This window comes from Nicotiana tomentosiformis, chromosome 1 (genome assembly GCF_000390325.3).
Source record: "Nicotiana tomentosiformis chromosome 1, ASM39032v3, whole genome shotgun sequence".
Classification (NCBI taxonomy): Eukaryota; Viridiplantae; Streptophyta; class Magnoliopsida; order Solanales; family Solanaceae; genus Nicotiana; species Nicotiana tomentosiformis.
Window position 1 is genome coordinate 44,568,005 of NC_090812.1, and position 72,089 is coordinate 44,640,093.

Below are 72,089 nucleotides of genomic sequence, written 5' to 3' on the forward strand. Positions count from 1 at the left end.
TGCTCCTATCAGAGTCATGAGGAAAGCTAGGAGAAAATAGGTTATACCACGAGTTTCCAAAATGGTTCATTACAAAGAATATTTCCAAGGGAATGTCATTCCATTCAAGTTTGAGGCACAGCACATGTGGCATCAAAAGATTATTGTGGAGAGAGATACCATCGAGCCAGACATGTATCATGCCGGCCATGTGTACTTCTACGTATCATGGTTGGTCGATGACATAGCAGGAAAGGTCAAGCCAGGGGTTGATTTGAGGAATAGGGTCATAGACGACAATGCTGAAGCGCAAGTCAAATATAGGAGGTTGCACAAAAGGGTCTTTAAATTTGAGGCCAGGCATTTGGAACAACATAAAGTGGACATGGAAGCAATCAATGAATGGAGGGGAATCGCTACTAAATCAACAGAAAGGTTGGAGTATTTGGAGCAACGTTTCATGGAACTTGAGGGAAAGATGAGGAAAAGGGTCTCGGATTGTCAGAATGCAAAGGGAAATGAAGGAGGACATCTAGCAAGGGCGTATCTGCTATTGGACATGCGCGACCTGAAGAATCTGATTGACGGGGCTAAGAAAGCCAAGCTAGGAGAAGGTCCCTCTCGGACCAAGTAGATTAGGGGTGATGTTTCCCAGATTCGTTTTAGAATTTGATTGTAGTAAGGAAAATGCCACTAGTGACTCCTTATAATTATTGTCGTTTTAGTAGAGATTTGGTCTATTTATCATAATAATGAAAGATGTAGTTATCGGCATTGACTTTCTCCAAAACTATATATCGCTAGGCCTACCTCGGGCATGATGAGATCCCCAAATTAGGACACGAATTCCGCAATACGTGTTTAAATATCATAAATATCCTTTTAATACTCTTTACTGGCTTGTTTACCTTTTGTTTTTCTTCTTTTCTTTGTTTATTCCCATCCCCTAAGGTGGGTTTGTGCATACTGGCATCATCGGCATGTCATACCAGATCTAGAGGTCCTCCACCTCCTCCTCCTCCAAGCAATCCTAAGAACAAAGGAAAGGATAAGATGGATGATCTGAGAGGTATCAGGAAAGACAATGCTACACATACAGAGAATGTTGAAACTTCGGATGGTCGGGGTACTCCAGCACAGAACGACTTAGGTTTGCGATTAGAGCAAAAGATACTGGAGTTACAAGGGGAACTTGAGCAGGTCTGTAACCTGGCAAACCTTTCCCTTACCCTGAATGTTCCCGACATCAACCAACAAAATTCCCAAAACTCAATACCTTTTCAAAACACACAAAACTAGCACCCGCAAAATCCTAATCCACCACCAGCACCAACTCCTCCCCAAACTACCACATACCACACTCCTCCGAATGCACCACAACCTACTCCTGAACCGCAAAACTCAACCAATGACCACCATTACGCCCAGATTCCTGGAGTCCACAAAAGAAATTCCATATATGTGGAAACCTTACCCCATACCCCACAATAGACCCTATACATACCCGAATCTTCCGAGAAGGACATGCTCATCAAGAACATGGCAAAGGAACTCAAGAAACTTACCGACAGGGTTCAAAATGTCGAAGGGGGCAAAGGAGTTGAGGGTTTGAATTATGAATATTTGTGTATTCAACTGGACGTAGAACTGCCAGAGGGTTATAAACCTCCCAAGTTCGAAATGTTCGACGGAACTGGTGATCCGAAGGTGCACTTGAGAACGTATTGTGACAAGCTTGTAGGAGTTGGAAGGGATGAAAGAATCCGCATGAAGATGTTCATGAGAAGCCTCACTGGAGACGCCCTGTCTTGATACATCAGTCAGAACCAAAAGAAATGGGTCAATTAGGTAAGCATGGCATTGGATTTCATGGATCAGTTTAGGTTTAACACAGAAAACGCACCAGACATTTTCTATATTCAAAAACTCAAGAATAAGCCAATGGAAACTTTTCACGAGTATGCTACTCGGTGGAGGTCTGAAGCTGCAAAAATGAGGCCAACGCTGGAAGAAGAACAGATGAATAAGTTCTTCATTAGAGCTCAGGACCTGCAATACTACGAAAGATTGATGGTTATTGAAAACCATTAATTTTCTGATATCATCAAGTTGGGAGAGAGAATAGAAGAAGGGATCAAAAGAGGAATGGTGACAAATTTTGAAGCACTCCAAGCCACAAATAAGGCCCTGCAGTCAGAAGATATCACCATATGAAGTCTCCTCTCACATACGAAACACCTCCACCCACATATTAGCCTTCACCTTCCAGATACCGACAACCTACCACCACTTACCATACCTTTAACACCCAACCCGCATACTACCACTCACCACCAGCCCACCAAAACTAACAAATACCGAGACCAAAGTTCGACCACAGACCGCCTAAACAATACACCCCAATTACTAAACCTATAGACCATCTGTATGAGAGATCAAAGGTTGCCGGTTATATCACTCCCATTCCCGCTGTCGCCATAGAAACGTCCTCTCAATAGGTCAATCCAAATAAGACATGTGCCTATCACTCAGGCATGAAAGGTCATACTATTGATGAATGTCGTACTTTGAAGGATAAGATTCAGACATTAATGGACACCAAAGTAATACATGCAAAGGAGGCTGCGCCCAATGTCCGTAACAATCCTCTCATGGATCATAGGGGCGGAGGGTTAAACATGATAGAGACCGATCAATAGTGGGACTCATAGGGGTCAATTAGACTCATTCGAGAAGGGGATAATCCTGAAACATCTCCAGTCACTCTCGCACTTATCACAGTACAAACTCAGGAACCAATTGAAGTTGAGGTAGCTACACCAACTCCATTTGAGGTTGAAGTAAAAACACCCTTCACCGTGATGGTAGCACCTACGCCGTCTTATAAGTCTAATGCTATACCATGGGATTATGTTGCAGAAGCAAGAAGGAAAGGAAAGGGGAAAATGGAAGAAACTAGTACAGCACAAGGTATGACTAGAACTGGTAGGGTTTACACGCCCGAGAATTTGGGGGGAACAAGTAAAGAAGCCTCTTCTATGTAGCCCATCATTGAAACTGGCCCAGATGATCTTTGGAGTATTCTGTGGTTGATCATTTGAACAAAACCCCTGCTCAGATATACATTCTATCACTACTGCATAATTCTGAGGCACACAGGAATGCGTTAATGAAAGTGTTGAATGAGGCTTATGTACCCAACAACATTACCAATGGAGAGATGGTCAATATGATAGGACAAGTGTTGGAAAATCACAAGATCACTTTTCATGAAGACTAGCTACCACCAGAAGGACTAGGTCACAACAGGGCACTACATATCACAGTGCAGTTTGAGGATACATTCATTGCCAGAGTCCTGATAGATCTGGGATCGAGTCTTAACATATGTCCACTAACTACTCTGAAAAGATTGGGTAAAGGTCTGCACGAGATACGAGCAGTAAGTATGAATGTGAAAGCATTTGATCGGTCTCAAAGGGCCACAATTAGGGAAACCTACCTCAGCCTACATATGGGCCCAACCTGGTTTGATGTTGAGTTTCAAGTGTTGGACATATCTGCTACCTACAACCTAATGTTGGGACGACCTTGAATACATGCCGCTGGGGCCTTAGCTTCTACTCTACATCAGGTCGTGAAGATCGAGTGGAACCATCAAGAAGTGATCATCCATGGGTACAGAAGTAATCCCATTTACACAAGTAAAATTGTTTCGGTCATCGAGAATAGAAGGAAGTTGGGTGGAGAAACATACCATCGTATCGAGCGCGTCAACACAATTGAAAAGGACAAATGTTGGATCAGTAAGATCGAAGGAATACTGGCATGGATAGGGTATGACCCTGGCAAAGGTATCGATAAGAATCTCCAGGGGATCAGCAAACCCATACAGCTAAAGCGTCATGGCACAACTTTTGGGCTTGGGTATGAATACACCTGGCACGGTCATAGCTAGAAGATACCATGCCATGGCTTGAGGATCTCTCAATATCGCACATCATTATTCAAAGGCATCATAGTTCGGAGGCATTATCTTCATAGCCCGATAACATCTTTTCATGGCCTGCGAATCCCCTATCTCACAGTTCATTGCCAAGGACATCATCCTCACCGTCCAAAGATGATCTCCATAGTCCAGAGGGAATTTGCATCATGCTTAAATTTATGCAATAATCTATATGTATTTGTATGCATCGTATTTTGAGTTTTCGGGTGATTGAAGAATTAACCGTTCTCTTAACTGGAGCAATTTTCGCTTCGATTTCCATTCAACGTTCATGTCCAACAATTATTTCAAACATAACCAACCACCGTCTGTTACCCATTTCCATCTAATAAGAATTCAAATATCCATAACCATTCCCAGATACATCCGTTTACAATCCCGTTATCGTCCTATCCAGAATATCCTGTCCGTTCTTACAATAACTCCATCGGTTTATTCCACCGTTGGATCCAGGACTACACGTGGCCTGATTCCTGTAAAACCAGGGATATGTAGGCAGCTCAGAAACCAGGGTTCAGCATATATTATTCAAAATCACCCCATTCTGTCAAAATCGGTCATCATTTCTTTATCCGACAACTCTTTTATCCTTCCCAAGTAAAGAGGGGCAGTTGTTGATACCCGATTTTTCCCTCATATTTTCAAATATATATATATATATACTTTCAATATAGTACGTATGCATCATCATTTAGTTTATAAGCATATACAAGCATTTTTCATAATTATGTTTTATAATTTTTAGAGGCTTTAAATCATTTTATTTATGTATTATATAAATATCCTATAATTACCCTACAAATTATTTGTACGATGATTTAATCATATAAACTTATCATTTATACCAATATGAGGTTTTAAATATTTTCAATGCATATATCATAATTGCATTTGCATTTTTAGGGCCAAATTGCACATTTTGCAATAATAGACCATATGCATGTATAATTACCTTATTTATGCAGAAAATGACTCTTTATATTTTTATAATATTAATCAATTATTTTTAATCATCTTAGTGCACAATTTATATTTTTGATATTTATTAATTACTTTTATAAATTATTTATTTATTAAACACTGGGTATTTAAAATCTGGCCCCAAATTTACCTTAGTTTTGGACCTAAACTACCCAATCCCAGCCCAATAACCTCTGAGCCCAAACCAAATAACTCCCAACCCAACCAATTAACCAACCTGACCCAGAACCCGCAACTAATCATGGCCATTGATCTCCGATATCAACGACCCATATTACCCCGTCCCTTTTAATTAACCTAATACTCCCCTAACCATAACCACTCTTCACCACCCGCCACCTTTGAATGCACTCAAACCTCCCCCTTCTCTCTGCACAAACCCTAGTCGTCTCCCTCCAAATTTCTCTCATAATCCCACCGGACATGGGATTATATGATTATTTCTTGCCACATTCGACTCCCCCTCGGTACTGGACCCTTTCTCTATACCACTTACCTAAACATGGCAAGTAGATCTCATCAACTTCGAACCAAAGCTGGTTCAGTTCCTTGACCTTTTTCGTCTATGTTCATTCTTGTTCTTTTATGGTATAAATCTCTGTGTATTTCTGTGACTCCTACTCACCCTAAAATTAGGGTTTCAGATTCTTTTAAATCGAACCAAATCTGGTTCGATTCTTTGATTTTAAAAGGTATTTCTGTCTATGTTCATCTTATTCTATGCAACATGTGATTTTTACCTTTTATTTATTTTAGATTTCTGCCGATTTGTGTACTTTACCTAAAATTAAGGTTTTGAAATTTTCTCTTTTCCTTACTGATTTCGATTGCTTTCCTTTCTAGTGTTTGACTGATGATTTTCTTTGTTTCGGTGTTTGATTTCTACTGCTATATAAACCCCTCCCCACTCCCCTTGTAAGACATTCCGGAATCAATAAGAAAAATTACTAAAAAATAAAAGTTGTGTGCTCTTTGCTCTTTAATAATCTTATTCTGCACTTTGGTTCCTGGCCGGCTGAAAGCCAAGGCTAGAAATTCTGAGTTCTTGTTCTTTTGTTGATATTCATAACACTATGGACATCCGTTCTTTCTTGTTTTTGCTTGACTGGTGAGTTACCAAACCTTTGTCATTTCATTTCTACTTACCTGTCATTAGCATGTGTTTTCACTTATGAAGATTGTTGTTCAGTATGTTTCTGGGTTGTGTTCGTATGCAATTCTAACTGTCTTACTTCAATTCTAGGCCTTTCTAATCTAAAATGTCATTACGCTTGTAGTTTCAGACATGTTTAGACCTACTTTAATTTGATTAATTTCTTTTTTAAAGTCTGCCTAGCCTATGTGTTACTGATAGCCATCTTTTTACTGTTTAAAATTGCTATTTGAACATGCTCCCATACCCCCTTTCTATGGATTACTTGACTAGGTGTGAGTATATAAGTATATAGCACAAGTCTGTTTCTGAATTTTCTGTGATGACAGGCAGCATGTTTTGATCCTGTTTTCACCATGTCTTTACTTCCCCAGTAATTGCCCGTATCCTGTTAAGTTCTGATTGATATGATTACTTCTTGTGATACTAGCATTCTACATTTAGCATAATCTGAACTTTTTACCATAAGTCTGTGCACATCAATCCTGCAAACCTGTCTTGGTAAGATATGTATTGTGTGTTTAATTTGATCTTTTGAAACTTTGCTAAAGTCTGTTTTTAAAACCAAGCATGTTCTATTACTGTTTTTATGTGCTCAACTTGAATCTATTTGTATCCCTTAGTGTTGTATCCCTAGCGTGAGCACTGCTCAGGGTCCAATTGAGACCCTTGTGAACTCTGACACACTAGGATTTGGTCCCTAATCCCTCCTCTGAACTATTCTTGTTAACCACCCTAGTGTGAGCACTGCCCTGTGTTCTTGAAGCCCTTGGGAACTCTGACACACTAGGGCCTTGGTTCTATAATGCTCAACTCTATCTTGTGCTCACTGGGTGAATCATTCAACTCGTGGCTGCTGTATGTCTATGAGTGTGTAACTTGGAGACTGTTGTAAAGGCCATGCCTGTCCAGGTGTATTTTGGGCCTGCTGTAGGCTCCCTATAGTTATTCTCCTATGTAATTCATGCTATTCATTCTGGGTTTGTAATAATTATTGTAATAATATTTTGGGGTATTAGTAAAATTGGGAAATAGGATTTATCTTACACTTGCATTGAGAGGGGTAGAAATCCTGCCTATAGGTTCATCACTTAACTCAACTGTGTTATTATGTTCAAACATGTTCCGCTGTCATGTGTTAGAGATCATGCCTATAGGTATTCTATTTTACTCAAAATGTGTTACTTTTCAGTTATTATAGAAATCCTTGCTATAAGTATTCTATCTTGCTCAAATGTGTGTTAGAAATCTTGCCTATAGTTTCTCTATTTGGTCCAAATGTGTTGTACTTTTACCTAGTAGAAACCATGCCTATAGGGTATTGAATGATTAATATCGCAATGTGCGTATAGGATTCTGTTTACATACGGCTTAATCTACAAATTAGATGCCATGCCTATAGGATCTAAAAAAAACTATATTTAATTATAGAAATCATGCCTATAGGGTCTAAATCAGTCTTGATCATTGTCCTTCTCGTTTCTTTTAACCATTATTAGAAATCATGCCTATAGGACTCGATTCAGCAATTCTGAACATATTCTTATGATTACCATAGTTAGTTACTACGCGAATCACCTAGAAATCATGCCTATATGTTTAATCTCTTATGCTTATAATCAGTAGGCAACTATATAGGCTTTAGAAATTGTATTAAAAGAAAGGCTTTTACACATGAAGTTGCCCGCTTATAAAATCTGGAATCACATAGAGATCCTGCCTATAGCGTTCTGCAACCTTAACTTATTAAAATCTGCAACTGTCAATGTTAGTTAGTTCGCGTGCATTTTTTTCCTAAGAGCGGAGGCCAACTTGAGCCCTTGTTTGCCTATACATGAAAGTCCTAAATATTTTGCTTGTCGCCTAGTATTTTCTCTTTAGAGCAACCAAATCAAAAGTTTAGAACCACCCTGAAATAGAGGTCCAAATGCCTCCTGGACCATAGGCATGGGACGTGTAGTGCACGCATAAAGTACAACTAGAATTGACTAGGGCGCTTTAGGTGAACTACTTAAAGATAGTAATCAGGTAACAGGAGATGATAGTCTGTGCCCGCTGAATAATATGAGTAACACCCCATCTTAAGGGAGTTACGAAGTATTATTTATGTTGCACGGGGTGATCCTTTAGGCTAAAAAAACCTAGGACCCCCACCTTTGTTTTCAAGTTAATCATTCTATTTTATTTGCCCAATTTTGTCTCTTCTCCTTGCTTAGACTAATTCATATAATTCGAGTTCTGCCGGGACCCACCGTTGTGGACCTCGAGGAGTGCTTAACACCTTCTCCTCAAGGTAATTTGAGCCCTTACCCGATCTTTGGTGACTCAACTGGTTAAACCAGAGTTATCATCAAATAGGTGCCCTAACGCACCTTAAATCCGTTAGGTGGCGACTCTCTCTTTTAACACCCCTTCCTTTAAAAGAAGTTGTCACGACGTCGAAGCCCGATTTTGCGAGAAAGAAAGGGTGCGACATGTGTATTGTTCGTTCTAGCAATAGTCTCCAAGCGTAATTCTGATTCTAAATTGAGTTTTCTGTATTGGAATGAATCTGTTCTAAAGAAAGACCTGTTATACAGAAGAGGGGCTGGTTCACGGTAATGAATGGTGGTATCGGTCGGGGCAAGCACAACACTCGTTCCCGTAGCCCTTATTGTAGCTGATAGACTCAAAAGTAAGTGGGGCTACCCCTACCCTAAGAAAAGATGGTTCCCGCCCTCAAGTCAGGGAATAGAGCTAACTGCATCGGATAAAATAGCAATTCCTAGTCTGAATCCTGGACCTAGTTCACGCTTGAAAGCAACAATTCTTCTTCCAATTTCGTACATCAAATTGTCTATATAAAGAAGAATTCGTCCTTCTTCAAAGAGATAAAGTCACACGGTCCCACAAGATATAGGCTTCAGTCATCATTAGAATCCCGGGGCGGGCCAAATTACATAAAGAAAGGAGACTTATTTCAAATTGGTTCAGGTAGCTCAGCTGGAGTGAAAATCCTTGTGTGGTTCGAATCCACATCCATTTCACAACAAAGAAAGAGAATGCGGGGTAGAGTAATTTGTCAACTCATAAGGCTCATGACCTGAAGATTGTAGGTTCGAATCTTGTCCCCGCCTAATTAGTGGAACATTCTTAACCAGGATAGAAGGCCGGTCCCAAACCGTCTAAAAAATGGGGCTAGTGTTCAATCTTGGTTGGCTCCATCTCTTTGCAGGGTGATGACACCAGTAGCTATTACACACAGATGATTATTTCTTAGACTATTGAATTCCAACTTAGTGCTCCTCTCCTTACAGTCATGTGGCTTTCACTCCTTCTACTCTAAACTACTGTGTGCCTATTTTCTGCTTTTCACAGTCAAAGTCAAAGGTTTGTTGGTGGCAAGATCGACATGCCTTCTAGTTGTAGTTGACTTTAAGCGCACCCGAACTACCCATAGTCATCTATTTACGAGCTTGCACTCAATAGTCAATCAATTCATTTTTTCACTTTCTATCGCATGCTTTAACTATTTGTTTATATAGTGTGTGAAGTCTAACTAATGGAAAGTGCTTATGAATTAGTTCCAAGAAAGCAGTCATTCACGTCAGGAATAGAGGCCGTTAAGGATGTATTTGCTTTTCCTTTTTTTCGTCGATATTGAGTTGGTGTTCAGTGTACCGCTTGTGACGCCTATGCTTTGCAAGCCTACATAGGGTACAAGATCGAAAACAATGCATTGGATGGGTTCCCGGTCATTGAGAAGGAAGGACGCTTTCAGAGGCGAAAGGCCATGGGGAGATACCATCTGTTATCCATGGATCTCCGATCGGGAAACTGTATACAAGCGTAGTGGCTAGTCTGTGCTCTTTGGACTTTTCAAACTTAGCGAACTGAAACATCTTAGTAGCTAAAGGAAGGGAAATCAACCGAGATCCCGTTAGTAGCGGCGAGCGAGAGTGGATTGGGGGTTTGAAGAAAAACAAACCCGAAGTTTTGTTCCTCAGCAAAATGTTCACTTCTTTTTCGCGAGGTTTCATTCGATTTGTTGTGGATTGGATGATGGAAAAACCAGCAAACTATGGCTTCAAAGCTTACCTTATTTAGAAAAGGATAAAGGGCTTTTTTATAGATGTTGAGGTTGAGTACAAGATCGAAGGATGCTTTCAGAGGCGAAAGGCCATGGGGAGATACCATCTGTGATCCGCGGATCTCCGATCGGGAAACCGTATCCAAGCGTAGTGGCTAGTCTGCACTCTTTGGACTTTTCAAACTTAGCGAACTGAAACATCTTAGTAGCTAAAGGAAGGGAAATCAACCGAGAACCCGTTAGTAGCGGCGAGCGAGAGTGGATTGGGGGTTTGATGAAAAACAAACCTGAAGCTTTGTTCCTCAGCAAAGTGTTCACTTCTTTTTCGTGAGGTTTCATTCGATTTGTTGTGGATTGGATGATGGAAAAACCAGCAAGCTACGTCTTCAAATCTTACCTTATTTAGAAAAGGAGAAAGGGCTTTTTTATAGATGTTGAGGTTGAGTAAGGAGGCGGAGCTTGAAAAGTGAAGTGAGCCGCGCTAGCCTAGCAACGTTTTTCAGCAGCAAGCTACGGTCTAACGACCCCCTAACCTAGGTTGGGGCGAAAACTCCATAATCCAAAATGTTGGTTAGGGTTCCAAACCTTTCTCTAATAATAAGGTAAGCTTTCAAGCCACCGTCCTTTAAAGGATCGGGCGCAGTGAACTATAATTGTGAAAAGATTGGAAGATCTGGCTAGAGAAGGTGATAGCCAAGTAGATTAGTTCCCATGGTTCGATCCTTCCCAATAAAACGCGGCGTGTTCAAATTCTGATTGCTTTTACGTGACAAATGGGGGGGCACCCTCTAGGCCTAAGTATTCCTCAATGATCGATAGCGTACAAGTACCATGAGGGAAAGGGAAAAAGAACCCTATTTAGGGAGTGGAATAGAGAACCTGAGATACGATGCAAAAAAACAGTCGAAGGAGCGAAGCTTATAACCTTTACTTTATGTAAAGCACACTCACTCTAATGGCATACCTTTTGCATGATGGGTCAGTAAGGAAATGGGAACAGCGGCTTATGCCATTGGGTGTAGGCGCTTTCCTGAGGTGGAATCTTCTAGTTCTTCCTATTTGACCTGAAACCGATCGATCTAGCCATGAGAAGGTTGAAGAGAGCTCTAACAGGCCTTGGAGGACCGAACCCACGTATGTGGCAAAATACGGGGATCACTTATGGCTAGGGGTGAAAGGCAAACCACGATCGGATATAGCTGGTTTTCCGCGAAGTCTATTTCAGTAGAGCGTATGATGTCGATGGCCCGAGGTAGAGCACTCAATGGGCTAGGGTGGCCTCATTTCGCCTTACCAACCCTAGGGAAACTCCAAATACAGGCCTAGATCATTTGTACAGTCAGACTTTTTGGGTGCTAATATCGAAAGTCGAGAGGGAAATAGCCCAGATCCTATGCTAAGGTCCTTTAGCAATCAGTTAGTGGAAGAGGAAGTGATCGAGCGATGACAACCAGGAGGTGGGCTTGGAAGCAGCCATCCTTTGAAGAAAGCGTAATAGCTCACTGGTCTAGCTCTATGGCACTAAAAATGTATTAGGTCTCAAGTGATTCACCGAAGCGACGAGACCTTTAAAGTTGATTTTTAAAGTGTCAATAGCGGAACGTTCTATCAATCGGGGAAGGTTTTTGGTGACAAGACCTGCAGATATCAGAAGTGAGAATGCTGACAAGAGTAACAAAAAATCCCATGAAAAACACAAATGCCTACCAGTGGAAGGTTTTCTGCGTTCGGTCAATATACGCAGAGTGAATCGGTCCCTAAGGAACCCCCGAACGGGCTGCAGTCCGATGGGTACACGAAAGTGACGAAGTTGCTTTGACTACAGAACCATGCATGTCTGTTGGAGCGAATTGGATGGTCGGGCTGAGGGCTGCCCCCTCTTCCCCTCACTCTCATTTCCCTAATATGAACCTCGAGTCATCAAAGCCTTTCTGACTTGGCCTGGACTGGTCGCCCTACGTGACTGGCGCTTCAGAAGGCCAAACTCTCGGTCGTAGTTTGGCGACCTATCTTCACTATGCGCCTTTAGTCTTTTGATTAGAGTAGGGATCGCGAGAGAGCAGAGCATACCGCCCTGCCATAGTCACGAGTCTGTTTATAGTCGTGATTGTTGTCATAGTCAACAAGGTTAAAACTTCCAGAAAACAACTTCGAATTGGAAGGGCGATCCTCCCGGTGAACTGACCGTACCCCAAACTGACACAGGTGAACAAGTAGAGTATACTATGGTGCTTAAGAGAACCATGTCGAAGGAACTCAGAAAAATTACTCCGTAACTTTTGGAGAAGGGGTGCTCTCCTATCATTTGATTAGGAAAGAGGCACATACCAGGGGTAGTGACTGTTTATTAAAAACACAGGACTCTGCTAAGTGGTAACACGATGTATAGAGTTTGACACTTGCCCGGTGCTGGAAGGTCGGGAGGAGAAGTGTTATAAGCTTTGAATGGAAACCCCGGTAAACGACGTCAGTAACTCTAACTATCCTAAGGTAGCAAAATTCCTCGTCGCATAAATAGCGACCTGCACGAATGGTGTAACAACTGCCCCACTGTCTCCGACATGAACACGGTGAAATTGAATTCTCTGTGAAGATGCGAAGTACCAACGGCTAGACGGTAAGACCCCGTGCACCTTAACTATGGCTTCACAGTGACACCCTAATCGAATGTGTAGGATAGGTGGGAGGTGGTGACACACAACGACCAATCGTGAAATACCACTCTTTCATCTAAGGATGCCTAACCGCTGCACCAATCCTTTTGGGGGGAGGCAGGACACTACGAGGTGGGTAGTTTATCTGGGTTACATGCCTCCTAAAGAGTAACAGAGGTGTGCGAAGGTAGGCTCAAGCTAAGATTCTGCTCGTGAGCGTGATGGTATAAGCTTTCCTGACTGTGAGACCGACTGGTCGAACAAAGACAAAAGTCAGCCATAGTGATCCTGGAGTCCCGTGTGGAAGGACCCTCGCTCAATGGATCAAAGGTACGCTGGGGATAACAAGCTGATGACTCCCAAGAGCTCTTATGAATGGAGTCATTTGGCACCACGATGTCGACTCATTACATCCTGGGGTTGAAGAAGGTCCCAAGGGTTTGGTTGTTCACCGATTGAAGTGGTACGTGAGTTGGGTTTAGAACGTCATGAGACAGTTCAGTTCCTATCTACTATTGGTGTTAAAGGGAGAACTGCGGGGAGCCAACCATAGTATGAGAGGAATGGGTTTTGCTAACATATGGTGTACCGATTGTTATGCCAGTAGCGGCGCCGGGCAGCTAAGTCGGTATGGAAGAACTATTGTGCCGCGGTAAATCCTTCTCTATACAAGTTCTCATACAAGGTTTTTGAATAGAACATCGATAGGCGAGAGGTGTATGCACCGCGAGGTGTGAAGCAATCTCGTAGTAAACGAAACGACTTTCACTTTCCATAACAAAAATGAAAGAAAGTCAACCTATTCCTGAAATTGCAGTCAGTCTCGCTACCACTTTAGTTGTTGCCCCCTACTTTCTCACTCACAATTACTACCAAAAGAAAGTTGCCCCTGAATCTAACGGGGCTTATGCACTCCACGGCTTTCTTATGTTATGGGGTCTTGAAGACTGAATTTAGCTGCCAATCCTAGTCAGCAAGCTGAAAAACATTCTCAAGAACATGGAGAGTGGGGACTCTTTAACCTTGCAAAATATAGATGAAGAAATGAAAAAATGGGGGGGGGGGGGCATCGTGGTCTATGCTGAATGTTTTTTTTTTTAGATAGAATGAATGGAAAAGGGATGTTTGTGTTGTGGTTTTCGTAGTTGCAAGAATTTGTTTTTCGAGAAAAGGTCCCCTCCTTCAATATCATGATTGGGTCGACCAGGCTAGATCATGAGTGAATAAAACAAAATGTACATAGTTGTTCCAGCTTAAATACTTGGAATAATTCTACCACTTCTACTAGGACTAGCCTTTTTAGTGCTAGTTGAACGTAAAGTAATGGTTTTTGTGCAACGTCGAAAGAGTCCTGATGTAGTGGGATCGTTTGGATTGTTACAACCTCTATCAGATGGTTTGAAATTGATTCTAAAAGAACCTATTTCACCAAGTAGCGGTAATTTTTCCCTTTTTAGAATGGCTGCAGTGGCTACATTTATGTTAAGTCTGGTCGCTCGGGCCATTGTACCTTTTGATTATGGTATGGTATTGTCAGATCCGAACATAGGGCTACTTTATTTGTTTTCCATATCTTCGCTAGGTGTTAATGATTTATTATAGCAAGTTGGTCTAGTAATTAGGGGGGGCAGCCGTTCGGTCGCCTATGATACTAGGACCAATAGGTTCAAAATGGGTTTGTGCCGCATGTGTTGAACGATTTACTCTACACAGGTGTGGGCTTACAGGGCTAGGGCTCATAAACCCTTTCTTTGATTTATCAATAGGGCCTTGCTCTGATCGGTCACTCTTCAAGGTCGGGATTGATAAGTGGAAGTCATAAAAAATAAATCTTTCTCTTCTCACCTCAGATCAAGAGGAAGGGTTGCTTGTCAAGCTGGCATATATATAATAATAATAAATTTCTTTCTATTTTATATTATTATATAATTATAAGAATAATGGAAAGATTCACTTTCTTTTAACCAGTTCCTTCTTCTTTGTCGACGCTACTAAGGACCTATAGGTTTGCCTACTTTACTAATTAATGATAATGAGAATGGGTTATTCAAACAAAAATTAAAAGGCCCTAATTATTTGACTGACAATGACAGAGGCTTGCGAAACTAAGTAGGGCCTAAGGATCCCTGCGAATCCGTAAATCTGAGGAGTATGCCGCAACAAAAGGATGGTCCCCTATGCATTTCATTTTTTCCTTAAGGGGAAAAAATGTTTCCCCATCATAGTGAACCTCTCCTTGTGATCGGGATGAGGTAGATGCCTCCCAGCCGGGGGGCGGATCGAATCGAAGTTTCCTTAGGTAGCCACCAACCTACAGTTATCCTTAAACTTCCGTGATTGGTGGAGAAGAAAGCATGCTCGCTTGCTGTCTTGTTCTCTTTCACAAACTGGGATCGCTCGCCAGCTGGGTCAGATTTACACAAGAGTTTATGAGAACATACTCCCCATATTCCAGGACAAGTGGCGGAATGACCTCTCAATCTACTTACTACAACACAGGAAGAAAAACGTCTTTTAGGCGTTCCCTGTTGCTCCGATCTCCCCTACGCCTAGGACGTTATCTGGGCCAAGAACCATAGTTAGTTGTTGTTTCCATTTGGTTGTTTCTTCCTCGTTTTTGATACCAGCAAGACCCAGCCAGATGATGTCTGCTGGTTGGTAGTGAGAGGACTCTTAGTACCTTCATACCCAAAAAAGGGTGCTGGTTAAAAAATAATCATTTGATTTTCTTTCTTGCTCTCCCTTAGCAGCGGGAACGGAGTCTATCTATCTGCATTGCTTTGGTAGATTTCCCCCAACCCAATCCATAGAAATTCCACAAATCCCTTGGTGGATAAGTCTGATGACTCAGAAACAGTGCGGAATTGAGTTTTTTTGTCTAGTGGATCTGATCTATAGTTAGAGGGCAATACATACCAAAAGGTTCAAAGAAGGAATGCGCATAAGAGTATATAACCAACCTACCCTTCAGTATAACCTATTCACATTAGTGAAGCGGTTGGATGCATAAAGGAAGTACACGTTTGTGAGACCTTAGTAGGGATGCATAGGTGAGTCAACCTACTAGCATGGAAGAGCATGGTACCGCTACCCCTCTCTAAGTAAAGGTAAGATTATTATCCCTGTAGATGACTCCATCTAAAATAAAATAGGGACAGCCATTTTCGGCTGCTCGTTCCGTATCTTGAAGAAAGCGTAGGCTTAAGTAATGTAATAGGGGTCAGGTCAATAATAGCTATGCTATTGCCCTACTGATTTAAGGCCTCCGTCCGATACCGAATGCACATTTTTTCGGGTTCATCTTCAATTGATATTTGCTTAACCTTTCAAAGACCTTGCATAAATTTTTTATGTGGTCAGTTCTTTCTTTTGAAATGACTACCAAATCGTCCACGTAAGGCTCGCATATGTTATGTAGGAGGTCACTGATAATTTGTGTAATCGCTCATTGATATGTTGCACTTTCTTTTTCATTTTTTTGGGCATATCGTAGTAAGGAAAGGAAGTGAGGGCACTCATTCGAATCGAATAGGTGAAACTACTATAACTAATATTTTTCTGCTTTAAGAGAAACCTTCTAGCTCGTTTTAAAGCGTTGAAGAGAGAGATAGGACATTCTCAAGATAGTTGTTGAGGAAGCATCCGATTTCTAACTACGAGTCGGTTTTCAAGATAACTGAATGCCTATCTACTGCTAGTTTTATTCTACTATATCCTCTTACTGCTCTCGTTGTAGGTGTGACAGTCTGAGTACACGGTGCTCTCTTCCTTGTTGTTTTTGGGGTTCATAACAGGTTAAATTGAATCTGCAGTTAAGGGAATATCACCAGTTCTTGGAATAAGAGCTCTGGGACTTCATGGCATTGAGGGAGGTTTAGCCCAGCCCTAAGCCTTTTCGGAATAGAATGCTTCTTTGACAGAGATTCAAGCAAGAATGAGGAAGGCCCTCTTTTCGCCAATGGATCACTTAGTCGGAATAAGCGGGCTTAGGTTGATGCAGAATATGCTATTTTTCCTCTGTTTCCATGGAAATGTGTCGAAGGAATAGGCACATTTAGAACTGTGGGACTTGAAGGAATAGAATGCCCCGTTAGAATGGGCAGGGACAGTCAATCATTGGCTTAATTTCCTGGGGGACTGATGTATAAAATATTCCAGGGATTTCATCATGAAAGTGTCACATTTAGATTGTTCTTATTAACGGATAGAGCCGAATAGAAAAAGGGTTTACATGAACGCTCGCTTTGGACAAGATGCCATAGTATAAGAAGAAGGCCTTTGTTTGCAAAGATGACTTTCTCGCTTTCTTTTGTGAGGGAGGTTTGTGAACATGAATTAATAGTCAAAGTATAAGGAAGATGGCATAGAGCATAGAATGAGATTGATGTTTCCAATCCTCGAAGTTTCAGTGGTTGTGATCGAAGGAGCTGTGGCACTTTTGGAAGGGGGAATCAGACTAGGCTGTCACTGTTCTAGAAGAGGAAGCGTAGCTGGCACGTTGAACCATGTCTATCAACGGTGAAAGATAGCCCTAAAGTGCGGGCCCTAGAGATAGTATTTCTCAACTGTCGATCGACGTGACAATCATGCCTGCTTGACAAAGACTTTTTCATTCAGTCTCCCAATAAACGGAAAAGGATTTCTGGTGACACAAAAGTTGTGCTCGACGCTCTCTTTCCTATTCCACTGCGCTAAGTGGTCTTCCCTTTCTTATTGGATGACTACTATGGAAAATGATGACGACTACACCCAGTCTTTGGTCAATCCATATTGATGCTAGAAGAGTTATTCCTGCCACTCTCCCATATGAGACGAGGAAGACTAACTGCCATCCTGCTCCAACCTTTGCTGCCTGAGTTATATAGCTGACTGCGAGAAGGACGGTTCAATCTATGGCTGCCCCATGTGATGCTCATTTGAAACCTTTATCCGGTCAATGCTAGAAAGAGAGAAGTGATGTAAACATAAGAATGGAAGGTTTGATTGTAAGCTGTCGGGCCAATGAGGCTCTTCTAGGTTTACCTATACGGCAAGGGAAAGATCAAAGGCGAGGTGGGAAATTCCCCGCACGAACTATCTGATCAAGTTTTCTTTTTTCCTATCACGGGCAGCTGGCAAAGCCGTGTTTGATCGTCGCGTACATGCTCCATTACAGCTTCATTCATGCGCCAATCAATTGACAGTGAAGCAAAGAAGGAAGACTTTTGATCACCGTGTGGGTAGTCTCTTTTAGGGTTTCAGTTTCATGTGCACTAAAAAGGAAGGAAGACTGGTGGGACTATTGTAATGCCAAGCATACGAGCAAAAGACTCTACCCACCCCATACTAACGTATGAAAGAATCTCATCGCGGTTCCATTCCTGCTCTTCCTATTCCATACTATAAGCAGAAACCTTTGATTCATCGATATTGGTGCTAGAGGCTCTACCACCACATACCAGCCCTTTATGGAGCTATCGGACCAAGAGAAAAAATTCCCCGATATAATAAAGAAAGTAAGAAGGGTTCCAAACCATCGAAACAGAAAGCACTAAAGACTATTACGACGTGGCAGGAATGATCACCGTCAAGCACAAGATTCAAAGCTGGAATCTTCCTACTCTTGTTAGTTGGGACAGAGCATCCTATCTTGTTGATTCTTCTTTCCCACCGCCTCGAGCTCTCGCTTCCAGGGTGGATACGCAAGAAATTCACTATGAAAATTTACATGACACAATCCCTGAAGAGTATGATGTGCCCGGCCTTGCTTCTCTTGATCCCCACCTACCTCCCGTAGAGGCGGGTCAATACCAATCTCTAGTATAAAGCTAAAAGCAATCTCTGGTATAAATATTTCAATTTCAAAGCATCTGCTAGAGGTTGTAACAATCCAAATGATCCCACTACATCAGGACCCTTTCGACGTTGCACAAAAGCCATTACTTTACGTTCATCTAGCACTAAAAAGTCTACTCCTAGTAGAAGTGGTAGAATTATTCCAAGTATTTCAGCTGGAACAACTATGTACATTTTGTTTTCTATTCACTTATGATCTGGCCTGGTCGACCCAATTATGATATTGAACAATGGGACCTTTTCTCGAAAAAAAATTATTCTTGCAACTACGAAAGCCACAACACAAGCACCCATTTTCCATTTATTCTATCTAAGAAACAAATTCAGCATAGACCACGACCCCCCAATTTTTTATTTCTTTATCTATATTTTGTCAGGTTAAAGAGTCCCCGCTCTCCATGTTCTTGAGAAAGTTTTTCAGCTTGCTGACTAGGGTTGGCAGCTAAATTCAGTCTTCGAGATCCCGTAACATAAGAAAGTCGTGGAGAACATAATCCCCTTTAGAGATAGGGGAGACTTACTTGTCGTAGTAATTGCGAATGATCAAGTAGGGGCACAACTAAAGAGGTAGCGAGACTGACTGCAATTTCAGGAATAGGTTGACTTTCTTTCATTTTTGTTATGGAAAGTGAAAGTTGTTTCGTTTAGTACGAGATCGCTTCACACCTCGCGGTGCTTACACCTCTCGCCTATCAGAGTTCTGTTCAAAAACCTCATCCAAGAACATTTATAGAGAAAAATTTCCCGCGGCGCATCAGTTCTTCCATACCAACTTAGCTACCCGGCACTGCTACTGGCATAACAACCGGTACACCATTGGTTAGCCCAACCCAGTCCTCTCGTGCTAGGGTTGGCTCTTCGCAGTTCTCCCTTTAACACCAATAGTCGATAGGAACTGAACTATCTTATGACATTCTAAACCTAACTCACATACCACGTGAATCAGCGAACAATTGAACCCTTGGGACCTTCTTTAACCCCAGGATGTGATGAGTCGACATCGAGGTACCAAACGACTCCGTCGATAAGATCTCTTGGGTGTCATCAGCCTGTTATCCCCGACGTACCTTTGATCCGTTAAGCGAGAGCCCTTCCACACGGGACTCCCGGATCACTATGGTTGACTTTTGTCTCTGTTCTACCAGTCGGTCTCACAGTCAGGCAGGCTAATACCATTATGCTCACGAGCAGAATCTTAGCTTGAGCCTACCTTCGCATACCTTCGTTACTCTTTAGGAGTCATCCGCCCTAGATAAATTACCCACCTCGCAGTGTCCCGCCTCCCCCGAATGATCGGTGCATCGGTTAGGCATCCTTAGATGAAAGAGTGGTCTTTCAGGATTGGTCGTTGTGTGTTACCACCTCCCACCTATCCTACACATTCGATTAAGGTTGTCACTGTGAAGCTATAGTTAAGGTGCGCGGGGTCTTACCGTCTAGCTATTCGTACTCTGCATCTTCACGGAGAATTCAATTTCACCGGGTCCATTTTGGAGACAGCGGGGCAGTCGTTACACCATTCGTGCAGGTCGCTACTTATTCGACAAGGAATTTCGCTACCTTAGGACAATTAGAGTTACTGCCGCCGTTTACCGGGGCTTCCATTAAAAGCTTATAACACTTCTCCTTCCGACCTTCCAGTACCGGAAAGGTGTCAGACTCTATACATAGTGTTACCATTTAGCAGAGTCCTTTGTTTTTAATAAACACTCACTACCCCCTAGTATGTGCCGCTTTCCTAATCAAAACATAAGAGAGCACCTTTCTCCCAAAGTTACGGGGTCATTTTGTTGAGTTCCTTCGACATAGTTCTCTCAAGCGCCCTAGTATACCTACTTTTTCACCTGTGTCATTTTGGGGTACAGTTAAATCACCGGGAGGATCGCCCTCCGAATTCGAAGTTTTTTCTTGGAAGTTTCAACCTTGTTGACTATGACAATAGTCGTGACTATAAACAGACTCGTGACTATGGCAGGGGGGTACACTCTACTCTCTCGTGACCCCTACTCTAATCAAAAGACTAAAGGCCCCTACTGAAGATAGGTCGCCAAACTACGACCGAGAGTTTCGCCTTTTGAAGCTCCAGTCACGTAAGGCGACCGAACCAGGCCAAGTCAGAAAGGCTTTGATGACTCAAGGTTCATATTAGGGAAAGGAGAGTAAGGGAAAGATGGGGCAGCCCTCGGATCGATCATCTAATTCTCTCCAATAGACAGCCATGGTTCTGTAGTTAAAGCAACTTCATCACTTTCATGTACCCATCAGACGCCAGCCCTTTCGGGGGTTTCTTAGGGACCGATTCACTCTGCGTAGATTGACTGAATGCAGAAAACCTTCCACTGGCAGGCGATCGTGTTTTTCATAGGATTTTTCGTTACTCATGTCAGCATTCTCACTTCTGATATCTCCAGGTTTTGTCACCAAAAACTTCCCCGATTGATAGAACGTTCCGCTACTAACACTTGAAAAAGTAGCTTTTAAGGTCTCGTTGCTTTGGTGAATCACTTGAGCCCTGAAATAAGATGGTTCCCGTGAGCTAGACATAGAGCTAGACCAGTGAGCTATTACGCTTTCTTCAAAGGATGGTTGCTTCCAAGCCCACCTGTGGTTGTCATCACTCGATCACTTCCTTTTCCACTAAGTGATTGCTTAGGGACCTTAGCATTCGATCTGGGCTGTTTCCCTCTTAACTTTGGATCTTAGCACCCAAAAATTCTGTCTGTACAAATGATCTAGGCCTGTATTCGGAGTTTCCTCGCTGACCCATCATGCAAAAGGTACGCCATTAGAGTGAGTGTACTTTACATAAAGTAAAGGCTCTAAGCTTTGCTCCTTCGACTGATTGTTCGCATCGGATCTCAGGTTATCTATTGCACTCCCTAAATAGGGTTCTTTTCACCTTTCCCTCATTGTAATTGTACACTATCGGTCATTGAAGAATACTTAGGCTTAGAGGGTGGTCCACCTTTCTCACATAAAAGCGATCAGAATTTGAACACGCTGTGTTTTACCGGGAAGGATCGAACCATGGGAATGTATCTACAGGGCTATCATCTTCTTTGGCTAGATCTTCTAATCTTTTCACAATTATAGTTCACTACGCCCGCTCCTTCAAAGGGCGGCGGCTTGAAAGCATACCTTATTACTAGAGAAAGGTTTGGAACCCTAAGCAACATTTTGGATTTTGGAGTTTTCGCCCCAACCTAGGTTAGGGGGTCGTTAGACCTTAGCTTGCTGCTAAAAATTGTTGCTAGGCTAACGCGGCTCGCTTCGCTCTTCAAGCTCCGCCCCCCTTACTCAACCTCAACATCTATAAAAAAGCCTTTTCTCCTTTTCTAAATAAGGTAAGCTTTGAAGTTGTAGCTTGGTGGTTTTTCCATTTTCCAATCCACAAAAAATCGAATGAAACCTAGCGAAAAAGAAGTGAACACTTTGCTGAGGAACGAAGCTTCGTGTTTGTTTTTCTTCAAACCCACAATCCGCTCTCGCTTGCCACTATTAATAGGGTCTCGATTGATTTCCCTTACTTTAGCTACTAAGATATTTCAGTTCACTAAGTTTGAAAATTCTAAAGAGCACAGACTAGCCACAACGCTTGGATACGGTTTCCCGATCGGAGATCCATGGATCACAGACGGTATCTCCCCATGGCATTTTGCCTCTGAAAGCGTACTTCCTTCTCAATGTCTGGGCATCAATCCAATGCATTCTTTTCGATCTTGTACCCTATGTAGGCTTGCAAAGAATCGATGTCACAAGCGGTACACTGAACACCAACCCAATCTCGACAAAAAAAAAAGGAAAAGCAAGTACATCCTTAACGGCCTATATTCCTGACGTGAACGGCCGTTTTCTTGGAACTAATTCATAGTCACTTTCAATTAGTTAGACTTCACACACTATATAAACAAATAGTTAAAGCGTGCGATAGAAAGCGGAAAAACTAATTGATTGACTATTGAGTGCAAGCCCATATATAGACGACTGTGGGTAGTTCAGGTGGCCTTAAAATCAACTACAACTAGAAGGCATGCCGATCTTTCCACCAACAAACCTTTGACTTTGACTGTGAAAAGAGGAAAATAGGCACACAGTAGTTTAGAGTAGAAGGAGTGAAAGTCACTTGACTGTAAGGATAGGAGCTCTAAGTTTGAATTCAATAGTCTAAGAAATGGTCATCTATGCGTAACAACTACTGGTGTCATCACCCTACAAAGAGGTGGAACCAACAAAGACTGAACACTAGCCCCATTGTTTAGACGGGTTAGGACCGGCCTTCTATCCCGGTGAACAATGTTCCACTGATTATGCGGGGACAAGATTCGAACCTGCAATCTTCAGGTCATGAGCCTGATGAGTTGACCAATTCCTCTACCCTGCATTCTCTTTCTTTGTTGTGAAGTGGATTTGGATTCAAACCACACAAGGATTTTCAGTCCAACTGAGCTACCTGAACCACTTTGAAATAAGTCTCCTTTCTTTATGTAATTTGGGCCTCCCCGGGATTCTAACAATTACTGAAGCCTCTATCTTGACGGGCCGCGTGACTTTATCTCTTTGAAGAAGTACAAAATCTTCTTTGTATACACAATTTGATGTACTAAATTGGAAGAAGAATAGTTGCTTTCAAGCGTGAACCAGGTCCATGATTCGTACTAGGAATTTCGATCTTATTCATTATAGTTAGCTCTATTCCATGACCTGAGGGTGGGAACCATCTTATTTTAGGGTAGGGGTAGCCCCACTTACTTTTGAGACTATTAGCTTCAACAAGGGCTATAAGAACGAGTGTTGTGCTTTCCCCGACCGTTACCACCATTCATTACCATTAACCAGCCCCTCTTCAGTGTAGGCAGGTCTTTCTTTAGAACAGATTCATTCCAGAATAGAAAACCGAATTTAGACTCAGAATCATGGTTGGAACTTATCGCTAGAATGAACAACACACCAGTGACCAGAATTGCTACGCTAGTAGGGATTGTGGGAAAAACAAGAGATCTTATTTTATCCTTGAAGAATGGGGAGTTAGCAAACTGGTGAATCAATAGGCTTTGCTCCTGCCTTCACTTCCAGGAGGAATCCTATTATCCATGGCGAAGATATTGTATAATAAGAAATTACTTAAGCCATCGGTTCAAATCATATCCCCGCCTAATCCATCTGAGGCCTGGCCTCAAGATTTGAGATTCCGTAAGTAACTCATTGCAAGGACTTGGAAGAAAAAAATGAAATCGGAACAAGCGCGTTGGTTGTTTAGTTCGAAATTGAGATTCCTTTCCACTGTGATTCAAGGAGCAATCCTCACTGCCCTTTAAATTCTATCCATAAGCCTCTATCGAAGAAGCCAATTAAAAAAAAAAAGGACAGAGACGATGACCTTATGCTTGAACATCCTTCTTCTCAAAAGAAGTGAAGACGACTCTAAGAGGGAGAGGCCGAAGGGGGAAATAGAAATAAGGTGGAAGGAAATGGGGATGCACCTCTTCTTCAAGAAAAGGAGGCTCATATAACCCTTGAATTTCAAGGAATTCAAGTAATCTTAGCCCCTGTACAAGATGGGGGAGTTCAATTAGAAGAGAATGACCCCCGTTTTGACTTTCCACTTGCTAACGAACTTCTACCTCAGCTAAATGCAAACATTGACCCGGAGTTAGAGGAAAACGAAGTCTTTCCTAATCTATCTCATAGTATTACTATAAGAATATGGGCTCTTCTCGAAGGATATGCCACTAATTCTCCTTCCTTAGGTGTCAAATGTGATTGATCTGGCAGAGTGGATAAAGAATTACCTACACGTTGTATTTCTGCTTAGTCCCGCATGCTATCGTAAGAATCCTAAAGACCAGGTGACTGTACATCTTGCTTCTTTGCTAGTTCCTTTAAGTGGGTATAAAACTTCCTTATTCTAGGTTATTTGGTACTGCCTTCTTTTATGGACTCCTAGGAATTCGGTATAGAGAAAAAGACAGTCTTCGAGTTGAACTAGCTCTAGGGTTGCTGAAACCTCTTTGCCTTTGACGGAGTACATGTTTTTGGAGTTCCATTCTTTACCAGTGGGGCAAAACCTCTGCCTTAAGGAAAAAGTGTATCACCCCAAGGTTGCGAACCAACGGAGAGAGGCTAGGTCTCAATCAATAGAAATAAAAGCAAAAAGTCTTAGCCCGCACTAAAAGAATCAAAATAGTTAACTGAGAGAATCGGTATGGTCATATCAAGATCTTTCTTATTACAACACAACCCATAAAAAAGGAATTGTGTATAAAGAGGAAGTCGCAGCTAAGAAATAAAAAAGGACGATGAAGGGGGAGCTAGCTTTAGTAGAAGTAGGGGCGGGAGGTTCAATTAATCAAAATCTTAAAGGTGAAATTTCACCTCTACCTCAGAGGTGGATTAATAGCTTTTCCTTTTCTCATACCATTTTTTTCTCTTTGATCCCACGCTCTTATCTTCCATTCGTTCTTTGATCGCCTCAGCCGCTCTCCTAGTTATCATTTTCGTGACTCTCTTTTTCCCATTCATCTCAAACTTCCTCGTTGTGGGCGAGACTATAGTGTTGAATCTTGTTCCAGTAGTTGTTCTTGCTATTGCAGTAGTAGCTGTAGTATCATCGAACTAATGGATGGACCGCAATGCAAGTACTAGAACTATGAATTTCTATCAATGTCAGAATAGACAGAGGTCTAGGATAGTACATTTTCGGAGTGAGACCGGGGTAGAGTAAGGAAGTTAGACCGAAATGAAGGACTCAATTCCTCTAGAAGAAATAAGATAGAAAGAGCAACCAATTCTATTAAAGAATATCTTATTTACTAGAATCGGTTGCTACTACTCTGGGTTACCTCAGAGATAGAGCCATTAGGTGAGAAAAAAGAAGGTAGTTAGTGCACTAACTCAAACCCTGTTCTTGGACGAAATGTCCTGCTAACATAGGGGCACTCCTACTAGGAAATGGAAGAGCCAATTTCTTTCTCTTCGATGACACAATGCCTCACCTGCCCTCTGCTACACATCTCTTTTGTTTGCCCTAGACCCACCCACCAAATGGAACTCTGCCCTTTTTTGTTGGGTTAAAACGAGTATGATGTCATGGAGGAAGAAGAGAGGGAAGAAAGAATATAGTAATTTTTACCTTTCCCAGCTCTCAAAAATGGAGCAGGAATAAAAAATCTAGTGAACCCCTCAAACATCGTAGGTAATTCGAGAAAATTCAAGAATAATAAGATAAGCTAAGACAAAGAATTGAACATTGACAATATAAAGTTGAATACTACAATTATTTCGCGTTGACTCTTCCGCAGAGTAGCCTAAAGAATCCCCTTTTATGCTTATTACTCCTATAGAATGAGAGATTCGGCAACATTCACTGAGTAAAAAACAACGTCCACTTTCTTTCATAAGCAAACTTCTTGTAAACTAAGATTAGTCTTAGATTAGGTAGGAAAGGAGATCGCATCATCGACCATATCTATTATTAGTAGGAAGGTAAGTACAAAAAACTATCTTTCTCTATCTGATTAACAATGTAAATCTATTCTGATGATGTGATAATTTATGTAGCCGAGTCAGGAGTACTTCTTCTTCTACTCCCTTCCCAAAAGATAGAGGGAACTTAGACTCTGACAAAGTAGTAGCTGACATAGGAATAACTGTCAAAGGAAGAGCTTCTGCTAAGATTCTAACTTATTTAGAAACTAGATTTGCTGCCTCTACAGACTCTTCTTTTGAATAATCCGATTCGCTAACATTGGTATACTTAATGGGTCTTCATTGCCAACCTTCACTTCTACAAGGAAGGAAGTAGAAGTTGACCATCCTATACTCAATGACCACAAGATGGTTCTACATGACATCTTGTGTAGAGGGATCTCTGGCGCAGACTTCCTTCTTTATGCTCATAGGCATAACCAACCTAGAGCACGGTGTGCTTATATACTAGTAGGCTATTACAACGCACTGGGAACCTTCGGCCATAAGTCTTTAGGATCAACGACGCAACTATTATATGACCACTTACGCATTGATACGTGAATACGATGGGATACGACCGCCCGTAATGTCTTTCCGTTAGTATGTAGTTGGATCGATGCTTTGCCTCATCCATGCTCCTTGGAAACCTTGACTCTTCAATAGATTAGATTAATCTTAACTTAAGAAAAGTGGTACTTTCTCTTTGCCTTACTGTCCTTTCTTAGCAGATCAGCCACACAGTCCGAAGTAAGGTTAGTGACGGGAACTTAGCTATCTTTTGGTCAGGTTTTCTGAGGTTGGTTCCTCTAATATAATAGGTCCCGAACGCCCCCACTTCTCTTATTTTAGGTGCTTATCTTCAATTATAATATGGTCACCTGCGCTAAGCAAGATCGGTTCAATGAGCCAATTCACGCATCTTCCGCAGAGTACCAGAAAAGCCCTATGAGCTAACTTTCCATTTGAAGGCAAAGAGCAATCGGACCTGTGAAAGTCACCTCTTTGACTTATATACACGGGCTTCAGAGAGGAATTTTTAATCAGAATCGATTTAGCAGTCCATACCAGGTAGATTTAAGAGTGACTGGTAGTGAATGTCCGGTAGAAATGGTGCGAACCAGAATCGTCTTAACTTCACTTGAGTTCGCTTTCCCCTGGAAATGATGGAATAAGATTTTCTTCCTCTTAACGACTATGAGCTCGTGGGGAGCTAGAATGAACTTGGTTAGCTGGGACTAAGAAGGGATAAGATTTGATTAGCGCGCTTTTCGCCTGTCCTTTCCTTACTCTGTCGATGGTATGCCTGAGATGGCAGTCTTTCTCCTTGGCTTGTACTCGAGTTCCGATGTTCGAAAGACAACCAATACTTGTACAGTAACCATTCAGAGTGGGAGTTCAGATCTATGTTCAAAGAAGGGGGTCTATTAGCAGAGCGTTGATAATCAGGTTCTTGCCTTGCATTGGTTTTCATTTCGCACTATCTGGTCACTTATTTGAAGTTAGTGCTTCGTGAGTGTATAGAGAACCTAATGTTCTTATTTAATTGTTGGACAGGTTTGAGTGTGGATGGCAAGTGAGTGTCGGCTTTTCAAACAAATTTTTAGATCCATCCTTGCCAATACGAGAAGGGAATAGGCCTTGAGGGTAATGTTGGAGCCTCTGCCTAGCCCACACCAAGGCGAGGCACGTTTTTTCCAAGGTCGAATATGACGACTCGTAGTCCATCAGCTTCTTTCTCAGGTAGTAATCTTTGCTTTCTTCCCCTTTCATCATGCTGGCCTAAGACGCATCTCATGGATTTTTCCGTGACCGAGAGGTATAGCAAGATGGGTCTTCCCTGAATAAAAAAAGTACCAAGACCGATAGGTCTTAATCTTATCGAAAGCACTCTGCATAATCAGTATATGGCATCGTTCTACTCCTTTTCTTCTTCCTCAAGAGCTTGAAAATGGGCTCGCAAAAGGGAGTGAGCTGTGCGATGAACCTTCTGATAAACTACCCAAGAATCCTCTTCTTTATTTCCTTTCTCGAGGAATGAGCACACCTTCAACTAGTCAGCAGTGCCCAGATTTTATGTCTCTGCCAGCTCGTAACCTCGCTCCTGACTATTCATATTCACGGCTTATTCATAATCATGGCTGTAATCTCCTAATCAAGGAGTGGAATTCTTTGCTCCCCTTGGAAAACTCCATTGCTTTGACCATCCTCAATGACCTAAGGATGCTTCTAGCCTTCAAAGAAAAGCAATTGACTGGAGAAGGACAATCTACCTTCTAACCCGAGGTCCAGGTATTCCGGCCCTAGAGAGTGCGTGCCAAAGCCCGATGAATAGATAGGGGATGGACAGTCCTCCCATTCATGGAAGAGGAAGGGGGGAATCCTTGGCATTCCTGCCTTTCTGTCAAAAATACAATAAACATAGAAGAAAGAAAGATTGGAATCCTCTCGGAGGTCTAGCCAGTGAAGGCTAACTTAAGTAATGACCTGGCTTACTTAGCTTAATAGGCTTGCAGAGGAAAGGCCTGGCCTTTGGAGCCATACCACCAAGAAGAAGATCATGGGAATCTCTCACGAACAGGCCCTACCTTCATATAGCTTCAAGAAGGCCTGGCCCTTCCCCTTCTTATTGCTATTTGTGACATTGAGTTCTTAAGTTAGATCAGTGGTCTGGTAGGTCCTTGGACGCTGGCCCTTATAATCTAGTCTACTCGGACCTCTACTAGGGCTAGAGCTATCCGGAAAAAGAAAAGACTTAGCCAAAATGAAGTACATAATAAGAAAATGCTCCACGCTCTACCTTCCGTCCTCCTTAAACTAGGCTTTCTTGCATAGTAGCCTACCTTTTGTCTCAGGTTCGCTAATTGCTAGCCTAGAGCTGACCCTGGTTGTGATCAAGAAATCTGCTGCTAATTCTAGTTTCGGGGTCGCCAAAGCATTGAGAGATGGAAGGAATGCTCTGTCAAACCGCAATGCTTGTTTGGCCTCTCCAGCAAAATTGAGAAATTCTGAGAGAAATTCATCATTCGTTCTATCTTTTTTTTTCCTGAAAGGCGGGTCTTCCTAGTGGGCTCATCACCACTAGGCAGCCATCTTTGATCCTGATCAGCAGACCTTTCTGATCCCGAAACAAAGAGAGTTCGGCTCTCTTTTTTCACTCATTCAGATTAATAAATTCCGTGAAGACGACGAGAGATGCCGCCTGCTCTTTCTGTTCCTTCTATTTCGGAGTGGAGCACTCCTATTTGTTCTCTTCCTTTCTTTCTAATAAAAGCTTCGTATGTGTTCTGAGCGAGCCTTACTGTGACATGAACGGTACCTATGAAGTGGAATCCCTTTGTCTTGGCTTCCAACTCATAAGGGAGTTGCGGTCTGAGGGACTCAAAATATCCACAGCTTTTGTCAAGCTTGGGCATACTAAACAATGACCCAATTGAGACCGTGGCCACACCTTGATAAAACAGTGATGATGTGGTCAACCCTAGATACGTGGCTCTTCGATGGGGAAAGGACCATGCTAGTCGTCTAAGTGTGTGGTGTGTAGTGGGTGCGTCTTAGTGTCTTCTTACTACGAAAAAGAAATGAGAAAATATATGATTCTCGTTCTTGAAACTCCACTCCTTTTCTTTTTCAAATCATGAGGATTGGAATTTGGTCAAGATGTTATCTATCTCTTTCCTTGGCCTTCTTTCTATTTAGATCCCCGTTCGTGATCCCAGCCCTGGAATCACTTCACTCTTTATTTAGGAGAATAATACAGTAAAGAAAAAGTTCAAGACAGAACTGTGAGCAGGGATATTTAGCTATTTAGCCTTAGAGAAAGGCTGACTTGAGAGCCCTAGTCCCTTACTTTTAGAGAAGAAGGATAGATCCGTTCGTGATTCCCGGGTGGGGATCACTTCACTCCTGCGCCTGTAGAGTCTTCTTGCATCTTTCGTTGAAAATTGACTAAGTGCGAATAGAAGCATCCATGAGCGAGAACTACAATAGATAGGACGAATACGTGACCAGAGAATGAGATGGGAGGCGTGACTACCGTGCTCTTATGCTGAAAAGTACCTCTTATCCGCTCTAAAAACGTGCGAGAATTACAATGCCAGCGGCGAAACTACAGCAACAGCCCCTCTCCTTACAATCAAGTGGTTGAACTCCCCTCTCCTTACAGTCAAGTGGCTGAACACCACTCGAATCTTGTCTTCAATTGCTAAACACTTGCGCAAGGGCCTTGTTATTTATAGGAGAGATTAGGGAGATGAGGCAAGGAAGGGATGAAGGAAAGACCCGCCAAGAATTCGATGTTCGGTGATAGAATCTTTGGAATCGTTAGCAAAAAGAAAAGCCGACCTTTTCTTTTGCATGCTTTTTTACATTTCAGTTCAGATACCTTGCTCGACTTGCGCCTTTGCATGCTCGACCGCTCACCCATCCCACCTGGCCCATTCTAGCGGGAATAACCTCAATCCGTAGAAGCTGCATCCTTAAGGGCTGAGTGATTATGCCAGTGATCAAGATATCAACCACATAAATAGGTAGTAAAATGGTTATGGACCCACAATGATGAAAAGTAAGTGATGCGTCAAACTTAGAAAATCTTAGGCCAAACTAAATGTTGATCAATGAAGACAAGAAAGCTTTTAAGTGTAGACGACTACTTGTACTTGAAATTCCATTCCTTTATCTGGTGGGAGGGTTTAAAGCCAGTTAAGCCAATAACATATCTAGCAAAAGCTTCAGTAACACTATCTACATCAGTAGAGCATTGATTAGCATACCTCCTATGAATAGTCTACGTGGACCCATGTTTCTATTACTATTAATTCTAATTAATCCAGTAATACATACAACCTTGACTCTCTTAAAGACCAGGAGGTTCAGCGGCAACTCATTCAATGAAAGTTCTTTCATTCACCATACGGATGAATCCTACTTTGTATTTTCCAGCGGACAGTCATTGGTCTAAAGAGAATATACGTATAGCAGCTCTCTCTCATAACAGAATGAAAGTAAGCAAGAATGAAATGAGTGCTTACCCTATCTACCGAAGCTACTATCCTAAAATCAGAAACTCCTAAATTAAAGAACTACAGGAAAGGTAATATGCTGAGATAGCCTCCTGTTATGCACCAATGCTTGAACAGGACCGTCGAAGTATGTTCCACTTTGGACTTGGTCATGCAAGGGATCCCCCAAGAAAACATAAGAAAGTCTATTCACTGCCTCTAAACGGAAAGAGCCCACGTTACGTAGTTTTGTTCGCTGAATAAACGAGAGAGAGTGGGAGGGCAGATCTCTTCTCAATGGGCCCACTTGGATTATGGTTGGGGCATGCCCCACTGAGGTTTTCTTAAGAAAGAATCTTAGCTCCGATCATGGTGGGTGACTTTGGGGGATTAGAAAAAAGCCACTGCCTCGAAAGCAGCTCCGCATCTATTTCCTATTGTAATGACAATAGTTTTTCTACTTATCCAGTGTCAGATAATTGGGAATTCCCTTTCAGCTTTTAATCATCTTCGGGAGACATGGAAAAACGCAAGGCTCGAGAGACCTAGCGGTAAATCAATTGTAGTGGCCCTTGGGTACATAATTGTTGCAACTCCTTCTAGCATTCATTTAACACCTTCGGGTATTCTGGTATCGAAAACTGGAGAAAGGAAGGAAGTCTTTGCCCGAGAAAGGAAAGAGGTTGACTCACTCGCTTGGTGAACTCATAGGTCAGTGGCTCCCATTAAAGCTAAATCTATTGTTGGGTCTCCCGTGTACAAAAAGAAATAAGACATCTTTCCCCCCTCAGCACTCTAAATCTTATTAAGAGAAGTAACGTAGAAAATGGCATAGATTGTAAGAGCAGGTGTAAGCTTATAAGCGGTAGCTAAGAGGTTCTTTCTTGCACTTTTCTTAACACATGAAATTTGAGTAGTCATCCACTAACAGACACGCGTCAAAACAAAATGACTCAGGGCATCTCCAATCGGTGGTGTTGGGAGCTCCTGGTCGAGGTGTGGAGTTTGATGCTACGTGCCCTGTGGAAGTCTAAGGCTGATCTACTGCTAGTGTAATTTATTCTAACGCTCTTCGAGTTTATTCACTCTCTAGCAATACCTTACGAGTCTCAAGACTGTTCGGTCACCGAAAAGTAGTTTGTTTCTAATCTTCTCGATAGGGCTGGCACACTATAGAGAGGTATTGTTGGCTTATGGGGGTATAGGATATGACTTAATAATCCACCTTCCGTTTCTCTTTGTCTGAGCACAAGTGTTAAAGGTGCAGTGATTACGCAGCAAGATCTTTATGCAGTAGATCTCTGAGGGACAACTCCTTCACTTGGAAAGCGGATGGAGAGGATGGCGTAGCTTTCAAACTTAGCCTAGTCGATTTGGTTTTTGGGTTTATTTTGTTCCCCCCTAAGACTTTCGTTCAGTGACATCACAAGGGTTGGTTTGAGATCTTAGGGACATTGGGAGGGGGCATTCAGATAGGGCTTCCTTTGCTAGGAAATCGGACTATTCTACCGCTACTTACTGACCGGACTTACAAAAAGGGAGTTCATTATCCAGGTGAGCTCTTTGCTCCTCGTAGACCAGTTGGTGTTCAATAGTTAGTTTGCTTCTTTTTCTGACTGACGTAATTGATTTTCCCTTCCTTCCAATTCGGATGGAGATGCGGAATCTTCTTCTCTGTATTAACCACCCTTCTTCACAAAAAAAGAGACCTCAGAAGACCTCATATATTATGACGATACGGAAAAATCACTGGCACCGGGGGAAACTCAGTCCAGAGAAAAAAATGTCAGTTAGGAAATAGTAGTCAAACGTAGACCAGCGCAGGTGGGCGCCACAACTGTCTTCCTCCATATGATATCACGCAAGAGGTGAAAGCATCCCCTTACCTTATTTACAAAATAAGAACCCGGTCGATCGGAGTATCCTTCCTCCTGTTTGAGGCCTTTAGGCCTCCAGTCAGTCAGGGGTTGACATGAGACCGGATTTTTTGGGGAATCCATTTTTTGCCCTACTGTCTGTGGTAAGTCAGTCTGCTTTTCCTTCTCGCTCGAATTATTTTAAATGTAATTGAATTCAATAGTATGACTTCTATTTCATTGGGATCTTGATGAGTCGATCGGCCTACAGGTCTTGCTTTTACTGCTATATCGGGTCTTACTCAACATAATGCTTGACATAAAAGAGATAGTGGATTTCTTTCTGTCTTTTGTTGAATCACTCGATAGAGAACTTGAAAAGCCAGTATTCCCGGTAAGTTCCAATGCTTGATAGAGTAAAGTAAAGAAAGGGATTTCTTTAAAGAGTAAGTCATTCCCCTTGAAAGATGCATCCAAATCTGCACTCGAGGTACGCATAAGACTTCATAACAGGGTTGGAAATGAAATTATATGTTATAGATAGTTATCAGGAAAGAAAGAGTTGATGACGGCTGCACATACTCAAAGGGTTCCTTAGCACTTTACAGAGAATCTCCCAGTATACTAAATAATGAAATCTCTCGTTATATCGAGAATGTGCATCACGTTATGGATGATGCATCTTCTCTGTTTGGCAAAGTGTTCTTCCGCAGAGTCGCCGCCACACCTGCCGGGTGGGTAAGCTACGACTTTTCATCATAGGTAACTATGTGAAGCAGAGGCTATTGAAGCCTTATCACGACTGGGCGATGTCAGTTTTGCGTCGCTTAAATTGTGATGGTACTTACAATCAAACAAAACCCCCTAGAGCGGGTTGCTCCGCTTTCCAATTTTGTCTTCTCTTTTTCTATATTGCTAGGTCAAGGGAATAGGGAGAGTGGACTAAAAAAAGGATAAGCGTCATGCGTCATGCTTTTGTAGACTGGCTAGTATACATTAAAGAAAATGGCTTCCTCAATTAAACTAGCTTTCTCATTACAGCGCGGCGATCGTTAAGTTCAGGCCGGCTATCTGTAGAGATTGCAAGGTAGCTGCTAGCGTCCGCAGGACGTTATCACCCCTTTTATCATTTCTTCTTTTGGATTGTATTGATAGTTAGACAGTTTCACTTCTTAGTTTATAGATTTAGACGCTCATGACTTAGTGACACCCCGATGTTTGGGGCTCGTTTCCGTATTTTTCTATATTATATTTAGAGTTGATTTAGTTTATGAAAAATTTAAATGTTAAAATATTTTATTAAATTATTATAATCGGTTTAGTAGTAATATTTTGGGAAGTAGGCTTTCCTTGTAACACGATAGGTGCCATCACGACCATGGTTAGATTTTGGGTCGTGACAAAAAGGTTTAAAGAAAAAGTATATGTTACAACTGAAAAATGTGTTTTTAGTAAAATTAAAAAAAAACTGAAAAAATAAAATTTGAGTTGCCTTATTACTAAGGCAACTTATTTCATGTACTTCCATGGATTTCTTGTTCGGTTCTTTGCCATGGTCGTAATATTTTTAACCGAACATTGTTTTAGGACTTTTAGTTGTTTTAATTTATTTTGCTAAATAAGTTGGCTAAACTTGATTTGACTTAAAAAGCATGAGACTTTGAAAAGACGAATTTGATTAAGTACCATTCATGGGTTTTATGATTACTTTTCTAAGCTCATACTTATTTATTGGTGATTGAAATCATAGTTTTCGTTGGTCCCAGGTGTATTGTGCGGTTAGCTTATATTGTCTAGTTCTCTGCTTATTTGGAAATCTAGAACTTGCCTTGAATGTGATTTGAGGCAAAATTTTAGGTAGATTTTTGAGTTGAGCAATGAAAGTAGGCCTTCTTTGTTGAGCCATAGCCTAAATTGACATACCTTAATGATTTTTATCCCTAGTTAGCCCAGTTGAGCCTACATAAATTATCTCTTATTTTGTTGGTCGCCAAGCTTTAACCCTTAGCATGTTTGTTGTTATGACTTGTTCTTTGTTCACCCAATTCCCCTCAAAAACTTCACTCCGAAGGAATCGCATATCCATAAGCGAGAAGATTAGACTCTTATTATTGAATTTCCATTGTTTGCACGTAATACCTCATTCTCTATATTGTTTTATGATCAATCTTTCTGTTTTTCTTTTCAGTCTAAAAGGAAAGCGAAGTGACTATCATCAGATAGTCAAGAGCGCTTAGAGGTATGAAGTTATGTGAATCTTTCTATCTGAAGGAGCTTAGCTTCTTAAAAGGACTCTTAATAAATAAAGCTTTTTTGAAGAAAGCAATTCAAGTAGGGCTTGAAAGAAGCTAGCCGATCCGATCAGAAGATAAAGAAGATAAGGGGCGAAGGACTTTTTTAAATCCGATCGGTGTAAACATGATATTAATTAGTCTTTTTCCTTTCTTAAGAGACTCCGGACGCTCCTTGTCCTAAGCTCCAGGCATCTGGTTACCTTTGCGGATCTCCGCCGCCTGCTTTTGCGCTATTGTTACTTACGACATCTCTTCTCTTACACAATTCCTGACTAGTCATAGTTTTTCTACGGACCAGAATAAGAGGTTTCAGCTTTACGGGGTATTTAACATAACTAATAATTCTATATTGGAAAACTTTAAAAATTTCAAACAATTTTGACCGGTATTCAACTAAGGGCCCCGTTAAGTAGGATGGGAGCCAATACAAAGCTAACAAGCGGGAACCCTGATCTAGACACAGTAGGATCAATTGAGTTAACAAATCTAATGTGCGTACAAGCATCATTTTCCTTTTATTTTTGAATTTGGCACTATTTAAATAAAAAAGAACCTACAATAAGGTTTTCTTCCTTAAACACTAACCCGGCCAAGACTCACCAATAAGGTAACTCCGCCCTATTTTTTTGGATCAAATCCGGTGATAATTCTCCACTCATGTCCTTCCAGAGGTGGGTAAGTGATCTTCAAGGGCATCTCCCCGATCGATTCTTCCCAGCGCTCCTCAATCAGATCCATAACTGTTGTTGCTTGTGCATGAGTAACTAGAGAACTAAAAATTTCAATAAAGTTGTCAACTAAGACAGACCAGAAGTCCATGAGAGCCGAGCTGATATTAACCAAAAAGATACCCTCCTCGAAAGGGCCTAAAATCAAAGTCCCAGTCTGGGATAGAGTTGAGAATGACATTAAAATTGAACAACTGTGTAGGAGTACTAATAAGTTTTGTAAGCGTATAAATTATTTAATTGAGTGAAATTTTGCCAGTAGTCTTTCTGAATGTGATATCTGAGAACTGTGATTCTTTGCTCGATCAATTCTTGGCATCACGCTCTGGCTTTAGCTTCTGCCGAGCATATCTAAGCGAAAAATAAAAAAAAACTAGATTTCAATAGGATACCATTTTTCTCTATTCCAGGTACAAGTGAAGTTGAATTTACAAAAGTGAATTTAGTATTAGAAGTATTCAAATCCATAAATTCACTACGAAACAAGGCCGGAACCAAGCCTTAAATTTGAGTCTTTGGAAAACTGCAAATATTAAACTTAAACTATCAATCATATTAATATTACATCCATCTCCACATACAAGTGTTGGAAAAGAAAGCTATCTGAGAGGCAGAGGTTGACTATAAACTTTATCTCTTTTTGGACCTCGGGGATTTTTTCTAGAGCTGAATTGTGCGTGCACTTTTGCCAGGGTAGAATCATGTGTGTACTTGGTGTACAACCTCAGCAATATTTTCCATCAGAACCCCAAATAGGCAACGAATATGTCCTTTAGACTTTGCTAGAAATGTCCAAACACTAAAAAATAGGTGGAAAACCATCTTATGCTAGGTGTACTTTTAAGTTCGATCAATTCACAGGCATGCTGATTGAGGTGCGTGCTTCGCAAGTTTTTTACTTTCTTCACACAACAAAACAAAGGCATGATAGTATTGTACTCAACTGCTCATGCCGTATGGATCTTCTACATTCTATAATCTATAATATGTTCATTCATACCAATATACCTACTAAGAAAACCAATAAATTTTCAACCCCTCTCAGAGTCATTAAACCTGCAACACCAAATTCCTCTCCGCCGTCTACTCGGCAACACAACTCCCATGCTCACAGCCAGTTAGAGCAAAAAAATCCACTCCCGTCTTTCTCTTAAAACTCACCTCAGTCTCATAAATGTCCTTCCCAAATCTTAGCATAAGGTGTATGATCCGCCGAATCTATTGCTGACTTCACCACGATCGATTAGGTGATAGGGTTCTGCAAAGTTTGTTTTTTCATAGAGGCAGCGTGGTTATAGTACTTATATTGTGCCAGCTATGTAATTCATACAGCATTGGTATAATTTCTATACACTCTATAAAAAGAGGCTCGATAAGTCTTTGTGCTCTACAAAAAAAAAACAAAAAAAAAAAAATTTCTACTAGTGTATATCGAGAAGCCATGGCCCTCTCTGCTCATATTCTCGACATTCCCCAGCGACTTGCTGAAATTAACGTTAAAATACAAAATGTATCAATTTTTCTTCAAATGTCTCGAATAATGTTAAGTGGTTTTTTTAGGCATCTTCGCTCCGTGAACCCGGATGCTATTAAAGCCCTAATGGAATCAAGCCGTCAAAGAATTTGGGAAGTAGAAGAAAAACTCTAGGAACTATACCAGGAGCAGCAAGCACTGATCGTGGAGGCAATCTTCCTTGGTGCCCGAGACAACTAAAACAGTCTGTCGACTCTTTTTAGTTTTAAAAGGTTTCAATAAGTGTCTTGAGACATTTGTTTTCATGTCTGGTGTTCTTTTGTTTTTTAGTGTAGATCTACTCCTGTGCCAACTCATCCCAAACTTACCCTTTTTCTATGGAAGCCCTCCCCTCACTTTATTGTTCCACGTCAGTGGGAAGAAAGCAAAATCTTTCGTATCCAATACCAATCCAGGAATACTAGGCTAGGCATGTAGCCTAGCCGCTTCACTCGTCAAAAACAAGCTTAGTTGAATGGTACTAACTAAGAATGCTATTGGATGTGGAAATGTTGACTCCAGAAGACCTGGAAAGACGAAACTACTTTCGGCGGGTCCTTCTATTATCTCCTTCACGCTACCTAATTCGAACTAATGAGTGCATGTAGCAGCATTGAGTGGTCCCCTTCTCCGACACCGATACCCTAGGGATTACATATTGTGCCAACTCCCCTCTACTGCCTCGCTCTACAACCAGATACTTTTCTTGGCACTGGTTGAATTACTTGGAACCCTAAGAAAGGATCGACTGTCTCTCGCTTTACTTTACCGGTAAAGCATTTCTTGCTAGATCGGATTGAGAGTGACTTCTTCTGCTGACTAAGGTGTTTCGTTTGTGCATTTTCAACATGCGAAAGGAAAGTCGGCTCTCTTCCATTTGGAGCAAGCATCTTAATCGGACCGCTATAAAACAATTCAGAGAAGTCTCTATGTATTGCCCATTCGCCATCCTTGGTGTGTCCGATTTTCTGTGCTACATTATTCTTAGATCCAGCGAAATCATTGGTTTTGGTTTCAAAGTCCACTGGCTATCTAGAAAGCCGATTGTCAACTTGAATATTTACACAAGAATCTCCAACCCAAGCCTCTTTTGTCAATCCAGGACAATACGAGTGGCATAAACTATTTTTTATAAATAGGCTTTCGAGAAAAAATTGGAGGACTACCAATTGATTGACTCCGGAAGTAAAGAATGACAGTTCGATGAGCTCTTATTCGCCTTTGGCGGACCTGTATACTCTTGTCCTGTTGGGTATAAAGGACACGGGGAGCTGCCTTGGGTATCTCCGAGGACTTGGGCTAAGGGATTATTTACTGAACGTCCCATACTTTACCTATCATTCGGTGAAGTTCCCCATTCCATTTCTTATGTAAGAGGAATCTACCAGTAATGCGTGAACCAATGCCCTTTTCTTTTGTACTAGTAAACTATATGAAGCATAGAAAAAAAGGTCTTCAATCTTCACACTTATGCGTGTTTGGAACATTTTGAGGTCAGCTTTGAGTGGTTGATTTTTTCCAACTTCCACATCAATTATGGAGAGAGAGAGAGAGAGAGAGAGATAAAAGGTCTTGTCGTGCATCTTGGAGCGAATAATTGCTTAAAATAAAGGCCGTTAAGGTCACATTGACATAGAATAATATGAATTAGCTCGCCCAGTGAGAAAGGCCCTGAACCTGCCAACCAAGTATCAAAAAGAAAGAGAGAAAATCGAATATGAATAAGGGATAGGAAAGTCCCATACAATTGATTCCTAATTCAATAGGGGAATCAAACATTTAACTATTTACGATGTCTTCCGCAGGGACGGAAATCAAAATTAGGTAGGATTCGCTCAATCAAAGACAGTTCAATTCGATCTTAGCTGATCTAAGGTTTACCGTCTCTCCGGCCCCGTGTCGGTGCACTATTGGAGAGCGCACTGGGCCCGCCGCTTTCTCAATTGAAAATAGAAACTAGCATAGTGAACGATTCCATCTATCACTTACGTCGTTTCTCAAGGTCAAAAATCTCAAATTTACAATTTAAGCATGAAGTCATCGTTCTGTCATCCAACATGCTTCTATCGAAGTGATTTCATACCTTACTACTCCCCTCAGTCACCCTTCTATGCTCCTTTGCCCTATGCCATTAGCCTGCTTTGAATGATCCTTTCACTCTTCGAAGGTGAGAGAAGTACTTCGAGGGATTACATGGAAAGAACCTCTGCTAAGATTGGAATGCATTAATTTGGGGCACTTCCTTTCCTTATTTAGCTTTCAAGTGGGAGAGGACTTCCATAGAGTTATTTATGTTAACCCCTGCTTTGTGGTACTATCTCAGTCTAAGGCTTTGGGAGCCTGCATTTGTGGGAGCTGAGGCCACATTCACTACCATCGCAGTCTGGGTCCAACTAGGAGGTCTTCCCATTTAATTCTAATACATACATGACCGCATTGAATAGGCTAGGAAAGGAAAGGAATGGAATCTTCACGTGTACAAACACAGAAGAGAAGGCTAGGTCAACCTTATGGAGAGTGTAGCATAAGGATGGTATAGGAAAGAGAAATGCTCAATGAAGCGCTCAAGAGAAGGGTGTAGGGAGTTGAGCAGGGTTAGTCAGCGCCCCCAAGTACACAAATTACTGGCTGGTACAAAGTAGGTCAAGAAGCTTGACATGAAAGAAGTTCGAGTCGAACCATACTAGTAGATAGTAGGGCGATTGGTAGATCGGGCAGTGGAAGAGCTTGAAAGGCAGCTGTAAGGTATTGAAAGCACGTAGTCCCTCGATTCAGGAATCAGTAGCATCTTCCTCGGTCGGTAGGTGGGCATGAATGGAGCTTCCAGGAGTTAGTGCATTGGATTCCTGGGCAACTGCATCTAGTAGAGTTGACTAAAGACCAAAGCAATCTCCTTTCTAGTCTAGTCTAGGCTTCTAGCCTTGGAAATGAGTCCTTAAACTCCCCTAGCTACATTAGCGGTCTTAGCACTTTCCCTCTTTTTTCGGACAAGTCAAGCAAGTCCACGAAGAGTGAATGGTTGAATAGGGGGAAGTACTATCACGGCAAAAGCCTTTTGGGTCAAAAGAGCAAGCTTCTTATTTTCAATATGGTAGGAGGGGAAGGAGGACGGAGCTTTCCATTAAGAATTTGTGTGGGTCTAGATTTGCTTTCTAATGGCTTCTTTTCTTAGCTTCACCGGCTAGAAAGATAATACATGTGCATCAACAAAGGTCTAACAGTTTCATTGTAGGCACATCTTTGTCTTAGTGAAAGCCGCGTTCACACAACCCTATCCCCCCCCCTTGTGGTATTCGTCCGTATTTTTCTGTCCCAAGTCGATCCGTTCAAAAATCTCAGATGTTACTTTTTTGCATGAATTCAACATTTTCGGGGTTGAAGGTGTAAGCGCAACTATTAAATAAAATCCGCATCTGCTATTTACTCATCCCACTTGAGGTTTATCGAAGATAAGTATCAAGTCCTCTATGGCTCAACGAGACTAGATTTCGAGGATGAGTAGTGGATAAAAAGTCATCCCGAGGTATACTCACAAACTCTTTCATGAGCTGGATTGGAACCAGCATCTCTGGGAGCAAACGACAGGCCCAGAGAACAACCTTTCATTTTGATCGTGACAAAAAAAATAAAGAAGAGAGGGAACTTGGAGTTCGCGCCCACATAAAGAATTGCTTGGTTACCAAGCCATCATGGCTTTCACTCCTCCAGTTAGATTATTCTGCTTTGTCTCACCCAGGCGGCCTACACGCTTTCCTTTCGTTCAGCTGCCCTCAACCGCGCCATAGGGACTTCTCAGTGCAAATCAAATTCATTACCATCCACCGAGTAATCTATTTATATAGGCTGAGTTTTGGCCATGCGTTCATATATTGCGAGACAGTAGATTCAAAAATTCGACTTCTCTATGGTCCTTTACTAATACATTCCTGCCTTGTTGGTCAAGTTCATTTCGTTTCTCATCCAAAAGGTCACAAAAGGCTTCTTGGGGGGTGTAGGTGGAATTTTCGGCCAAGGCATGATGTGAAGTAAGTATTTGTTGAAAAAGAGAATAACATGAATGCTTTTTCTCACGGTATATTCCTTTTGCGAGGAACAATTGTTGAGTGAATGTTTTAATTCTGCCCAATAGACCCCCTATCCTTATCCATCAAAAAATCCTATTAGTATTTTCCATTGCCAATATCCTATTTATCATCAATGATTCCAAGGCTATATTGTGAGTCGGGGGCCAAGGCTCCGACAGGACCTGGAGCCCGAATAAATCTTCCGATGAGGAGTTTGAAGGGCCCGGAAGAGGAAGTCCTTGCCCTCCCCCCACCCACTCAAAACCAAAACAAAAGAGACAAGATCAACAAAAAGAACATCAAAGCGAGAAAGTAAGTAGATATGGAGAAAATAGAAAAAGAAAGAGATGAAAAATATTAGGAATAAAAGAATCACACTCCTTTTTTTTGTTGAACGAGAAACTAGAGCCAGACTTAGTAAAAGTAAGAAGAAAAGAAGGATTAATTCTGGGGTGGTGCTTCTATCTGATCCTAGAAAACGTACGAAACAACCTGCTATGGAACTAAAGATAATGGGCAAAACACTTTACTTAGTCGAGGCATCATGTCTTTACTTTATGCTTTGCGTTGTTTGCCTTACTGTCCGACCACGGAGAAGGCTACCACATCAAGGTGACATGATTCGAACCTATAGCCCTCTGTACCCAAAATAGATACGTTGAACAGATTGCCCTACACATTGTCTCACCACCCCGAAGCATATAGATCCACCCGATCGATGAACACTCAAACCGAACTCGCCCATCCTTTTTTTTTGAACTAATTCGAGTAATCAACCATTTTTTTTGAATTTGCCTCAAGCAAGCAACCCCAACCCTGCCACCAAAAAGCCGTCTGTATAGTGCAGGAGCATTCACATTTTATTGGTTACTCTTTCACTTTCATTTCTAAATCAGGCTCGCTCCCGACTACGGTTTGGACCTTTCGCCTGCTTAGAAGTGAATTCAAACCACTGACAGAAGGATTTTCAGTCCTTTGCTCTAACCAGCTGAGCTACCTGAACCACTTTCCTAAAGTATGTTTTCTTCATCGAATAACGCCCTACCTTACCACTTGACTAGTAAGGGAAAAGCCCTTTACTAAACTAAGAAAATAAAATAGATAGGCTTTTTTCGCTTGTTCGTCAAGCTTTAGAGCAGCTCTTTCAACTGCTGAATCTGTCAACATGATCAAGAACCGAGAGCCGTCCAGGGACTGGAAAGCCGGAGGGAGCTTGCTTATAAAAAGAAGATAGGCCAGTAAAAGAAAAACAAGGTGCAATGGGCTCTCCACTCCTAGTCACTAAGAGGTGCTATTCTGTCCTCCGGGGAACTGGACTCCACCAAGAGGTTCTTTCTCTCAAGTAATTTTTCCCTTCCCTTTCATTTATGTACCGGACGAAATGAGACTCAAACACATGATACAATCTTCTTGTATGTCGATTTAGCAAACCGATGCCTTAAGCCATTTAGCCATACCTCCAAGTTGTTGATCGTAATAGAATTGGATGTGTCGGGTTTAGTTGCTTGCCCAAAGAAGGGCTATCTGATCCGATCAACTATGTAAGACATAGTGCGCTAGCGCGTGTACTCTTCCTCTATGAACGAGACTCTATCCAGATCTATGGATCTCATCTCCCAGCATCAAAGCGAGACTCTATCCAAATCTGCCACTCCTTGGGCGAGGCCTTCTATTCTATCAACACCCCACCACTGAATGATTCACTTTCAAGTTCTCGCCTCCGACCCGGGAGAATATAGTCTCAAGCAAAGCCCTGACCCGCCTAAATGGAATTCATATCTCCTTCGTCTGGTTGAGAAGGGAGGGGAACTGGACTCTACCTCTTCTATTACATTTACATTTACATTACAGAGAAGTCCATTCTCGGTATGATCGATCCACATCCTAGCGTAGTGCCCGGCTTGTTTAGCAACCAAAGCTAGCTTACAAATGTAGTTTACTTTTTCATTTAGAAAAAAAAAAGGCGAAGGCCTTTTTCCTTGATTGCATGAGCTAGCCAGCATGCCAGCAAACCCTCCCCCCCCCCCTTACTCACCTCAACATCTATAAAAAGAGATCTTTCTCCTTTTCATAATAATAAGGTAAGCATCTAGCTCTCGATCCAGAGCTACTGCTTCAAGAAGCAACTGTGCTTAGGAAGTCAGGTTAAGACGTCAACTTTAACAGGGGAGATAAAAAAGAATTCCTGTCTTCAGATATAAATCCCACTAAACTAGACTTGTACGCTTGACATGAAATGTAGAGGTAAGCGGAGTCAAAGGCCGAGCCTCAACCAGCAAAGGGGGACAGCCATGCCAATCCAAGCACAGTAAAAGTCTTCCCACTCTACCCTTCTTTCTTTACCCTAGACTTTGTTCTTCAAGGAGACCCATGTGCATTTCCTCTATTCTGTGCGTGCTGCGCCCTTGATGGGATTTTTCTAGTGGGTAGCAAGAAGACTAGTAGTATCGACAAGAGGCTACATCAATAGCTGAAATGTTTTTCGGGTAGGGTAGTCTTGGAGTCAGAATTCCTATTCTTCCCAACCAAATAAGCACTTTTGCAAAGTTCACCTTCCCACGGTCAAAACAAGACTTACAGATAACAATCAGACCTTACCAGGGAACGGGACCAGACTATAGAGCCTAATTAAAAAGAATTCGGGCTTGCTTTTTCAATTCACATCTATGAGCGAGGATTCCTCTATCTCTTACTCGCTTCGATCATACTCTGATAACTTAGGGAAGAATGATGGATCGCTAACAAGGCTCCTAAATGACCGCTCAGAAGGCCTACCTATTTATTTTCCCAATCTGTCATTTGCTTGTCCCTCTCTCATGACAATGCTCTCTCCTCTCCCGGTGGCTTAGACTCATGTCTATAGTCAGTTGCTAAGATGATTCCCATTCAAGCATTCTCATTCAATATCAATGTTGCCATATTGTTTTTTCTTTAATTCCTTTTTTTCTACTAGTTCTTACATAAGCAATTTGCAGGAAGTAAACGAAGTCTTTTCTTCTGAAATCCACTCCTGAAGTCACGTCTTTCAGTACTGGGACTGAAGTAAAGTACTTTCAAGTTGCTTTTTGCCTAAAGCCCTCCTTCCGACTTAGTTAGAAATACCAACTCTAAATAGCTTTAGTATTTCTTGAGCTGAAAAAGGTATTTATAGATTCTAGAGCTCAGGGGAAGGTTTGGCACCCTAGTAGAAGAATGGAATCAGTTTATCGGGCTGACTTCCATGCCAAGAAGAGTATTTTAACTCATCACTACCTCGTAAGGGCGTTGAGAATTGTTTTTTCTTTTTTTGCTAAAAACCTTTTCAAAAGTATTCAAAGAGCCTTTGCATATTTTACGAATTATGCTTAGTAGGGACCTAAACACATGGGTTTTTTTTCTCAGAGTCAGACCACGCCTTATGATGAAAGGGGGAGAAAGGACGGATCACCTGTCGATCTGTGATCAAAGAAAACTATACCTGAAGAATGGGATACAGATTGACAGGCACAAAAGGGTAGGCTTGGCTATTAATCTACGCTCATTGATGAGACGACGACATAGAGAAGAAAATATACCCTTTGTCACCCCCTTGTCACTTAAAAGTAAAGAGGAGATATACACGTTGGAATCCAAATTTGGTGGGATTTAGTATGGAATCGAATAGCGAATGCACTTGTGGTTAAGACAGGTCCTACATCTCCTATCTAATGCAATTGACCGACCCGCCATATCTTTCCTTCAATAATGCCTTCGCTTTACTTCAGGTCATTATTTACCAAGGAAAGACTACCTTTTTGTTTAATGGAAGAAGCCGAAGGGGTGAACGAGCGCTGCAGTAATGAGCCATAAGAAAGATGAGCAGAGCATTCCTTCCGCCAGCCTTTATATGAGTAAGGGAGCATGGTGAGATAGATAGACGTCCAATCCTGCAGAAGCTAGTTGCTCAGCCTTAGTCTTGGGATGATCTCAGACTTCAATCAACCCCTTCATACTTCGATCTAATCAATCGATCGATCAAGAGGCTAATCTCTTTTGTTTGGGCCGGTAGCTAAAAGAAAGTTCTCACTTTCTCTTGAACAAGGGAAGGACAACATAGCATTAGCTTCAATTGAACAAGCTCAACCTTGATAAAAAAAAGGCGGTAGGCCGACGTTGAACACTTCAACTTGGCCACTGAAGAAGGTGAGGCCGGGCGAGAGACTAGGCCAACTTACTGTGCCATACCATGGTTTAAGGTTTAGGCTCCATAGACAGAACTCTGGTTAGGTATTAGGGAGGGGAGGACACCACTCAGAACCGCTCCATGGGGTGGGGTTCAATGCCTATGAAAAACAACCAAAAGAAAAAGGGATGTATGGCTGAGAGGAGGAGAGAAAGAATGCATGCATGGAGATTTTGTCTGTCGGAGTTTCAAGAATCTATGAAAGGACATCTAAGGCTAAGTTTACGAAGTAAAGGAAGTCCATTACTAAGAGAAGTGGTGATCTCATCTTGCTTGCTGGGAGAGAGGAAGCTTCCGGAGCATCTTTTCCAGCCAGATAGCGAGCGATCACTCACCAATAAACACTAACTGAAAGCGGCTGGGAATGAGTACTTATCCCTTACGTGAATCGAACTTATGTCATCGACATGAAAATACAATGTCCTAACTACTGGACGAAAGGGACCAAAAAGCCATTCTCCGAGAATAGAAGTGGTTCGTTTTGTTTCTATATGCAATTCAAGATTTAGTTTGTCTTCATGTTGGCAATTTCTGATGTGAATTCGGCGGGTCATCCCCCTTCCTACGGGTTCCCACACCGACCCAGTGACACACCAACCACGCCCCTTCTCTTTCTCCGATCAAAAAGCCCCCCGATCCCTTTATTTATCTTTCATCCCCCCCTGAATAAGTAAGACCCTGTTCTTTCTAATTCAAAAAAAAAAGAGGGGTGAAGCGCCCATTTGAAATGGCGAGGGCCTATGCTACAGTAAGAAAAAACGTACGTTGAGGTTACGAAGTCACTTAGTCCAACTAGAAAATTATAAAGAAAGGGAGGCTAAGGTTACAAAGTAAGGTCAACTGGTTAAGGAAAGCTCAGGATATAAAATTGCTTAGCCGTTAATTAATTTTAAAATAAAAGAAAAATAAAAGTAATAATGAGGCGTCGGTACGGAGTTGCGTCAGTTGTGGATATATACTAGGCTAAGGGATGGACTTCATTTCTTCTATTTTCTTCACTTACACCTTACACTTCAGCTGAGTCTAACGAGGCTTAGGTGTGGAGCCTTTCACTGTGGACCGAGACTACACAAAGGTAGAACACCATGGAAATTTCACTGACTTTATCATCAACCTTGATTTCTCTACGCTCAATAAGAACCCGGAATAGAGGAAAGAGGTTTGTGTTCCGCTTTCAAAGTCAGTCGTCTTTGTCCAAGTGTGAAATGTAGATGACTCTCCAGTGGTTGCATTCCTTCTTACTATTCTTCTTGGTCAACCCAACCCGAATGGGAAAAAGAGGGTCAGCCAAACTGCGGTCCATTTTAGAAAATGGAAGGGAACTTCTCACCCCAAGGGAGGCGGGAAGCGGTAGCATCTAGAATGAAAGCTTATCCTTTACTTTTTTAGAGCGTATCGCTATTTTAAAATAAAAAAAAGGTTTATGGATGAAGTAATCGGAATGACAAGTGGTTACGATTGCAGAAAGCATAGAAAGTCGGGAACCGTTAGTTACCTTTTGAATCAAAGTAGCGACAAGCCGAGTATTACGACTACAGGGGGAGAAGCAAAGCTTCGTAGACAACTTCGCTTCCTCCTCGCTTCTGTCCTTGCAACTAGCTTCTCATGTGGGCGGCTTGGTAAGCAAGCTATCTTCAACATTGGTAAAATCTCTAACAATAATAGGCCGGAATGGTGGGGAAAGAGGCCCTCCCTACTTCAATGGAAATGGGGGAATCACTATTTCATATCCCCTCATCTACAACTACCTTTCGCCCAACATGATCACGAACGAATACAGAGAATTGCGTAGATAGTAGGACGAAAAAAACCACTTGTCTTGATTGGAATGATTGAAGAAAGAAATAGAATGGTGGCTCCTTTCGCCCAGGCGACATCGTCGGTGAACAATGTTGGGGACAGGGTGAGAACCTTCTGTTGGTTACGCCCTTGTTGTGTCGGTTCTTCCATATTTAGATATAGAGATAGATCCATATAGATATCTATATCTTTCTATCGATAAATAGATCTATTGAGAAATGGATATTGATCTTGTTCCAATATCTATGAACAAGAGAGATCCCTAAATATCCATTTGAGAAAATAGATGAATAGATACGGCGAAGCCAGTTGAAGGAAGGTCGCGTTAGCGCCCCTTGTTTCACTAAAGCAATAAGGGAAAAAAGTTGAGTTTGAGAACGAAGGGCTTCTATTTAGATTAGTTTCTTAGTAAAAGATAAGGTAAGAAGCAAGGGCGTAGCAGCTGGGCAAAGTTGCGCCTTAGCGCATCCATTTTCTTGCTCGTTAGCGCCCCCCTACCCCTATTATTTATATTATAGTCATAAAGGAACTAAAGGAAATTTGACAACCTTACTAATAGAAAGGGGATGCGCTCAAGCATGCGAAGAAAGCTCGAAGAGCTTCTCTTAAATTATAGAAAGGTTTGTAGAAAGGGTATTCTTCAAATATCCCATATTGTAGGGGCTTCAAAGAAAGCTTGTAGTTTAGGGGTGCGCTGGTTTTCCACCCTATACAAGACAAGGGGCTAGCGCTCAATGGCTTTCTCTGATAGAGGTTCGCTTCTTCAAGTTCAAGTTCCGCATGCTACTTCTCATTTTGATAGGAGTAGGTGCTTGCTGCTCGCTCGCAGTCTACTAAATGAGCTTTCACTGGCTGCCCGGCCCCTATCTTTAATTTGAAGTAAAGTTAAGTCAAATCAATGAAGTGAACAACCCAACCTCTTTGTTTGAAGCTTTGCCAGGAAGCTTCTACTTGTTGAAGCTTTGTTTCCCCTAATTCCGAAACACAACAATAGACTTGCCACTATAGTATAGGAAAAAGCTTCTCTTTCATACACGGTCATAGGGGAGTTCAGAAAGGATCTGATCGTAGATAGTGACTTAAACCTGTACAGAGGTAGGGGCGGATGTAGCCAAGTGGATCAAGGCAGTGGATTGTGAATCCACCACGCGCGGGTTCAATCCCTATCGTTCGCCCATCAATAAATGGACCGTTTGTTTCGGAGACACAAGACAAACGTAGAAAGAATTTATTCTGCAAGTCATCTCGAGGCTTTCAAACGCATCCAAGCAATTGGTATCCAATTGAAAGATAGAAAGCATAGATTCGTGTCGCCTACTTGCTAAAAGCAAAAATGAAATGGCCGATCATTAATTCTATGACATTTTTAAGCCCTCACTAATCAGCCAATCACTTTTTAGTTCATAATGAACGAACCCCCGGATGAATAAAAAATACCCCCTCCCTTTTACTAAACCATGGGGAGCCCCAAGTAGTTTACCGGAAAAATTGAGTTGTCGTGACGATAACTTTCAACATCGAAAAAAGACTTTTCTTCATCACGAGACTAATCGGATCTGTCGTAGACACCCGGGAGATCTTCACAAGGCAGGCTAAAATAAAAGACTAAGAGGAGCTGTAAGCGAGCAAAGATTTATGCTTTCATTTCTTTGTTGAGATTGAAATCAAGTTAAAAGGTTAGGTATAATGCATGCAGGCCAAGTCATTAAAAGGACTTCCTTACTTTTCATTCATAGTAGTCTTAATGACTAGTAGTTTGAAGCCTTAAGAAAGCGGTTTGTTTTCGGCACTCGCTTCCTTCGTATTAAGTCAAGTTCAATTTACTTCTTCGATTCGAAACTCTTAGTTGAGCTGATGGCGAGATTGATTTTTTGTTCGTGGTTCAAGAGGAAGGAGAGGAACCACCGCCCAATGGTGCTTTTACGAAAGTATGGTCACCGTTGGCTAATACTTTCTCGAGACTATTGAACCTGAAATCCACTTTCCATCGCTCTTTTTATGTTGGAATAATATAAATATAGAGTGCCAAGAAACAACACATACCTATCTATTCTGGAAGGTTTAGAACCCTTACTCAACATAGGATCCAAAAACCCGACATACCCCTTTTTAAAGCGTATAAGGGGAAAAGAGCTCTTGCATCATTAGCTGCTTTTCAGCATTTCCTGCTTGAGTTGTTGACCATCATCTGTCCTCACATGGGAGGCCCCGTGCCAAGTGATTCTCCCCCCAAAAACTCTATATGTGATGTTCCGAAAACAAAAACATGTGATTTAGTAAATTAGAACCCATTGTGGGGTGCGACCAGGGAACAACTATCAACTAGTTTGAAAAGTTCTTCCATTTAGTAATGTAAGTCATCCATTGTCACTTTCTAAGGGTATGGTAGAGAGGCTTGAGAAGGTGGACAATCCTTTAGTGAAGACCTAACAAGAGGCTGAATTCAAACACACCCAAAATCCACAAGAATTGTACGAACATCTATGGAGCATAGCAAGGAACCTTAGCTTCAGCTCTCGTCACCTCACTCAATCCTACAGCAAAAACTCGAGTGGAGGCACTGCAAGCGAGCAAAGAATCACTTCTTGTAACCAAAACAAAAACCCCATGGATCAGCAAAAGCTTGTTCTGGACCATGCCACTGGATTGAGACAGCCACCTTTCTATTTGAGTAAGGAATGAATATCGAACCCTACTGACGTTCAACCGACGACCGGGCCTAGTGGTGCTTGCGGATTTTCCTATTTCTGCGTGGATTGAAAATACTGGACATGAAAGGAAAACAAACTGTCCATTCTTTCAAGCCCTACTAAGTAAAGGGGATGCGTTGTTGGCTGCTTTAACCCCACTTCTGTTCAACATCGATCCTCTCACATACTTCCTCAAGCAGTGGAACACTCAATGCCGAAGCAGTTACACATTGTTGATTTCAGACTCCCCCGGTAGAGCCAACAACCATTCAATGAATTTTCTTGTGTTACTATGTTTCAAGACGTTTAGTGAATCCTTCATGATGTTTTGGTGGCAGGTACTAGTACATCGAAGCCTTAGAGAGCCGATGGACTCCAGACAAGCTGTTACGAAGCGCCATCAGCCCAGGTCAGGCGACCTGAAAGGACCAGACATAAACCACCCAATTTTTGGCATGGGCAGAGAGAGCATCTGAAGAGTTACTTCACCTTTGGTGATCACACACTGACTCGGGCAATCACTACCTACAATCGATGATATTTTGATTGAAACTATTCATTAAAAAAGCCGCCTGAAGCCCCATCCGACTTTTCTATATAGCTGCATAACCATAACAAGTTTTCTCTAATGCCATACCAAAACAAGACCATTCCTACAAGGAAAGAAAGAACCCGCGGCTCCCATTTTTGAATACCTCCCTCACTCCCTCCGGAGTGAGTTATTTTCTGCGGGATTTAGGGATTCTTGTCTTTTGCTCATATTGTCTCCTATGGAGATGGATTGATATGGGGCTTTCTACATCTTACGTATTCACTTCTACTTGAACCGTTCAATGAGAATTGTAATGATCCAAAGGAATATCTCATGGCTCAGCACTAGTCAACTTGTGGGGTGTCACATACCCTGCAGACAACAACTGCAACAGTCACCAGTCGGGTCCCCAACCCCACAAAGTAGCTTGATGGCCGAACCACTCCCAAGGCGAACAGTAGGAGCGAACTGAGTCGGTATTTGTCTACGAGAGGCGCACTCGTATGCCTTTCGAGGCTTCCCCCTTGTAAATATTCTGAGGCAAGAAAGCAGAACCTCGCCTCTTTCTGTTGCTAAACATAAACCTACTTTAGATCCACTAGTGCATGTAGATCTACCAGACTACAAAGAAAGAAGTTGGTAGCAACTGAACTCTTTCTTAACCACTAGAGACAGTCATCTACAATAATTAGTCTACCTACGCAACATTGTATAGAGACATTCGACTCCACGTGTCCGCTGAACAGTTCCGAAGTAGCAAGACGAGTGAATGAAGGCACTGTAACAAGTAGTGAATATGTTTTTCATGGAGATAAACCCCTCCGGCGGAAACGTTCCCTTTGTCACTATAGACTGAACTCGCTGTGAACCTTTTCGATTATTGGTTAAACACACCTTTACTTGATATTATATTAGTAAAGTCAAGCCTAAAGGCCTTTTACTAATATAATAGAAGGTAAGGAAGTCAAGCCCTATCTAAGTAAAGCTACGACTCCTTGGTGGGAATGAAAGGCAGCACTCCTATCACAAAAAGGCAAGTTCAGTTGGCTGACCACTTTTTGCCAGGGGAGGAATCACTTTTGTAGTAAAAAATGCTTATGCACCTAGCTCGCAGGAAGCTAATAGTCTTATAGCCCAAAAACGGCAATAGAGGTTTTTGTAGTTCCTTACTTAATACACTAATCTATTTATAGTCAAGCAAGCCTTTCACCTGGCTAACACAGAAAAAAGCACCAGCTGGGCCTCTCTCTTTGTTTTGATGAAAGCCTCAACGCTCGCGTTCTAAGGGGGACGTTTTTAACTATTTACCTTTATCAAAGCCAGAAGCAAAGGGCGAAAACTCCAAAACTAGTAAATACAGGGTGCTTGTGTTGTGGTTTTGAGTTCCTTGGCTTGTGTTCTAATAGTAACCACAGGAAGAAAGCGGGGAGCATGGTCCTTAGTCTCGTTTTTGCCGAGCCTGATTCTCTATGGCTTGGACGTATTTGATTGGATGGAGACAGATAAATAGAAAGTGTGCAGTGAGGGTGCTTGAAAATCACTAGGTATCCATACAACACTTAACCCAAGCAATGCCCAAAAGTCCCATGCCTTTCTTGGTCGGACCAACCCAACCGGCGATTTCCAACAAGTCTTTCTGAATTGGAAGAGCAAGAAGAGGAACTAGAAGAAAAATTTCTTTCTCTTCATGGATAACCAATTCATTTTTAAATATAGTTGGGTGACTTTACCCTAGAAATGGGTAAAAACAATGGAAAGATCGGAACATGGGAATAGATCTGATACCAATACGGACTACCTATTTCAATTGTTGTGCTTTATGAATGTGCATACCTATACAAGGGTTCAAGTTTCAATATATATTTGCAGAGTTGATTATCCCTCTCGAAAACAAATATTTGAAGTGGTCTATAATTTATTGATATTCGGTATAACTCACGCATTCATGTACAAACCAGTGCAGACAAAGTAACACGAATATCTTAGGTAGTCAGTCTATTTCCATCAGCCGGTCGGTGGGAGCGAGAAGTTTGGGATATGTTTGATGTTTCTTCCATAAATCATCCAGATCTACGCCGTATATCAACAAATTATGGTTTCGAGGGTCATCCATTATGAAACCTTCCTCTGAGTGGATATGTGGAAGTACGCTATGATGATCCAGAGAAACGTGTGGTTTCTGAACCCATTGAGATGACCCAAGCATTTTGCTATTTAGATTTTGCTAGTCCTTGGGAACAACGTAGCGACGGATAATTCAGAATCAGAATAGGTCCAGTCCAGGGGACAAATCAATAGGAAATGCTATTTGCTTCGTAAGAATAAGAATTCACTTCTATGAAATGAAAAAGTTTCACGGGAATTGTCTTGATCGTCGAATATCATTTAGAAAGAAATTGGAAGAAGTGTTATCGAATGATTTCCTGCAATTCTTCCCAGTATGGAATGAGTAAAGAATCAAGCTACAAGTCTCGTTCTATACGAAATGCACTGGTTTTCTTTCTTTCGGTTTCATTGATAACAGAAAAGACTTACTCTAAAGGGGCGCTAGAGCTTGACCAATAACATATCAAAGGGGCCTGAAAAAACGTAAGAGGTTGCTACTCTAGGCTCGCTTCGCTTCTTCAAGCTCCGCCCCTTCTTTCAAAAATCAAAAAATAGCTCTAACGAGAAAGAAAATGGATGCGCTAAGGCGCAACTTCGCGCAGCTGCTACTCCCTTTCCTCTTGCCTTCTCTTACTTAGTAAAGCAATCTTTCGTGCTAGGCGCTCACCTTTTTTGTCTGGGTGGAAGTTGGCGGGCAGGGCTTGCTTAACCGGATACACGGAATTCGGATCTCTGTTGCATGCCTATCATTCTATTGGGAAAGCCTCGCTTATTCAAAGGGCTTCTTATTTAGAACCCTTTTTTTGCTTAGTTGTAAGTAAGCGTTGGTAGGAGCGGCGGGATGATGATGAGTATATAAATCAATAAAGACTAAAAAATAATAAATGGCAAGATAAATTAGATATCTATGGAAGAAATAACGATGTAGAGGGCGACTGAAAAGGAGGCTCGCCCTAATGGGAGAGTGGTGGACAGGGATTCTCTACAATGCCACTGTTGTAGACCAATTGAAAGGGATGTAGCACAGTTTGGTAGCGCCTTTGTTTTTGGTAAAAAATGTCATGGGTTCAAATCTTGTCATCCCTACCTATTCTTCTCCTCTGGGCATTAACGAGGGATCCGTTGTGATCGATTCAAATTGGACATACATATTTTCATTTTATGAGACTATATGCATGCAAGATGTATTGGGGTACAAAAAGAATCCTTTTTCTTTAATGTCCTGTCTATTGTTATAGGAAAGCACTCTTAGTTCAGGTCGGTAGAATGTGGGTCTCCAAAACCCGATGTCGTAGGTTAAAATCCTACAATGCGTGATTTGTTTCTTCTTAGATCGAATTAGAATGAAATAAATTCATTCAGTAACTTTCACAACAATCGGAATTTGACCTTCTATGCCTGTGAATTAAAGAAAGGAGGAGGTCAATAAAAAAAAGAGATGTTAATTAATTAAAGTTCCAACTGATCACCACGCCTGTATTGTAAATATGCAATTAGGAATAATCCAGCCAAAGTAATAGGAATTAGACCTAACACGATTCCAAATAGAAAAACATCAATCTTTATTCTTTGTTTGGAAGGAGAAAAAAAGAGGTAATATCTATACCTAAATATTAATCTGAATTGACATAAATCTCAATGACAATGACCAAGAATTGACAATTGATAACGTAAGTAAATATAGAATACATGTAATCCCACAGAAATATTTCTTTTTATGAATTGTTCATTTTAAATATTCAGTTTAAATAAGTCGTATCTTGCTCAAACCAATAAGCAGAACTGAGGTTCTAGTTAAAGCCGCTAATAGAAAAGCGAAATAACTAGTTATAGTAAGCATGAAAGGGCTAAATTAAATGAAAGATGTTCTTTTTATATATATGTTTAGAAAGCACTTACCTAAGTTTCTATTTTTTTCAAAATAGGAGGATAGGCAAAAACCTCAATTTTAATTGAAAGAAGAAATTGAATGAAATATTTTTGATTCATCTATCATTATAGGTAGACAGCACTAACAAAGATAATGTGACAGACATATAAAAGAAATTGATTCATCATCTGTAACATCTATCCATCCCGCAATTCCAATCAACTGATTCATTGGGTAACTCTTGGGTAAACTATTAAACTAATAAGAGTTGTATCGTCTAACTTCATTCAAAAATGAAAATTGAATTTTTATAGAATTAAATTCTAAAATCATTTCTATTTTGATCACTTCTTAGATTCTGTTGAATTGTATCGAATCCATTTTCGATTTTAAAGCGAACAGTTACCTTATCAAACGAGAAAACTTTTTCTTTTTACTTTAATTTAAGTTTAACACATTATATTCAGTAATATATTAATTCACATAATATCTTGAATGATTGAGAAGAAGAAAAAGTTATCACACAATCACTTGAAAAATCTTTTTTTTTTGTCCAACTAGTAGTAATTTCTATTAGGTTCCACATTTTTCTTTCTATACCGCCCCATCCTTGTAGCTAGATCAAGAAAGAACCTTTGGATCGAGATCCACAACTATGGATTCCAATTATTATTATTTTTTTTATTTCATCGAATATGATCTACTACTCTTATTTGTTACTAGACCATTAAGTTCTTCTTAAAAAAAAAGAATTCCAACAACAAAACTGCTTCCACAACTATGAAAGGAAAATTTATATATCTCGCATCTACGGAATATGAGAATCTCTTTCGTTGAATTAAAAGAATTTTCTATTGAATGGAAGATAATTTTACATCAACAAATAAAGTGAAAAAGAAATTATTTAGTACTTACTTTTGATACTAATTCAAATTGCCTTGTTGTGTCAGAAGAAGGATAGCTATACTGATTTGGTATACTCTTAAGACGCCCTCGGTATAATATTGACGATCTCACAAAGATGCAATTTAAGTGAATTGTCATTTATTGATCTCATCTTTTCCGGAATCGATCCTCTATGACTGTACAAGAATATGTGGAGCTCAACATGTTTGGAAGCATAGGAGAACGTTTGTTTGCTAATATTATTACCAGTATTCGCTACTGGGTTATTCATAGCATTACTATACCTTCCCTATTCATTGAGGGTTGGTTATTTGTCAGCACCGGTTTAGCTTATGATGTGTTTGGAAGCCCTCAGACAAACGAGTATTTTATAGAGAGCCGACAAGGAATTCCATTAATAACTGGCCGTTTTGATCCTTTGGAACAACTCGAAGAATTTAGTAGATCATTTTAGGAGGCCCTAATGACAATAGATCGAACCTATCCAATTTTTACAGTACGATGGTTGGTTGTTCACGTCCTAGCTATACCTACCGTCTTTTTTTTTGGGATCCATATCAACAATGCAGTTCATCCAACTATAAACTTAATCCAAATTATAGAGCTATGACACAATCAAGGCCGAACGAACAAAATGTTGAATTGAATCGTACCAGTCTCTACTGGGGGTTATTAATCATTTTTGTACTTGCTTTTTTATTTTCCAATAATTTCTTCAATTAACAAAATGAAAGAGAATAAATAAGATTCTCTTAGCTCATTGGGAAGGATCTCATAATTTAATTATCCATGACCGTTTATGTATCTAGCATGCCCACTTGGTGAAATCTGGAGGGAAGTGGGGTAAATGACCGATACTACTGGAAGGATTCCTCTTTGGATAATATGTACTGTAGCTGGTATTCTTCTAATCAGTTTAATAGGTATTTTCTTTTATGGTTCATATTCCGGAATGGGTTCATCCCTGTAGTAATCGAATGAATTGAGTTGTCAACATAAAAGCGTAAGAACTCAACGGGATTCCCAGCATCTCGTAGAAAAAGAGTATGCAATGTATAATTTTCAGAAGGGTCTAAATAAGACAAAGGAGTTTTCATAATTTCATTTTTTTTTATCATAAATAATCGCTAACAAGAATTTGGTTCCTTTGAGAGATATGATCGAGAGGAGCTAATTAAACCCCTCCGATAAAATAAGAACAACCCCCACGTTCAATCACCTAAATAGGAAGAGGGCCCTTATGATAAAGACGGAAGGTCTTAAGAAATGGAGCCTGGGTCAGTTTCGCCCACCCTAATACCGGCTGATCAATCCAGTTGCAATCCTCCCCGCCAATGCCTGGTCGACCTCTCCTTCTATAACTGAGCTCACCACTGTGAACTCCCCTAGATGAGAACCCTCATTGCCATTTGAAGGCACCTTGGACCTAAGAAGTGGACTGTCACTGAATTCCATCAAAATCCAATGAGCAACCCATCGTGGTTACAACAATCATGTTAGACTAAGAAGATCCTTGGGTTCCAGTCCCTTGGACAGACCGTCCAGAGTCTATACCGATGCTACTCCTCATTAGACAGCAGCGAAACATACAACTTGATATTAATCAAAGTGAAGTTGGTATGCTCCAAAGCTCGGAAGGGTATGAACCTCTCAGCCATGAGGATTTCTCCCGTGACGTCCAATAAGAGCACCTGCTTTCCTAACCTTTTTCGATAAAGTTTATCCATCCTTTTTCAAGATGACCTGGAAAGGCTTGACTGAATGGATTGAATGGACTGCTATCGTGCTACTTCCTTGAGGCTTCATGCTTTATTGGAAGAGAGATAAGAGTCCTTCAGGACATACTCCATTCCGAATGCCAATAAGACCACTTCCTCGATCTTGAGCATCATTTAACTCAAGAGCCTTGCGGCACTCCCACTTCTACTGGATCTCAATCTATACACTTAATGGAGCACGAGCCTTCTATCTATTTTATGTGAGATGGGTGCCTTCACCTCTGTAAGAACCTTTATCTCGAAAGAGATTACGTAAGGCAAGTTTCTGACCATTAATTCTGTAACAAAGGAGCGTAGTGGCAGGCTCGCATAGCTAAAGCCTTCATGTCGTATTATAGGAGAGGGACTTTTTCCATTATTTATCCTATTTCCGATCGGACCTTGCCCTTGCCAATTCCTTTTCTATCCCAATATTAGAATTAGCCCGACTTGCCATTAGAGTATTCTTTCAGATGTTGAGAGGAAGGGAACCGCGGACACACCATCAGAGCTAGATTTAGTATAGGATCGTTCAATTGCCTCAACCCCATCATCGAATAAGGTTATGTGCGCCTTTCGGAGACTTTGATAAAGAATCCCTTCCTTCGACGAACAGCTAGACACTTCTATTAAGGGATCTCTTGAATCTATGAAACTCGTGAAAGTGGGTGAACCCCTTGCCATATCCCTGGCTCTCCTTTCACGTATCTCGAGTGGCGAGGTGAAACTGAAAGTGGAAATAGAATTCCATATCCGATGTGGTGCTTTTAACCCTGTGGTTTGTTGATTTGTAGGCATACGGGTCTTTTCCAGAAATAAATGATTGCTACCCTTTTCCCTCACTGCCCCACCCTTGAAGCTGAACCAAATTCTTGTGCCGTAAGTAACAACCATTTTGGTACCTTACTATATGTTTGGCCTCCATTTCCTCTTCCCTCGTATCTGTCTATCTTTCTGATGGTGAAGGAAGAAATTATGACAATAATTGCAATAATGGAAACGAAGCATGCGGCAAGGTCTCCCAATCCAAGAACCCAATCGGGAATCTTCATTCCTCTTTAATGAAGATGAATGGAACTGCTGTCCCGCGTAACCCTTTCGAAGCAAATGATCGTAAAAAGGAAAAATCGAGAAGTAGTCTAAGTAGAGCTAAGGTAAAAAAACATGGACAATCCTGTGTATTCGATCTAGTACTCTCACTTGCCCCCAAGGGGCTAAAAGAAGATACACAATGTTCAGGTAGAAAGCCAGGGTTTGGAACTTTGACGAGCTGGCCTCCGAGAGAGCACTGAGTCGAAGAACCTAGCTAGGAATTTCCCTACCCGTGTCTACTTCTTGAAAACCTAAATTGGCAAGGTAAGTGTATCAAGAGAAAATGATCAAAGCAAGGGGAGAGCTTATGCTCGGCTAATTGAATGGAGTTCTCGGCTTTAAAGAGGCAAGTTCAAGTACCAAGGAGATTGATTTGAAGAGTTTGGTGAAGTATGCTAATCAAGATAGCTCATTTCTTGGATAAGGGCTCTACATAGCCTTAGAATGTCGTCTTCTAGTCCTCATGTGGATGATTCCCCATATGAGAAGTGAAAGATTGGTTTATCAGTTTGAAGATCGCTGTTGTGGGATCTAGTGGCTCCAGCCGCATTGACGATAGTCCTTCATTGCGACTTAGATTGCACGATCAAGATCAAAGTGTCAGTCTGTTCGGTAAGTCAGCCAGTTGTCATCTTATCTTGCACGAGCATTGTCGTCCCCATCACATCCTCATCCTCAACCGCTAGAGGAGTGGAAGAGACTTATTTGTCCTTCTTGTTTTGAATTTTGCTCTGACTTCTTCTCATCTAAGCATTTGCTTCGGCCTACAAAGAAGACCAGGGTCAGCCGACCTAAAAGAAAACACAAATAGATATAGGTCAACTATTTAATAGGTATACTTGTCAAGAGACACAAACACATGTACATAAGGAATCACATCATCACCTCTTTCTTGCTCTTTGGCTTTATTAGCGTCACTGAGGACACTCTTTGATCATTCATGTGTTTCGGTGCTTGCCCTTTCTGTTAAGAATAACGATCTTCATTGATCTCCACTATGGCTATCACTCCTATAGGATCGGTATACTTTTTTTTTACGTATTATGAGAAGGTCGTTGAAGTAGGATCGCTAGTGGGATAGTCCAGCGGTACTCTTTGCCTTTGTTGACACAATTAACAAATGGGGACCGACAGACAGCTTGCTTAGTAATGTTTTTTATCTTCCATCCAGGGGTCATGAATGATTAATTGAAATGAAGGGTGAGTGCAATGAACTAGAATTTTGGACCAGTCATGTAGCAAATAGAGGAAAAAGGTCCCGGTAGGGGTCAGTAGCATCGGGAGGCGGAGGTGAACAACAAGGACTCTCTCTCATAGCCAATATCCCGCCCTTCTTCCGTAAGAATGGATTGGGCTTAAGCCAACTCGACCAAGGGGGGAAGGATTTTGAGGAGGATAACTACTTTTCAATAATAGGAGTGTAACCTACTACTAATGTATGTAGACCAAGAACTTTCAATTTCAACGAGATTCTCATCTCAAGGGCATTTCCGCCAATCACTTCAACTGTGCCAAAATGCCCTATTCCTTGAATCACTGGAACCACTGACCCAACTTACAAGAACCTCCATACTTCTTATGAACCAGGATCGATCATATTCGACCAGGTCGTTATATTAAACCAAATAGATCAAGTTGTTATATTCAACCAAATAGATGCCGATACTCCCGAACTACTATATGAGTCTAATTATCATTCCCTTCACACATCACTATATCACTAAAAAGATAAAGCAATCGAGGAGCGAAGTTATGAGCTGACATAAGTGGAATCGAAGCAACTACTCCTGTCCAGAGATTCCCAACCTAGGGAAAGTCTTTTATCAGGGGCAAAAGTTGGCTCAACAAAGGACTTTTTTCAAGGGATCGTCGACAAGAACTACTCATGAAGACCCAAAACCTCAGTATGTGGAAAGTTCTTCCAATCCGGGTCGGAAAGAAGGGTGGTGCCTTAGCTCATGGGTGTAAAAACTTTTGGTCATGTGCTATCTGGTTGTCCAAAAGGCCAAGCCAATATAACCAGAAAGGAAGAGTTTGATCCTAACTCAGTAGTAGGACCAGTTCCCCCGTCAACTACTTATTGATCAGTTGGTAAACCCCCTTCCTTTCGGTCTAGTAGTTGGTTACCCTCTTTCCTTCGAAGTATTTGTCGAGCTTATCCCCCTTTCCAGCTAGAGATATTTGTATATAGTTCAACCACAACCCTTGTTAACCAAGCTGGTTTCTTCCACCTAAAACCTCTCCTTATTCGGTTGAGCTACCATCTGCTTAATCTTTCTCTTCCTCGCTAAAAGAGAAAAAATCTTTCTTTCTACTTGTACTTTCCCTCTTATTATATAATATTATTTAATATTCTGTTAGGTGATTACTTTTCATTTTATATAGTTGTAAAAGCTTCCTTTTTCTTTCACTTACTGACGTCTGCTCTGACCATACCTTTTTGTTTATTCGAATTCTGCTTGAAACTAGTCCCGTCTTCGCAACTTTTCTAAGAAGTTCCGTTCCTATCAATAGAAAGATCTCTCTCTTCCGGTCATGTGTCTTAAAAGCGACTTACTTCCATTTATATATGTAATTTTTGAGATCAGGCCTGCGAGAGGTATTCAACAAGCGCCACTCAACTACGCAAACTAAGCCCTCCATAGAAGTTCAAGGAAGTAAAGCTACATAGTACTAGAAAGAGATGGGCTTTTTCCTTTCCATTTCTTGCGGGCTACTGATTTCGGGTTGAGACTTTGCTTGCTTACTTTCACACTTCCTTCAGCGAGCTACTTAAGGTTTAAGGTAAGGGGCACTCCTAGCATAGATTACCATTCTAACCTGTCTTTACTGGTAGATAGATACGCTTAATTAGTTACCAAAATTAAAGAGAACTCTTGAATAAGTTGACTGCGCCTAGGCGTCATCTTTCCTTTCATTCACTAGTTGAGTACTTCCTCCTGTCAGATAAAAGCTTTTCAAAGGGTGCTTCACTTCCAGCTCTTCTTGTTCGATATTGCTTCCCGTCCTTGTAAATATCATCCACTTACCGCTCTTATGGATCAATCGGTCAACTGTAGGAAACTGGCCAATTACTGTCAACTAGTATCGATACAACCACGAATCTATTGTTTTCTTTGTTTACAGCTGGCCTTACTCAAATAAGTAGGTGTTACTACTTCTAGCTAGCTTAATTAGTGCGCTGGAGTTCCGTTCTTTCAATCTCTCCGCCAGGGAAGTGCTCTTCAGGCTGAGGTCCAATTCATCTCGTATGCTTATTGTAGAAAGGAAATCTTCAATCAATCATCATATACATTATATATATATATATATATATATATATATATATATATATATATATATATATATATATATATATGTATAAGAGATGAAGTGGGAAAGGCTTTCCTCAGTACAACGAGGGAGGAACCAAGCCTTCGCTCGATCACCGAACTGCCAGTCTTAACTCCTTGAATCAGTCAGCAAATTAGTAAGTCCACCAATCTTCCTTGTAATAGTCTTACCAACCGGTAGACTAGTCCAGTAGTATGTGAGTAGAGTCTGTGCTTTGGTGGGCACCGGGCATCCAGTAAGAAGAAGTAGCTCCGCCAACATCGCACGCAAGCTGCTCAGGAAGAGCACAACTCTAACTAGCAAAGGGAGGTGATCAGCTCTATTGAAAGAGAGGGCGCAGGCGGCATAACATTCTTCGATCTTGCACGTTGCACTACGTGGTAACAAATTTCATTGTTTGATTGTATTTCGATCAGAAAGGAAGGGAATTTTCTTTTCCCACCTGGCGGTTAAAATAAAAAGAAAGGATTTGTTGCTTCAACCTCTTTTCTCGTGGTAGGTAGGAGAGACAGTAGAAGGGGGGTGCCTTTTAATTAAGCAAAGAACACACTGAAGCTAGACAGATTGGAAAAGCCCCTTTATTTTTAAAAGGACTAATCTCTGTAAATACCTATCTATATATATTCCCCGGAATAAGGAACTTCTTCCCGATCCTATAAAAACATCCAGCAGGAATCGAACCTACGGATTTTTCCCTTTACTAGGAAAGGTGCTTTAAGAATTCAACCATGCATGCAAAAAGACTTAGTGAGTGAAATAGGTTTTGGTATTCCTTCTCCAGCTTCTATTTCTTCCATTAAAGGAGATTCGAGAAAAGATGGAATAGGAAGACGTGTTTCCAAAACGAACAAGATACGGGAGATAATAACAGAATCAGTACGAGCCTGTGGCGAATACCCGGGGCATACTCTCTCTTAGTCGGGCGAACCATTAAACACATGGGCCCCAAGACATATACCACATGAATCTAATGTAAAGTCCATTGGACTCCCATAATTGTTTAAAAGGATCATTATTGAAAGGCCTCAGATCCAAGTAGTATAAAACAAAAAAAATACAACTTTTATGAATTAGAAAAATGAGGGGATAAAAAATTCCATAAGTTTTCTTATTCACAATGGCTGTATCCAGACACCAGGTAGACCAAAAATAAGGCCAAGTAATACCAACATAAACAAAAATCACTAGAAGAATTAGAAATATAAAATATAGGAAAGGGTCCATTATTTGATTTGACAGTTCTTCTTGGGAAGGGCATACTGGCGATACAACGGTTTGACTTACCCCTTCCCAACCTAGAGCTAGCTTATGACGAGCTTTCCAATCAAGACATAGTTTAATAATTAGAATTAGATGCATTAAGGAAATATGTATATATATATATATATATATATATATATATATATATATATATATATATATATATATATATATATATATATACTCCTCCCCAAAAACTACGGATTATAAAACATAGAGCATTCTGAAGGGTTTCATCAGAGAGTGGGGTATAGAGAAATGAGAAAAGTACCGAGCACTTTTGTCTAAGTACGAGTATGAGTTGGGTAAGGCTTTGGATCATAATGAAATTCTATATTTTTTTTCCTCCTGTTCTGTTCTATTGATCATAAGCATCCAGCAGCACAACGCTGGTTTTTTTCTTTTAAAGAAAGCCACTAGGAATTGTGTCTAGGGTTGATTTTCATATAAATAATAAAATTACAACAATGGAGGGGGAGATGGACCTGACCTCCAGAAATGTGATGTTGGAGAAATTAGTTGTCCAAACATGACAACTAAATGAACCCTGGATGCTGTGATAGTTAAGACCTATAGTGATGTACCAATTATCTATCCAATGGTGGTGGATAACTGGATGTGCAAAATCTGAGTGGCGTAAACCTAGGTCAACTATATAGAAATGCATAAGTGATCCTAACTCTACTGAAGTAGTGAGATGGAAGATCATCTTCCATATGCTACAAATCTTACATCTAACTAAAATGTAGAAAGGCCCGTGGAGGGGTGACAAAAAACATGTGGTAGTGGAATGGGCTATCATCATTCATGTTTTGGCATTGGAGACAAGGTAAGCAAGATTGAAGATAATTATCAAAAGGATCCAATAAACTGGACTGGAGAGCTGTTGCTTGTTATTGTTGACAGAACGAAGTGAACACTATCTTTCTTCAAATGTCCACCAAGGCTTATAGCTAGCAACTAGCTGCTGACTTCTAGGTAAGAGGTTGCCATGGGTAGACTCTTGTTGCTAAGAGCTGCTGACTGAAAAATTCATGGTAACTAGAGTTGATGACTGAAAAGTAGAATCGGTGGCAGGTTTCTATAAATGGACATGCTGCATAGAAACGGGAGAATGAGAGGTCTACTGTTGGTATTTTCTTTGTGGAAGCGTAGGGCAACATAGTTTGGGAGTTTGCTGTGAATGCTGCTGCTTCATGAGTTCAGTAAAAACAGGGATCTCCTGGAAGTGTTTGCTTTGGAGCTGCTATTGACATAATGGTGAAGGTAAGCAATGGCGATTGTGTGTGGAGATGAGTTGAGAGTTAGATTGGCAGACTTGGTAAAATTGATGCACTCTCAGCATAATGAGTATCTGAGATGCTAATACCACTGACTGAAAGTGCAGAAATCTTTTCCCAGCACCAATACACAACCCACACTATGTCTACGGAGCCTCTATAGATAAAGAAGAGTACAATGATAATGTCGGAAATAAGGCCCCGGCTATACCTCAAATAGGATACATAAGTACAAAAGATTCATGACCCCGGAATAAAGTGGGGCTCACCAAGTCAAATGGGAATAAGGTGCACTGCTATCACTGATTAATATCTCCTGCTGTGGAACCACCTGCATCCATTGAAAGATGCAGCGCCCCCGGCAAAAGAGACGTTAGTACCGTTGAATAGTACTAGTATGTATAACTAAACACCCTCTCAATAGAATGACAATTAATACAAACAAGATTATCATAATATTAATGAAAGCCTTAATCAACATTAAACCTCAATTTAGGATCAAGACAGTGTTCAAATTAATTTACATATCTCACATTAGGAGATATTTAGTATCGATATACCATTGTCCACAATACCAGTGTTCACAATACCAATGCCACCGTACTTTTAGCACAGAGTTCGATCACGACCCGATCGGCTAGGCCATCCATTAGGGACATCAACCACAATTACTCTCAATATCAATACCACCATTTTTAACACGGAGTCCGATCACGACCCGATCGGTTAGGCCATCTCATTAGAGACATCAACCACAATTACTATCAATACTAATTTCCAGCACAATTACCACCATGTGTGCTGCATGGTGTTTGATCATGATCCGATCGGCTAGGCCGTCTTATTTGAGACATCAACCATTTTATATCAATCATCGCATTTCATAATACTTTCACATCTTTTCATTTCATTGGCACTAGTGACCATAATTATAAGATCATTCTTAGCACGTTGGCCATATTCAGTATTTCATGGTCACATTATCAATTTCAAATATCACCCTCATCATCAACAATAAACACAATTCAAATCAAAGTGTGTAGTACACATGTGAGCAATTTAGAGTCTAATGCACATAGAGATATTTCACAAAATTTGGCATAATAGCTTTCATTTGAACTTGACTTAAAGTCGAAACATTATTAATGCTCAACCCATATTTTAACACATCCTCAATTGGTAACATAACATGAATAGAGAATTTGGGATGCTTGTTGAACATATATCTTTCAACCCAATCTTACTCGGAATAGCCAATTTCATAATGAATCCCTCGGGACTTACATAATTTACATGAATATCGTGGGATTCAATTCTAAGAGAAGAGTTTAGCCAACATACCTCACTTGAGCTTCCTTAAACTCTAAAACATTCTGGAATTCTTAGCAACATCAATCTATTGTAAAAATATAACAAATTGAATCAAAATTTGGAGAGATGATCATGGTTCTAGCTCACTTGAGTATTTTATCAAACACTAGGTGTGCATAAGGTTTCAATGTCCATTTTATGAAGGATTCCATCATTCCTCAACCCAATCTTTACCATTTTTAGCTCAACAATATTCCTACACCCTTTGATATCACATGCATGTAAAATAATTAACTCTCATGCCCAAAAATTATCTTGCTAATTACCCATTTTCAGATGATTTCAAAATTAGGGTTTAGGGTGTAGAATCTTACCTCTAGGATAAAGACCTAGTGAGCTTCCCTTCTCAATCTTCCAAAACTTGGGAAAGAATTGAAGAACAATAATTGGAGAATACCTTCTCACTCTAGGGCACCCTCTCTCACTCTAAATTGTGATATTATGTCTCAAAAATGGCCCAAAGAGTGTATTTAACAAAATAGGGTCGGATTTTAAAAATCCAAAAATGGAGCTCCGGAACAGCGCATCCGATCGCATAACCGATATGCGGACCGCATATCGGTTGCATATTTGGTTACAAAATAGCCAAAAGAGCTGCCTGTGTATGCAGTCACTATGCGGTTCGCATAACAGTTATGCTGCCGCATAATCGACCTCATAGTTGCCTCCAACTGACCCAATTAACTGCCTCACTCTGCGGCCATTATGCGGTCCGCAGAGTGGTTCTGCGGTCGCATAATGGACCGCAGAAATACACACTTCGGCCAAAATATTTCTTTTACTTTTCAGTGCATTGTTCAACCAAAAAAGTCCGATTAAATAATATTTAAATTTAATCACTTGAAAAGTCTATTTTAAATTGTCAAGTTGCAAATAGTTAGTTACTAAGATCTGATTATGAGTTATTAAATGGTAAGATGAATAAAAATTCTCAATTGGAAGGGATGTTACTAAAGGGCCCAATGAATTCCTAATTGGAATTAGGGGATCTTTTTGAATTGATTCTTTTATCACACTGTGATATTTTACATCCTTGAATGGCCCCATTCGAGAACAATTGGATGCTGACAAAATTATCAACGACTGACATTCCTTATTTTTATTTAACAACGTATGAATAGTTCATTGAGGTTGGTTAAGAGATTGTTGAATATTTTCCTTGGAATAGGAATAACTTGAAGAAAAGAGGTTGAGATTGGTACAATCTGATCTATTATCAGAGAGCAATCCTGACGCCGACGGATTATTTCTTTTTCTGATATACGAAATAGGGGATTTCACTAAGTTGATTCTTAAGTCGAATCAAATAATTTGTCCTTATTTCAACAAAACAAGCACGAGCCTCTTTGCAAGAAGAACTTTGTTTGTCTTGGTTCCAATTTAATACTAAACAAGTCCGAACTAATTGAAGGATATAATTGACAATTCAATAAAGGATATAATTGAAGTCCGAATCAGTTTGCCATATCCATAAAGGATATAATTGACAATTCGAAGTTGCACATTATCTCTTTCCTGCAATAGATCCGGTGGAAAAAGGGTTGCTAAATTTATACCGTCTGTTATTTCATATGTGACGAAAGGTCGAACTAAAACAAAAAACTTTTTTTTGCTAGGTGTAATCCGTTGGAAATAGATCCAATTTTTCATTTTTTTGGATTCCTTGGAATTTCGTTTTCCTGTTCCTGGTGGTATCAAAATGCCGGTATGTCGGGATATCTTATCTATCTCTCAAGGAAAATGGATATCTCCATAAAAGATTTTAAGTTCAATTCATTTTTTTTCTCTCCACCCGGACCAACCCACCGACTCAACTTCTTAGATTTAAGGTGATTTGTGTATCTACCCCAGCGATACTATTATTCCGTACCATTATGGAAGAAGATCCGGGCAAGCTATGCACCTCTTCAGGAATGAAAAAAAATCGATCTACTTTCATTAGGTATTTTGGACTAAATTCCTTGACTCCTCGATACTCAAGCAAATCCTCCTTTTTGATGACTGTATGCGTTTCTATAGTCTTATATTTAATAATGCCCGAACTCTTTCTTATGTACCGAGGATCATCAAAATAAGCAAGAATACTATTTCGACGGAAAATACCATTTACGGGGATTTAAATCGAGATACCTGAACAGGGCATTAGTCCATTCTCGAGTTCTTGAATCGAGTGTAGTGGAATGATGAATTTATTTCTTCGCATTTTTGACAATAAATCAGAATTCTCGTGGAGAATAGGCGAATATACGAGATTATACTGACCAGCGCATATGATTCGATTAAGGTCTGAATAATCAGGAATCCTATCTTCTTTTTTACCATAAAAATCCAAACTAAATAATTTCTGCCTCGCCTGATCGTTGGTTACTGAGAGGTTAGAAGTATATCTTCGCTTTCCAGAAAGAGAATGTGCATTCATTTGATCATGATCCTTGTGGATCGAAAGGTAGACTAGACTGGACCTGTACGACCCTCCTAATAATATCCATAAATGGCTTGTTTTTGGTAATAGATGAACATTACTGTATATAAATTCGGGTGCACGATAGACATCAGTACTCCAGTGCATTTCTTCGTCTGAATCAGAATAAATATGTTTTCGAACCTTCTCTTTAAAATTCAAAGTGGATATTCCTACGTGAATCTCAGCAATTACTTGTTCTGATTCTTCATATTGATCATTTTGAACTAAAAGCCCACTTTTGGGTGGAATATTCATATTATGTAGAATATCTTCACTCTCAATAGTTACATACAAGTCTATAGAACATAGAAAGGTGGTATGCCCATGACGTGTACGTGTCAGATGAACCAAATCCTCATTGAATTTGATTTTTCCATTAGATGGGGCTCGCACATATTCTACAGTACCCCTCGTGAAAACTCCTCCAGTATGAAAAAATTCCTAATATTAATTGAGTACCCAGTTCTCTAATCGATTGACCTGCAATAATACCTACAGCTTCCCCCAATTCAACCAGGTCGCCATGAGTAGGAGTCAGACCAAAACATAATCAACAAATCCAAAATGTACTCCTACAAGTAAAGGGAGTTCGAATAGAGATTGGTTGTGCCCGAAAGGTTATGAATCGATTTAAAAGTCCAATGCTAATTTCTTCATTTCCAGTGGCAATACATCGCGGACCCATGTATATATCATCTGCTAATACATGACCAATTAATGTTTGGATAAAACTCCTTTCCGGCATCATCCCATTCTGTGGACTCACATAAATACCCCGGGCGGTGCCACAATCCGTTCGACGTACAACAATGTGTTGAAATACTTCAACAAGTCTGCGAGTGAGATATCCAGCGTCTGATGTTCGTACAGCAGTATCCACAACTCCTTTACGGGCTCTGTAGCAAGAAATGATGTATTCTGTTAAACAGAGTCCTTCGCGTATATTTCTTTGAACAGGTAAATCAATCATTTGTCCTTGAGGATCTGACATTAATCCTATCATACCTACTAATTGATGTAGCTGAGATACATTTCCTCTAGCTCCCGAGAAAGACATTATATGAACTGGATTAAAAGGGCCGGTCATCCTAAAATTAGGATTCATTTCTTATCGCAAATATTCACTTGTAGCATACCATATTTCAATGGATTGACGTAATTTTTCTACCGCGTGTACATTCCCATAATGATGGTATTTTTTCAAAATCAAACTTTCTTGTACATCATCTTGAACTAGCCATCCCTTAGAAGGTATTGTTAAAAGATCATCAATTCCTAATGAAATTGATGTAGCAGTAGCTTGTTAGAACCCCAAAGTTTTTACTTGATCCAGGATATGTGATGTATATGCCATTCCAAAGTGATCTATTAATCTACTAATAAGTCGTTTAATGGCAGTTCCATCTATCGCTTTATTGTGAATGACCAGATTGGCCCGTTCTGCCATAAGTACCTCCATATTCCGCTGAGTAGAATTCGACAATGGGTTTGAGTAGGTGATTGTAAAACATCCTTTTATCGATCTTGATTCCCGTATAAATTCCAGAACTATGGACCTAGCTGAACCGGAGAGCCCCAAAGTCCCACGGGTATCATAGAATTATGTTAGGTACCATATGAATAGGCCCGAGAAAACCCCTGTATAGCTTATTCGATTTCTCGATAAAGAGCAATATGACCAACGGTGGTTCGAATGTATATAAAAAGGATTTGTTTTTTTTATACTTCTTACTATTAGATAATGTCCATAAATCTCATAAAAAGTACCTAAAGATTCATAGTGAACGTCGATGGGAGTTTCTCTTGAAGCAATAACGCGTTGATCTAGTTGCCACCGGAGCCACATATGACTATCTAAATTGATTTGTTTCTATTGATAAGCCCCAATTGCCTCATTGGAATTAGAAGAAAATGGTTCTTTCATATACTTATAGTGACTATTATTACTTATTTTTTGATTTTGATAGTTTCTGTGATTACATGGATTATATCTATTTAGACAAATACCTCGATGATTTCTGCTCGTTAATACTTAGAGTCCAATAATCATATCTTGCGTTGGTACAGAAATAGGATCCCCATTAGCCGGAGACAAAAGATTCATATGAGAAAACATAAGTAAACGAGCCTCTACTTGAGCCTCCAAGGATAAAGGTACATGAACAGCCATTTCATCTCCATCAAAATCGGCATTGAATCCTTTGCAAACTAATGGATGTAAACAAATAGCGCGCCCCTCCACTAAAATGCGTTGGAATGCCTGTATGCCTAATCTATGCAGAGTGGGTGCTCTATTCAACAATACAAGATGTCCGTGCATAACTTCTTGAAGGATTTCCTAAACAATCGGCTCTTTTTCTTGAATTTTACTCTTAGAAACTCCTATGTTCGAAGCAAGATGTTGTCTAATTAGACCACGAATTATAAATGTCTGGAAAAGTTCTATTGCTATTTCACGCGGCAATCCACATCAATGTAATGAAAGTGAAGGACTACGACAATGACAGAACGTCCTGAATAATCAACTCGTTTTCCAAGCAGTGTTTCATGAAATCTTCCCTCTTTGCCTTCAATTACATCAGAAAATGACTTGCAAACTTTATTATGACCGCCCCTCATTTGTTGTCCCCGGATTCCATTATTAAGAAGTGTATCCACCGCTTCTTGTACTAATTTCTCCTGACATATTACTAATTCTCCTGGCGTAGATCTACTTGTTGTTAATAGATCGGTAAGGGTATTGTTCCGATAGATAAATTTTCTATAGAGTTCATTAATATTTGAGCTCATTAGTTTACCCCCATCTATCTAAATGATCGGTCTCAACTCAGGAGGAAGAACAGGAAATAGACACAAAACTATCTATTCTGGCTCTATATTTGTTCGAATAAAATGCATAGCCAATTCTACGTGTCTAACCAAAAAGTCCTTTCTTCTTCCAACTTTTCGATCTTCCCATTCATTCCTTGTGTGCCCTTCTTCCCCAATTCTTTCCATTCTACCAATGAATTCAATATAATAATTCGTAAATCTAGATCGGCTAGTTGTTCTCGGATAGCACCTGCTCCAGTAGAGATTTCTCGATTGCGAAATGTATCAAAACCTTGGGTAGTAAAAAAAAGTGGGGTGCTGTATTTCCAAGATTTGATTTCATATTCGAATAAACCTCGTAATCGTAAGAAAGCGGGCTTTTTAGTTATGGGCCTAGCAAAAGAAAAATTAGGATATGATTCTATAGGATCTACCCCCCTTCAAAATCGGATGTGAAAGTTTCCTTTCATCCGGCTCAAGTAGGTACACCAAATAAGGAAAGGAGTTCTCATTTTCAAACTCTAGAAAATCCCAAAATAAAAAGGTCTACTCCTTACTCAAGTTCCCAGGGAAGACGAAACTAGATTTCAGTGATTCCGTCTTCTATTAATTCTTTATTCAAATTCAATTCCAGCAAATAAAATATACAATTCTTGTGTAGTATACTTCCCTTTGAATGATAAATCCCTTAACTCTTAATAACTAAAGGAATGCCTTGGAACCCATAAGGGATTTACTTGTCTATATATTGTTCCATTCGATCTTTTAGGTCCCGACTTCACCTCGATGGTTAGGCCACCATGCCCTTAAAGTCTATACGCGATAGATAGACTCCTAGAACCATGACATATTTGCTTACTTGAGCATACTTTCTTTCCACAAAATGAAAGGAAATGGTTCATTCCACAAAATAAAAAGCTTTTTTACAAGGTACAAATAGAAATTCCTCTTTATTTGATTTTTTACAAAATCGACCATAGATCAATTCCCTTTTTATTTGGGAGTATTGACTGCACC

General features: G+C 40.7%; 1 protein-coding gene across 1 annotated transcript; it reads right to left on the reverse strand.

Moving 5' to 3' along the window:
• Positions 1-15,064: 15,064 nt before the first annotated feature.
• LOC104093067 (uncharacterized) lies at positions 15,065-27,618 on the reverse strand. The gene is made up of 4 exons (XM_070194931.1): positions 27,451-27,618; positions 15,645-15,723; positions 15,470-15,546; positions 15,065-15,388 (listed from the first exon to the last, which is right to left on the reverse strand). The coding sequence occupies exons 1-4, from the start codon at positions 27,616-27,618 to the stop codon at positions 15,065-15,067; spliced, it is 648 nt and encodes a 215-aa protein (XP_070051032.1).
• Positions 27,619-72,089: the final 44,471 nt, after the last annotated feature.

Excerpts from the sequence above, each read along its gene's own strand:
- LOC104093067 (XM_070194931.1), bottom strand. The coding sequence starts at position 27,618 with ATGAAAACCAATGCAAGGCAAGAACCTGATTATCAACGCTCTGCTAAT. Across the intron at positions 15,724-27,450 it reads GAGAAAGACTGCCATCTCAG|ACAAAAAAACTCAATTCCGC; the intron begins GCATACCATCGA and ends CAGATCCACTAG. Across the intron at positions 15,547-15,644 it reads GTGGAATTTCTATGGATTGG|CACCCTTTTTTGGGTATGAA; the intron begins GTTGGGGGAAAT and ends TTTTTTAACCAG.